The sequence below is a fragment of the Neolamprologus brichardi genome, chromosome 6, assembly GCF_056152115.1.
Source record: "Neolamprologus brichardi isolate AB-2024 chromosome 6, ASM5615211v1, whole genome shotgun sequence".
NCBI classification, from domain to species: domain Eukaryota; kingdom Metazoa; phylum Chordata; class Actinopteri; order Cichliformes; family Cichlidae; genus Neolamprologus; species Neolamprologus brichardi.
In genome coordinates this window covers 23,711,189-23,782,058 of record NC_142109.1, presented here as the reverse complement: position 1 = coordinate 23,782,058, position 70,870 = coordinate 23,711,189, and the positions used below count along the sequence as shown (strand labels likewise).

The window sequence follows — 70,870 nt, the reverse complement described above, 5'->3', positions numbered from 1 at the left end:
TTAAAGCACTTGTTGCAGGCTGCTGAGTTTGAATCTTTTGCTGTGAAGTACAGCAAGACTTTTGACCGCTTCGCCTTGGGCATTTTTAATCTGTAGCTCTGCTCTAAAAGAACGTATGCTCCTGGGCCCGCCTACTATCCTTGGAAAGGTAAAATGATTGGCTAGAATCCAAAGTGTATGACATTTCAAGAAAAAAAGCACCGAAATAAAAGCATGTCGCTGCTTTTCGGTCTGGTTACTACCGTTTATGTCAGAACCAGATACCGGCACCCATCCCTAGTGTTTACAGAGTTTAATTCCTGTGTATCCTGTTTCTCTGGTGACATTTTTAAGCTGCAGTATTATCTTGACAAAAGTAGTTTTATTTATTAACAAGAGATTAACTTTGGTGATGAAAACATATATGAACTGATTTTTTATTTTATTTTTGAATAACAGGACTGTCTAGTAACATCACTGCAGCCTGGTTTGTAACTCTGTTTTTAGCCTATGTCTCTCTTGAAAGAAATATCTGAAACTGTACTTACACCAGTGGGTCAGTAAGTAGGGAATCCTAACTATGTTGTTGCTACAGCTGGGCTTTCTTTTTTGCTAGACACTTTTTTAACCCTCATCCTGCCAACATATTTAACATAAATGTAAAGCAGTTAACAAGATAATAATGACCAAATGTATTTCTTCTGGAAGCATTATTAGTTATGTAATATCACCTGAATGAAAAAATAGATTATTATTGTTGTTAAGGTTATATTGAAAGTTCGTATTTTGTTTTGCAAAATATAGATTAAATATGTTTCTTTAACACAACTTGCAAATACAATTACTTTATTATTAAAACCTTTTTAATCATTTACTCTGGCATTACTTGTTTTTCAGTTGCTTCAGTTAAAGCAATTGTGCTGTATTAATTGTGCGTCCATAATGTTTAGGACAAAGACACTATTATTGTAGTTTTGCCTCTTCATTCGATATGCGATTGAAGTGCAGACTTTCAGCTTAAATTAAAGGGGTTTTACAAAAAATTGTGTTAACTGATTAAGAATTAGAGCAATTTTTGTACATAGTCCCCAATTTTCTGCGGTTTGAAATTAATGGGACAGTTTCATGGCCAGGTGAGGCCTTCTTCCTTTTTATTTCACAACAAATAAGCAGACATAATATATAGAATTTATTAAAGTGTTGAATTTGCATTCATAACTTTTGACTGTAATTTTCTTGTCAACCAGAAATATCAGATTAGACTCTGCAAGAAAACATATAAAGGAGTCTGCAAAATTCTGTAAAAAAAATCTTTGCATTGATAAAATCAAGGTTAACTTGTACCATAGTCCTGCAAAAAGAAAATTACAGAGGAAGGAAAAAGCTTCTGATCCAGAGTATACCACGTTATCTGTCAAACACAGTAGAGACAACATTATGGCGTGGGTATGTGTGGCTGCCAGCAAAATGAGGCCACTAGAATTTATTGATGATGTAAGTGCTGAAAGAAGCAGTAGAATAAATTGGGAAATGAACAGATCTCTCTGCTCACATTCAGCCAAATGTTGCAACACTGATCGGACAGCACTTCACAGTACAAATGGATATTGCAGAAGAACCTCAAGAGTTTTTCATAACAAAGAAATGAGATATTCCTTAATGGCCATTCAACCCAACAGTGCATGGTATTCCATTATTAATTACAAAAGCGAATGCAGAAAGAGCCACAAACAAGCAGCATTTGAAGGTGGCTCCATTAAAGGTCTAATTGAGGAAAAATATTTGATGACGTCCTTGACTTTTAGACTTCATTTAGTTATGGCTGCAAAGTTTCTTCATCCAAGTGTTAAAAAAAAAATCTTTATATTTAAATTTATCTTTTCCCATTAACACTGTGAGGAATCTTGGAGTCATTCAACAAATAGGCGCCAGCGGGGAAGTAACGTGCCGCTTAAGCTGCGAGGCGTGAAAAACAGGATGGACCTTCATAGCTGTTGGAAGCCGTAGACGATAAGTAAACGGGTTGTTTATGGCTGCAAAGTTTCTTCATCCAAGTATTAAAAACAATCTTTATATTTAAATGTATCTTTGTTTTTCCCATTAACACTGTGAGGAATTTTGGAGTCATTCAACAAATATGTAGGGCTCTTTTTTCCATTTGCACAATATCTATAAAATTAGAAACATCCTGTCTCAGAGTGACGCTGAAAAACTGGTTCATGCATTTACTTCTTCTGTGTTCGACTACTGTAATTCATCATTATCAGGATGTCCTGTAAACTTCCTGAAAAGTGCTTAATTTGATCCAAACTGCTGCAGCAAGAGTACTGACAGGGAATAGAAAGAGAGAGCATGTTTATCCTGTGTTGGCTTCCCTTCATTGGCTCCCTGTTAAATCCAGAATCAATTTCAAAATCCTGTTCGTCACGTACAAGGTCTTAAATAATCAGGGCTCATCTTATCTTAATGACTTTATAGTAAGATGTCACGCTATTAGAGCACTTCACTGTCAGACTTCTGGCTTACTTGTTGTTCCTAGAGTTTTTCAAAGTAGAATGGGAGGGAGAGCCTTTGATTTTCAGGCCCCTCTTCTGTGGAACCAGCCTCCAGTTTGGATTCAGGAGACAGACACTATCTCTACTTTTAAGATTAGGCTTAAAACTTTACTTTTTGCTAAAGCATATAGTTAGGGCTGGATCAGGTGACCCTGAATCCTACCTTAGTTATGCTGCAATAGGCATAGGCTGCTGGGGAATTCCCATGATGCATTTAGTGTTTCTTCTTTAGTCACTTTTCCAACCCACTATGTATTTTTACACTTCTCTGTATTTAATTATTAGTTATTATTAATCTCTGGCTCTCTTTCAGAGCAAGTCTTTTGTCCTGTTTTTCTCCCCTCACCTGATTTCTGCATCAGTGATGTTGAAATCTGAAACTTGACATGACAAACATACACCCTAAGACTTCCTTTTAGAATAAATAACAACCAATTCTAGTAGTGATGACGTGACACAAACAGTACAGATGTCAACATCAGAGGTGTACTTATAAGTGAAAAATTAAACTCTATACTATATACCACAAAAGTGTCTTGCACCATTACTTATAGGAGGAGAATGATCAAAAACAGAAGTAAAGTCTGTACAAGTCTAGATACTGATCATAGTTGGGCTGATAGTTGTATGCTCCATGAAGTGCTTTACATGGGGACTAAATCTGAAAAGCAGAAGTAAAACATATCCCACTTTTTCCTCCTTTTCTGACTTTACTCCTGGAACTCACTTAACTTAGGAGTGGGGGGCATATGATTGTTGGGTTTTTCTCTGTATCTATGAAGCGCCTTGAGGTGACTTTTCTTATGATTTGGCACTATATAAATAAAATTGAATTGAATTGAATTTAAATTCAATGGAGTGAGCAATGACTTTATATCAGATGCCCTTTATCTATTCATACAGGCTTGGGACCCGTACTAAGAATACGCACGCTTGTACACTTATGGCAGATTTAGAATCACCATTTAACCTAATTAACGTAACCACATGCATGCCTTTTCGCTGTGGGAAGTCTGAGTACCTGTACATGATTACCTGTTGTAATGCTATGTATGCCATTTACATAATTCTGTAGACCATTAAACATAACCAGATTTTGCATGTAAAATGGCAATGTTTTTTAAATAAGAAAAAGCAATTCCGGACCTTTTAATGAAGTATATGCAGTTTATTCATAACAAAATGAGACTAAATACAAGTCAGGACAGTCAGGCAACCTCACATCATTCTATCTACAATTTATTTGTGTTTTTTCTGGCACCCTTAAACATGGTAACTGTGACAATCTTCCACATTGGTAATTGCATGTTTTCCTCATTTAATTTCCAAAATACTGAAGTCATTTATTTGTTTTCCAGTAAGTCAAACCAGGCTCATGTTGTCACACATAACTCGAGAAACAGTTCTTGCTGTTATAATGTACTGAACAAAATATTTTTGATATTATTTGCAAACACACATGATTATGTTTGCTCAAAGTAAATCAGTGCTGCCAACACATGTATGGAAAGTTTTTGTACCACTTATGGCAGAAAACTCTGGGACAGAGGTATATTTCATATGTATAAAAAAGAAGATAATCACATAATTTGAACAGTATTTAAATATTTTTCTGTGTATGACATACAGACAACAGCCTGCACACCAACTTTATAAACAAAGTATTATGTTGGTTGTCTTTTCTTCTGCATCTCTGCTTTCACTTAAAATCAGCTGACTACCTGAAATGAATGGTGATATTATATGACTACATTTATTTGTCATGATTTTACATCTTATTATTTTCTGGTGGTTTAATTACATCTTTACATTTTTCTTTCACAAATCCAGACTTTTTTTGTGTCACATGGTGTATCATTCCAGGAGTTTTCTCTTTTATAGAAATAGATTTCTCCACAATCTTCATCTTGACCTTGACTGTTAGGCTCGCCGATGTACCAGAAGCTGAACACAAAAACAGAAAAAAAGACTAACCATTTTATACCGACACTGAAGTCATGGTATACTGAACAAACAACTACACATGAGGACAAGAATTTACACCTACACTTTATCTTAAAAGGCAAGTTACCAATAATAATTTATTAAAGAGTCATGCAACAAACATAAAGTGTGAAACCTGATGGTAAGTGTAGTCCCATCCACCCATTTCCATGTCAGTTCTTTTTCTGCGTCAGTCAGTCCAATCCATGTCCGTTTTTTAAACTCTCTTATGAAGTTCTTATTCACAGAAAAAGAAATAAACAATAACATTAAATACATCTGAGTTTTACACTTTTGTCTTTGTGTCTCAGAAACAGATTTTGCTCCTATATACTGTACCTGTTCCTCTCTGCTGTTGATAATCACCAGGTCTGCCCCTCTCTGCAGACAGTCCTCTCTGCTGTCTTTCCAGGTGTTTTTAGTAGATGAAACGTAATATAAACTGTGGTTGAAGTATATCCATCCTTGTTGGATATAGCGAGCTACAAAGGACAGTAAAACTGAACCTTCAAAATTATGCTCAAGAAAATAACAAACAGCAATGTTAATAATGATAATAATATTCAGCGTTACACTCACCTAATTCATTCATTTTAATATCTTGTTCTTTAGTCAAGTTTTTAATAATGGCCTCATAATCTGGTGTTGTTGTTGTATCAGAACTGTCTGTAAGAGCAAACATTTCCTTAAGTAACTACACTACCAGAGTGCCATATGAATGACCCTTTTTAATTAATTGCAATTCTTCAAACTTTAACAGTAATTCTGTATCATTTCTGTTCTTATATTATTCAGATGGTGAATTTATGGTCACATTACAAAGAAAATGTAAATTGACTCACAAAAAGCCAGTCGCAGTGAAATGTTGAGTGTAGCTTGAAGAATACACAGAAGTGCAAAGCTCAAAACAACCAGTCTGCAGAGTTTTCTTTCTGTGTGCAGGAATCAAACAGATAAGAAAATTACATTTATTGTCATTATATAAGAATGTATAATGAAAATTATGGTGCACTGTCAGGATATGGACTTGTGTATAATAATAATAATATAAACACCAACACGAGAATTAAAAAAAAGGGTTTATATTGTTGATTGTCATTTATGCTTAGAAATATTTAACCATGTATACTTAGAGGTGTATAATTGATTGAGTAGTGATAGGATGTGTGATTCTTAGGAGTCTGCAAAGACTTTGTGTGCATTACAGAGTGTTCTGGCATTCACACCCACATCCTGGGAGCATGGGAGAGGTCGTACCTTCCCTTATTGTTTTGTAGTAGGATAAACGTATCTATGTCTGTTTTAGTCTAAGTACCTTTTGTTTAGATGAACTATTGGACTTCCAAACCAGCAGGGTTAGGGAAGTCGTTTATGGGGTCACATTCTGACCCCCCCCCCCCCCCCAATGCAAACTCATACTTAAAGCTAGAATAAAACATACGACATTGACAGCATGAAAATCTTATAAATAAATTGAATTACTTACTACTGGTCGAAGTATCAACTCCATTTTCACAATCCATGTCAGATTCGTATTTAAGGACAAACTTATTTTGCTGTGGTATGGCAAAGGCATATAGTGAGAAAATGCAGAACTAATCAATAACCTTCTTATCTACTTTTCTTTCTTCCGTTTTTGACAACATCGGCAGGTTTAAGCACACAGCTTCCTGCACACAGAATACATCTACCCCTTCTCCCTTATCAGATCAACTCAGTTTCCAATTTCCACTAAGATAAAAACATTCATATATATCTACTTTTAAATATGAGACGGCAGCATGCTGAGATAGTTTACTTCAGTACTCAACTACTCCCTTTACTTCAAGTAAGAGAGAGCTGCCTCGGTAGAATGTGCAGAAGGCAGGTACAGGACATCTACTGACTACCTCGCAGTGATTTCTGTGGACAGTTACTTATTGGCACAACTGGACATCATGTGAACTTTGTACTAAAAAGCTGGAATGTTAAAACCTGAGTAAAAACAGCTTATATTTTATGGGGCTTTTGGGCACAACATACAGCACAACTGCAAAAGGAGTTTCAACCCTGTTTTACAAAGCAAGGTCAGAATGCAAAATGAAAGTCACAGAAAAAACAGGGGGAAACGTCACATTGAGCAGTTCCATAACCGTCTATGATGCCTTTTAGTTATTTTCAGTGCTCTCTATTAGAACCTGTGAGGGAAAAAAAGAAACGTGTAAATAGGAGACAATAGCAGAATATTAAAAGCTGAAAGTTACCCTTTATGGCAGCTGATAGCTGATGCAGCTAATTCCTGTGACAAATATATGAAGTCTTTTGAACATGTGGTGAATGTCAAGGATTTCTTACATAAGTGATCCAAGTGTCAAAATGTATTTAAGTGATGATATCTATTTATAATTCCACATTACATTAAAAATAATGATTAAATGTTATAGAAGGTGCATAAATGTGTCATTGTCAGTGTTGGGGAGTAACGGAATACATGTATTAATGGAATACACCGTTACCGAATACACCGTTACGTATTTAAAATACAAAATATGAGTAACTGTATTCCGGTACTTCCCTGTTTCATATTGTGGCGGGCCAGGCTTGTTTGAGTTTTGCTTGACAGCTACGTTCTGTTGTTCCAGGCGGCAGCTTTGCGGTTGCCATGGTTACAGGGCGACGCTCTCTCTCTGCGTGTTTCCTGGGTGAGAGAGGCCTTTTTGTTGTTGTTGTGCTAAGCTAATAGGCAGAATACAGGTATAGCTCTAAAGAATGTAGCATCATAGGCAGTGCAGTACGTGCTGCAGGGAGAATGGACTGCCATACACGTTATGTGTCTGTGAGCGAGGGAGGAAGAAAAAGGAAAAGTATGAGCTGTCATCGAGCAAAAACAGGAGCTGGAAGCATGTAAATATAATAATAACCACTGCAGCCAAGAAGAGTGCCTGACGAGCCCAGTTGTAAGTAAGCTATTAAAACTCGACTGTACACCGTGTTCGTGTTTTCCTCCGAAACAATAAGTTCCGTTGGAGCAGCCTTTCAACACCTCTCTCTGTCTCTCGCTAGCAAAGTTGACCCAGACAAAGTAAAGCTAGTTTTCGGCTATGAGCCCAACACGAACCCACCGTATTAGCCAGAGGTCCCTTTACTACGGTTCGGAGCCGCGGACCTTCAGTAACAGCAATAAATCACAGCAATAGTACATGTAGTTGTAAACAGCATGATAATATATTAAGTAATCCAAAGTATTTAGAATACGTTACTCTCATTGAGTAACGTAACGGAATACGTTACAGAATACATTTTGGGACATGTATTCTGTATTCTGTACTGGAATACATTTTAAAAGTAACCTTCCCAACACTGTGTCATGGTCCCCGCACCTCGCCAGCTGACAGCAGTCAGGCGATATGTTTTGTGTTCTTTATTCTCCTCTCTTGCCTCTGCTCTCTTTCTCTCTCGTCCTCTCCCTCTCTCTTTCTCCTGCCGGGGCTGAGCTCAGTATGGGCTCCCGCCCCTGGCCCAAGCACCTGGGGATGATCAGCACACCTGCCGCTGATTACTAGAATTAGAGTACTACTTAAGATGGCGAGTCTGCTCTACTCGTCCCTGGATCGTTGAGCCATCAGTGTCAGTCACCCTGCAAACCTGTAATTTGAAGTCGTGAGTACTTCTGAACCTGGAAGCTGACTGTCTCTCTATATGTGTGTAGATCTCCCCTGGACCCTGAGCAACTGTGACTGAGCGTGTGCAAGTCGAGTGGTGGTGAAGAGAGGAGCTGTTGTCTGTGTATGGAAAGCCCCCACCCTGGACTCCTTCCCCTGTCACTCCTGGACCCCGAACCCCGACCCTTTTCCCGAACACCTTTGTATATATATTGCACCTGTGGGAATCACTGTAAATAAATTCACTCTTGTTTGAAGGAACTAGTGGTCTGCGCCTGAGTCCGCTTCGCTAGCCTTGACACACTGGTCATTGTGCATCTCATTAATCTCATTTCAATTTTCCTTTACTTATCTTTTGATCTTTTGAATGTAATATCCACCAGGAAATCTATATAATCTCTATATACTGTAGATTCTGATCCTATATAAGTATTTTTTCAATATGAATTGTCTATAATACATAGGCAACTATTTACACATACAGTCACTCAAAAATAAAATCCAGTGAAAGAGAAACCAAACCTTGTATACTTACAATGATGGTAAAATTGGTCTAACATTTAAGCGTTTGTCTTCAGTCATTTGGAATATATTAAGATATTAAAACTGGAAAGACAGTAGGATTAATTCACACACAGACAAAATCACCACTCATAATGCTACCTTAGCATTGGCTACATCAGTATAAGCAATTCAAGGTCAGTAATTAAATGACCAGTTAAATATAAAATTTGCTTGGGCATCTGCGGCAAAAGGAAATCCTTGGAAAAATTGGTGAGTTTCTTAAAATTGGTGAGAGAAATTCTGTGACTTCTGTTATCGTTTTGAGGTGGGAAACAGCAGGTCAAGGGTTTATATATCTTTTTATAAAGCTTTGAACATTCTTAACAGCACACTGGTTTCAATCATGGGAGAAAAAAGGAAGAAGTATAGAATCAACGACTCCTATGTTGGCTGACAGAAAACAAACAAAGAAACAAACAAACCATCAAACAAGAGATTATAGGTCAGAAAGGTGACCAGCAGCGTAATGGTCTCTCTAACTGAATTCCCCTGTACAGTTTAGACAACCTGCCGTATGTTAAAAGCACTTTATAAGCCTGACCAATAGAGCCTTGGGACTAGAGTGCAGTGGACAGTAGTAACACTTTAAGTAACCAGTACATAACAGTCATACTGGAAGTTGTAAAACTTAATCTGGATCTGAATCTAGAAGCTTTTAAAAGAAATTACCTTTGTAATGCCATTCCTCTGGAGAAGCATGCTGGTAGCAGTGTCATGCACTTATCAGTGGCAGGAAAATGGAAGCTTGTCAGAATTAAAGGGAAAATGAATACAGCCAAAAATAACGGATAACAGAGTTCTGGGAATGTGTCCACTGTCACGTTACGGCTGTGTGGCAAGCAGGAATTGGAACCAAACACAAACTCACGGGAACGGAACTTAAACTCAAAAGCACACCTTTATTGCTGGGAAACAGGCAATATAAACAATACAAAATTAAAGTGGGAAAACTAATTATAATATGCACTAGGAGACACGGGGAGAATCACACACAGCTATGAGGGAGGACGCGACAGAACTGAGGGAGACGCAGACATAAATACACCGAAGGATAACAAGGGATGTGGGAGCAAACGGGGAACACAGGTGACACTGATAATCTTATCGAGACAGGGCAGGAGAAAACACGGCAGGACGTACACTGATGGGAGACTATCAAAGTAAAACAGGAAGTACGCAGACCAGAGGGGGAGAGAGAACACGAGGAGAGCACAGACATAACGGGCTGGTTAAAACATGGAAATAAAACACAAGGAGGAGAAACGAGTCAAGGGAACTCACAGATACAAGGAGGGGACACAGGGGCGAGAACCTACTAAATAGTCAGAACACTAAAAAGAAAATGCAAAAATCTAAAGTAGGACACTAGACTCTATAGAATTTTTCAGTGTCACTTTGAGACCAGATGTTTCTAATTTTAGTGATATTAGGCAAATGGAAGAAAGTAGTCCTACATATTTGTTTAATTGTGGCAAAATCCATTCACATTTAGGTAAAGATATATATTTTTAAATGAAAATTTGAACATTTGAACAAAATAATATTGTTTTTAACTAAAAGTATCAAGTACACTGAGTTTTTATCAACTTGTTTTTAGAACTCGGTTTAAGTAAGTTGCTAGTACTTTTCATTCAAAAAGCTGATCAACTCTGGTCATTTGAGTTGTCTTAAATTAGAAAAACTAAGTAAGCTGAAAAATTTTACTACTCAGTGCGGAAGGATAAAACTATATGGTTTGAAATGCCACGTCACCACCTCCCTCCTGCCTCACACAGATCAGTCCACATGTTTATGGCACTCAGGTTTTTTTCTGGAATATGTTGAGCAAAGCTGGAGAAGCTTCAGCTCAAGAGATTATATGACATACTGTTAAGAGATATATTCTAAAACACTTCTTCAGCAGAGAATCAGAGAGGAGAAACACACAGAATTTCTTGCTAGCAAGGGCAGCCTAGAGTGAGACTCAGAGACTCGCCCTGAGGACCTGCCCTGGTCCTTTATTTATACACTTCAGTGGGTGCTTGTTTGGTGTGTGTGTGGTGTGTGTGGTGTGTGTGTGTGTGAGGGGGGGTCAGAGTGTGACCCCATAAAGACTTCCCTAAAACTGCTGGTCTGGAAAGTCCAGCAGTTCATCAAACCAAAACCACTTAGACTGGAAACAGATATAACTACGTTAATCCTACCGTAAAACAATAAAACAAGGTACGACCTTTTCCCATGCTCCTAGGATGTGGGGGTGAAAGCCAGAACACCCTGGAATGTTACAGACTTCCTAGGATGAGACATCCTTTCAATAAACACAAATGGTTACATGCAGTATTCTACCATATACAAACTTATATCATTAAAAGATTATACTGACTACTAAGTACAATTTTCCATTGACATTCCCTCCTGTTGTCAGTATAAATTAAAATGAGATATCAGTATGTAACATCTTGTTGTACATTTTCTGTCACATCGTCATTGGTCACACAAAGTCTTCATGTTCCAACAGGTCGGAGTCATTATCATCACTTGTCACGGCTATATATGCAGCAACAGTGGAAAATATTATGCGGTTAATCAAGAGTTTTAAACATGGCAGTATACACGTTACAAAAACACAAAATAAAAGTAGAAATATCCCAACTCCGATGAGTAGTCTTTTTAGCACCTGTAACCAGGAGCCAGTGTAAAGCCAAGAAAACCAGTCACTTGTATCGCTTACATTGTCCTGATTTTGGGCCTGCTGGATTTGTCTCAAAGGCGTGCTGGGCATATGAGAGCAGACATAATAGTCTGTATTTGCCGATTCTGTCTTTGTCCTGTAAAGGTGAGCGTCGTAGTCAAGGTAACCAGGAGGGTCCACCTTCCCATGGCTACGTACAGGTCCGTCACACCCTACTACTTGGTTACTCTAGAGTTGGCCAATGGCTGGAGGTTGAAGTGCGAGCAATTCCCTACAGGCGCCCAATCAGCACTTCCCCCTCGCCACTGAAGCAACCAAGTGAGGGTGAAACTTTCCTCTACTAGTTGATTTCTGTAAAGGAAGTGGAATCTTCTGGGACCTCAACCTTTTTGCAGTTGCTCTGATGTATCCAGGAGGGTCTCTCCGCTATTTTGCAGACAGTTCGAGTGGTCAGAAGCACTTAAAATGGCCTCTATCAACCCCCATCACCTCACTTTAGGCCTTCGTCCTGCGATAGGAATATTTATGACTTTTCTACTGTCCATCCTCTGCAGAAAAACCCCTCTGTGGAAAGGGTGCTGGGTCCAGTTATCTTACTGTTGTTATGATCCCAGCAGTCTTGAGAGTGTCATCGTATGCACATGCACAGTACAGTGGCACAGCATTAGGTGATGTTCATAGGAAACTGCTGTCATCACCACCATAGCTTCTGGTTCCTGTGCTTTCACAGAATCATGATGTCATCCTCGGACTCCCCCTGCGCTGTCGATGGAGCCTCATCCTTCAGGTGCCCGTCTGTTGTCCACAATCTCCTCTGTTGGCCTCTGGAAAGCCCCCTTGGCACAGCTCTCATTCCAACGCAGTTTCGTGGTCCTTGCTTCTCATGATGGGCCCTAACCAGCTTGACCTTTGACCTCAACCACTGCCTGGGCTGTCAGCTATGCCTGGAATGGTTCTTGTTTCTCACTGGGCCTCTGAAGATTTTTCAGGAGATGACTGCTGCACCTGTATTTCCTTGCTAGGAGGAAAAACTTCTATTTGGAGAGCATGTCAACAATCATCAAACCACATTCTGTAGTTCAGTGAACTTCACTTATAGGCCATCAAAGCCTCATCTGAGCATGGATGCACCACTTGCATAGGCTTAATACCCGTTGAATGAACTGTTAATCACACAAATTGCTGCAAAAATCATATAAAACATAGTTTAATGTTAATTCATTGTTTCATGTTAATCCTGGACCCCTCCTCTTGACGCATGGACACTCCCATGAGTCAACTCATCAAAACCAGATTCCTGTCTTAAAGAAAAAGGTTAGCTAGATCATGTCCCAGGCAACATCAGGGCATCTCCTCCTCTGGAGCAGCACCACCCCGGACCTATAATCCTGCAATAAAAGATGTTAGTGTGTTTTGCATATTAAGTTTGCTTAAAAACTGGCTCCACCAGGAGCCTGCATACACACCATCATGGCCTGGAAAACAAGATCTGGAAGTGAAATCAAACTTCACACTTATAAACAATTATATCATAAGAGTAATAAAGCATTCAACATCAGCAAGACAAGTGTCATGTGCAGGTTTTTTCAAATCAGTAAACTACAATTATTTCCATAAACACTGCATCTCTTATTTGTTTTTCTCATGTCACTTGTCCGCTTCTGCTGAATCCCCTACATGTACTCTTAGAAAAACAAACACTAGCAATACACATTGACCATCCCTGTGGTCAGACGCAGGGCGACAGGTTCCAGAGGTGCCATAAAAAGACCATAAAGTTAGCCATCCATAGCTGTGGAAAGAAGTGACACTAGTTTTCAACACAGGAAACACAGTGTAACAGCATCACCAACTCATAACCTATAAACACAGTTTCTTCACACATAAACCCAGAAATCCTGTAGTAGAAAAACATTAACTAGTTGTCCTAGTATAAATGACATCACATGAAGAATTGTAATGCTGTAGAAAAGAAATGTAAATGTTAGCGCTGCGCGGGTGTATACACTCTTTCTCACAGTAATCTCTGTGAGCAACACAAACCCATGAATAACACACCCCTGGTAGATTCACAGACACAGAAAGTGGCATTTAAAAGTTAAATCGGTATGCAACCTCGGATGTTGCTGTCATCTTTCTGCTCCTGTAAAAAGAAACACACATAGATTCATCCACCCTTTTGTCCTGTCTAGTTGGAGGTTAACCTTGAGTAGTGGTCAAGTCTTGTCAGCTTTTATCAGTCAGTCAGTTTGTTTTTATTTCCATTCATTCATTCAATCATTCATCCATTCTTTCTTTCTTTGCTGATAGTGGAAACTATCGCCGCATTTGATTTCCACCCTCAGCAAAATGACGTCATTTCAAAAGAAAAAAGAAGAATTTTAGATTGGATTACCTCGCTGAATCCTTTTTGGGCAGGGACTCTCATTTTCTAATTGTCCCAAATAAGTGGCTTTCTCCTGAGCCCATTTTAATGTGGAGAAACTCACTTGCAACAATTTTCTCAACGACGTATCGTATAGCGCTTCTAATCGTGCAGATCTGCTCAAACAGAGATTATCAAACAAAACTTTCAGTGCACTGTGAAAGTATCAAAATAAAAAGGCCTTGTTAAGTCATGACACAAGCTCCTCATCTCAGGAGGGTAAATCATACCATTAGCATGGTTTATCATACCATCATACTAATTGGCAGGCTCAACTTCACAACAAAATAAAAATCATCAGCTAGATTCACTCCAAACCAACCATCAGCTGCACAACACACAACATAACCCTAATATGTTATGAGTTTAATCCCCAAGTCTGTGCCTTTCACTCATTTGGGCCACAGATCCATATTATCCAGTATTTCTTTTTTCCCGTCATCATAAAACGCGAGACATGTCATTAGCTATTTCACAAAAGACGTTTGTTCTTATGTATTCAGAGTTGTGTATCTAGGTACAGGATTCACTCACACATCAAAACAGGAAACTCAGTGTTTTAGAGTCTCCACTCTAACAAACTCCAACACATCTCATTCACTCGTGCTAAGATTCAGTCACCTTTCATTAATCTAAGAACGATCAACTAATTTGCATATCAGCTATTAACCCACTAAGATGACAGGACAACAGAAATGCATGTTCAAAATGTTATCACAAAAATAGAATTTCCTTCATACAGTAAATTACTTGTGCTGCATCAATCAAGCAGAAAGCATCTCCCAATTTACTGTATTAACAACTAAATTTATTGTCTGATTTCTGGTTGGTCAAACCAGAATCTTTTTTCCCACAAAAGTTAAACTGTTGTCCTGCAACCTAGAGAGTCAATTTTTTGCATTGGATAAATTCAGCATTTGATAACAAGTGTCTGTTAAATTCACACTATTTTAACACTGATGAGAGACAACACGCTGATCTTCATTGCATGTGTGTTTGTGTTATTAGGCAGGTTTAATGCATGTCTGTGGAGTAGTGATGGGATTTCCGGCTCTTTTTAGAGATCCGGCTCTTTCGGCTCGGCTCACTAAAAAGAGCCGGCTCTTTCGGCTCCGAACCGGCTCTTCAGGTTGTTTTGTTGCTTTAATTATTTAATCATTAACAATAATATAAAATTATGCAGAAAAGGAATTACTAATGTAAAAAAAGTGGTTTTATTTATATATGTTTATATATGGCCCCTAGAGACAAAGCACGTACAAACTCTAAAGCATATACAAACTCCAAAAAGCACGTACAAACTCCAAAACACATTTCTAGCGTTTACTGAACTTCCAAAACAGAGCTACCCAGATCACTTAAATTACACAATTGAAAACATGTGTGTATTGTTTGTGTATTTATAGACAAGCACTCATATTTATTCAAATAATTAAAAAAAAAAAAGTTCATTTACCTGTTACTACCACATACCAAATCCGGTTGTTGATACTTCCTGACTTGTGTAGCCACTAGGTAACAAAAGCGCAACACTGGGCCCAAGAAACCTGGAGCACTTCTGTTGTCTTTTGTATGTGTTTTGGAGTTTGTACGTGCTTCTGAGTTTTTACGTGTTTTGGAGTTTGTACGTGCTTCTGAGTTTGTACGTGCTTCTGAGTTTTTACGTGTTTTGGAGTTTTTACGCGTTTTGGAGTTTGTACATGCTTAGGAGTTTGTACGTGTTTTGGAGTTTGTACGTGCTTTGTCTCTAAGGTCCACCATAAATATACTTTATTTATTCACTCCACATAAAATGTAATAAATAAATCATATAATACAAAAAACAACTATTTACATTTTAAACTTTTAACTATTTAAATTTTCAGCTTTTTCCTTTTAAACAAATTTAACGTGAAACAACACAAAACACTGCAAACCACAACACAATTAAATATAAATTAAAATATTAAAACAAAAAGAAGATGCACATTCTCTGTCATATGGGCCTGCATGATTTCTGAATCCTTTATCATCTGCAACTGAAAATAGCGGATGATTACTATACCTTTCTAATGTGACGTTGTTGTCCCTCGCTCTCTTTCTCTCTGGCTGTAACTAACGCCCCTCCCCCCTCTGCCCAGCGCAAAGTACAGGCCGCGCATGCGGAGTTTAGCGGAAAAAAGGGCGAGAGAGGGTGAGAGAAAGAAAAAAAAAACAAAAACAAAAAAAACCTCACGGCTCCCAATAAGGAGCCGGCTCGCGTCGTTCACTTCAAAGAGTCGGCTCTAAGAGCCATTCCGTTCGCGAACGACCCATCACTACTGTGGAGCTGCATATCCAGCAGAGCATGTTCTTAAAGCTGCCTTTCCTACACACTTCTCTGCTATTATTTAATCATTTTGTAACTGATGTGCTATGAGTCCACTGATCTTTGCATCACTTCTCGTCACACTAAGTGACTTGGACAAGATGGTAAACAGACTCACATGCTTAAGATGTTGTCTAATCTTCATGAGCTCTCTTGTGTTTGGAACTGTTAGTAGGGTTAATGCATATTCTGCTTGTGTGTGTGATTTTGTATGTTTCTTTTTGCAATGTTTCAGACTCCTTCACAATTTCCCACTTAAGCAGTCAGTTTTGTTTTTCCCAGGTTTGCTAACCCAAATTTTGATTTCCCATATTAAAAACAAAATTCCTATGTGTTCTCACCACTCCTCTCACTCTGTTGTCCTCTCCCACTTCAACAGTCCAACAGCCGGCAGTTCTGATCACAAATTTATTGAATTATTTTCAATCCAACAAAACAAATAAACAAAAACATAATGCTGATGCTATGAACACGCTACACACATGAGTCAAGATGCAGGAAAACTGCTCACGGAAACTCTGCACACTCTAGTTATCATAGTTATCATAGTTTCGTTTCCCTCTCTTTGAAGAGTTCTCAGCCAGCTCCTGATCTGATAATGTGTAGTTTGCTCATCAGCTCAGAAGAGACCACAACGCAACCTCACACAGTGGTTGCGTGCTTTGCCCCACAGTAGCAAAGACTTGCACTTTCATATTCAATTCAGCTTCTCCATCATGTAGTTTTCAGCTGCTTCATACAGGGTTCAGCATATTAGTTGTTTTCATAGGTGTGCTCTATATCTCAACAATGGCTCATATTAGGATGACAGTTTTTCAAACAGGTCAAGTGCCTCTATGCACGTAATTAGTTAAAGTATTTACCTATTTTACTTCATATGTCATTGTACTGAATTTGAGCAACCCTAAGCTTAATGCAGATTACTTTCAACAATTATCCACCTCACATCATAACTGACTGAGGTGCCTCTTCATATTAATATTATTTCATCATTAACACCAGTTTACAGGTTGTTATCCTTGCTGTTATTAGTATGAATACATTAAAGATAAGTTGTAATTTAGACTTTTGTTTATTTTACTTTATTCCTCTTGTATTTATATCTATTCAGTCGGGTCTGTTTCCAACCCTTTTTAAACTGCTTTAAACTACTTTGATCTCTAATTTTCACTTGGTGAGGGATTATTACGTTCTTCCTAGTCTGAACTGCTCTCTTCACCTGAGCTGCTATCCTATTCTGAGTTACTGTCTTCTTTGTTTCTTACAGTCACGTACAAAATGTCCCTCTTTTCCACACCTCCAGCATGTAGTGCTAAAGCCACTGTTTGGTGTGTGTGTAGCTCTGCCTCTACCTCTTGCTCTTCCACTATGCATTCCTCTCCCTTTCTTTTGGATTAGTCCTGCTCCGGCTTGTTGTTTTTCTAAACATTTCTCATCAGGTGTTAATTTCGCTTGTTTATTCTCCATTTTCAAAGATTTTGCTGGGCCGTCGCTGGCACGCTTGACTTCAGAGTGGTTTACTGATACGGCCTTCGACTTCACCCTAACGGTGAAGCGGTATCAGTTTTATGAGATGAAACTCAACCGTTCTCCTTTGTCACCAGTACTTGAGCCTCAGCAAAGAAAACAAAAATGGAAGTAATTCAGCAGCTTATTGTGCTGTAAAATCAATTATTACTTCCAGACACATACACATATAGACATTTGCGCGCTAATTTGTCACGAAGTATTTCACGGCTACCTCTAAACCCAGTCTAAACACAGTTCCTTTTGGCGAACTTAAACCTAATTTGTCATGAAGTAATTTCAGCTACCTCTAAAACTAGTCTAAACACAGTTCCTTTTGGCGAACTTAAACCTATTTTAATTTCTCTGTCTCAGCGTGTTTTCATTTGCTTAAACGTATTTTAATTTGTCACGAAGTAATTTCAGCTACCTCTAAAACTAGTCTAAACACAGTTCCTTTTGGCGAACTCAACCTATTTTGTCACGTGACTTTTAAACCTTTGCGGCCGTTTTATATACCAAAATAGTGTTTCTCACCCTCCGACATCTCACTGGTGATTCGGATCATCAGACTGAATCCCAGCGCCGTGGACCAGGCCACCGGCCCAGACCCGAATTCACGTCCTGGGGCTCTCTCCTCGTCTAAGAGGGCTGTGCACAGGCTTCAGTGCTGGCTCCACACGGCGTCAGGAATCAGTGCTGGATCTTGGAACAGAGTCACAGATAACAGTTCTGATGTTTTCTGCTCCGGCTACGAAGGACCAAATAATGTTAAGAGATATATTCTAAAACACTTCTTCAGCAGAGAATCAGAGAGGAGAAACACACAGAATTTCTTGCTAGCAAGGGCAGCCTAGAGTGAGACTCAGAGACTCGCCCTGAGGACCTGCCCTAGTCCTTTATTTATACACTTCAGTGGGTGCTTGTTTGGTGTGTGTGGTGTGTGTGTGTGTGAGGGGGGGTCAGAGTGTGACCCCATAAAGACTTCCCTAAAACTGCTGGTCTGGAAAGTCCAGCAGTTCATCAAACCAAAACCACTTAGACTGGAAACAGATATAACTACGTTAATCCTACCGTAAAACAATAAAACAAGGTACGAACTTTCCCATGCTCCTAGGATGTGGGGGTGAAAGCCAGAACACCCTGGAATGTTACAGACTTCCTAGGATGAGACATCCTTTCAATAAACACAAATGGTTACATGCAGTATTCTACCATATACAAACTTATATCATTAAAAGATTATACTGACTACTAAGTACAATTTTCCATTGACACATACAGACAACAGCCTGCACACCAACTTTATAAACAAAGTATTATGTTGGTTGTCTTTTCTTCTGCTTCTCTGCTTTCACTTAAAATCAGCTGACTGAAATGAATGGTGATATTATATGAATACATTTATTTATTTTATGATTTTACATCTTACATCTTTTCTGGTGGGTTAAATTATCTCTACATTTTTCTTTCACAAATCCAGACTTTTTACTGTCACATGGTGCATCATTCCAGGAGTTTTCTCTTATATAGAAATACTGAGACACTTTTGTCTTTGTGTCTCAGAAACAGATTTTGCTCCTATATACTGTACCTGTTCCTCTCTGCTGTTGATAATCACCAGGTCTGCCCCTCTCTGCAGACAGTCCTCTCTGCTGTCTTTCCACGTGTTTTCAGTAGATGAAACGTAATATAAACTGTGGTTGAAGTATATCCATCCTTGTTGGATATAGCGAACCTCCTTATCTTTCTTTCTTTCGTTTTTGACAGCAGCTGCAGTTTTAAGCACACAGCTTCCTGCTTTGCTGTAGTTCTATCTTAAGTTATGGTTTGTTAGTTGAGTCAGTTTTTGTGATGGTCCCTGGTTCCTCTATGCAAGAGGTTTCAAAGTCATTTTATCTTAGGGGCCACATCGAGGAAAATATATTCCCAAGTTTAAACTTTTAATAAAAACCATGTAATGTCCGATTTGCACCACATGAGAATATGGCAGAAAATTGTCAAATTAATTTACAGTGAGTTTATGTTTTCTGGCTTCTGCAAGGCTTAAATCAGAGTATTTCCAGCTGCGAGAATGAGTTCATTTGTAAAAACAGTTTTTGACATGGCTACACTGTATAAACATACTTCATAGTATTTTAGTTGGGGGACCAGGGTCCCCTGTATGTCAATCCTGCTTCCACTGAATGTGTACTTGCCAGGGTGGCCTTGCAGTCAAAAACAAATCACACCCGCTATCAGCAGTTCTTCTCTATAATCTGTGCACTTGGTATTTAACTGGGTTAAGATTTAGTGGCCTGGAAAGTAGGCCCCAAAGATCTGTTAATTGTTAAGTCCTGATTAACCTGTATGAACACTTGAGTGAGATATAACAATACACAGATCTTTACTTTTACTGTTTCACAAAGGGCTTAAAGGGGAACATTCACATTTTAGACTTTTTTAATCCAGGATATTTTATTGAAACTATTTAGCAGGAACAAAGCAAAACTGTAACCCACATGTTTCACATGTCTTTTTCACAGAGCCAAAAGTTTAGGTTTTCACATGCAGCATCATTCCAGTTGTTTTCATAATCATAGTTGTGATTTATTACAACACAATCTTCATTTCTGCCGTTAAAATTGTTGGGTTCCCCAGAGTACCAGAAGCTGAAAGATAAAGAGGACAAAATCGCAACACAAACACATGCAAATTAGAAAAAACTTAAAATCAACAATTTCATGATATTTACAATCTAAAAATGTAAATAGAGGAATTATTTAATTTGATTAATTTTTAAAGTGGAAACCTTGCCGTCAATGGAGTCTCATCCACCCATTTCCAAACTCCTTCTGTCTCTCTGTCAGTCAGTCCAATCCACATTACCTTCTGCTGCAGCCTTATGAATTCCTTACACATAAACATAAACATGCAGCAATCAACCATTGAAATGATGTCACACACGTTTTTGTTTTAGTTAAATGTTTCACTCTGTTATCTAATTATATCATAAATGAACATACCTGTTCTTCTGTGTTGCTGATGATCGCCAAGACTGCGCCTCTCTGCAAACAATCATCTCTACTGTCTTGCCAGCTTTTCGTGATTGAAGAAATATAATAGAAACTGCCGTTGAAATACAGCCAACCTTGTTGCGCATAGTGAGCTTTCATGAGAAGAAAGAATGAACTGTAGTTACAGTATTGTACAAACCTAAATAACACCTGTGAAATAAGTGTCAAATGTTAAAAGATACAACATAGTTTTCATTTGAATGTGTTTGTTTGTTATTGTGTATATATAGTGCTGTGAAAGGGTATTTCCCCTGTCATGTGTTGTTGTTTGAGCTGGTTATTTGTGGAACCAAAATGCAGAGACACAGAAGGAAGGAGTAAACTTAAAATGAACATTTATTGATGAAAGCCCAAACTACACAAGATCAAAAGCACTAGAAGACACCTGGAGGAGGGAGGTAAAGAGCTAGGGTACACACACATATGAGAGCTGAGGGATGGTGCCACAATAGACAGAGGGAGACAGACACAATATATCTTCCTGATAACGAGGGCATAGGTGACACAACTGATATAATGAGATGGGGAAGTAAACACAACACAACACATAGAAACAACAGAACTGGGAAAATAAAATGAACCTGACACAGAGGGAAGATAGGAGGGAGACCAGGGAACATAGAAAGATGAAATACAAAAACAGACGTGACTTAGAAGAACAGAAACTAAACAAAACCCAACAGCGATGTCAGCAATGACTAAAACGAGAACAGAAAATTCTGCATAAGGCAGTACAGTAAGGAAATCATATAGAGCATTTTCACCTATACCCAATAAGTGGTTGTGCAATCCTGGTAGCAAGAAAACGATATGATCATGTTATGAGTATGAGTATGAGTTTCATGCTCACACTTACCAAAGTCCTCTTGCTTCCTCTTCAACTCCTCTCTCTCTTTTGTCAGGAAATTCAGCTGTGAAGCTGCCATAAGATAAGAGAGACGACCTGTTACATACATTGCCAGTTTTCTGATTACTAATGGAAACACGTGTATTCACCCATATAATCGAGTTGCCTCTTCTGCTCTTCTTGCTCCTTATTCATAGAATCCTGCAAAGCTGATATTTTTAGAGAGCTTACCAACACTTGAAACATAAGCAGAGCATGATAAAAACATATAATTTTAAACTGAATGTATTGCATAAATGTATGAAAGTATTCACTACCAGGCAAAAGTTTTCACTCTCCTTCTTGGTCAAACAGCCCTTACACAGCCTGGAGGTGTGCTTGGGGTCATTGTCCTGTTGAAAAATAAATGCTGGTCCAACTAAACGCAAAGTGTATGGGATGGTATGGTATTGTGACTGCACTTGGGGACACATTCAAAGTTTTAACAAATTAATAACTGACTTATTTTCAGTTCTTAAAGTAATGATGGACTGTCGATTCTCTTTACTTAGCTGATTGGTTCTTGCTATAGCATGAATTCTAATAGGCTGTCAGTTGTGTACCAAACTGACTTCTGCACAAGATAACTGATGGTCGCAACCCCATTAAGAAGGTAAGAAATTCCACAAATGAACCCAAACAAGGCACACCTGTGAAGTGAAAACTATTTCAGGTGATCATAAAGCTAAGTAAGAGAAGGCCAAGGGTTAGCAGCACTGTCAACAAAGCAAAGGGCGGCTTCTTTCAGCAATCTAAAATGTAAAACTTACATCAAGTTCTTTATCATTTTTTTTCTTTCCTACATTCTTCCATATATCTTGCTTCATATATTTGATATCTTCAGTATGTATCTACAATCTAATCTTCCTCTTCACATTAGTCAATCACCATCAGTGCTGTTTTTTAAATTTAGATTAAAAACCCCTTTTTTATCATATTTATTATTCTTATTGCATCTCTTATATTTCTATTATTCAGCACTTTGGTAAGCCTTGCGTGTTTTTAAGGTGATATATACATAAACTATGATGATGATGATGATGATGATGATGATGATGATGATGATGACAATGTAGAACATAGTAAAAATAAAGACAAACCCTTAAATGAGAAGGTGTGTCCAAACTTTTGACTGGTAGTGTATATAGTCCGTGCTTATTTGCACACTGTAAAATTTTATTCATATTTCTGGCAGCTTTATTTAATTAATATGTGGCATTTATAAAACCTGACAAATTATGTGTGCACAATATTTAATAAGCATTTATTTGTGACTATTAGAGGGCTTTTATCCCCATGATGTTTACCAAAGTTGATCTTCTTCAAACTGTCTTCTACATTAGTTCGATTTTCACAGGTAACATCAGTACCTAGTGTAGAGGTTAGCAAAATATCAGATTATGACCACCCAACACAACATTTTTCTTTAAAACTATTCTTTTAAATAACCGTAACTATAAACTAGTTTAGGGACATCATGCATCATTTATACATAAGATGGCAACAGTGGTGGTAGACCATTCTGTTGTCTGTTTCCACAATAACAACATTTATTAACATGAGATAAAGGTCTTTAAGTTATAATTAAAGCCATCTTACGCAGAGCCAGACGCAGGGAAACATTGAGAGCAGCCTGTAGGCAGTGTTGGGGAGTAACGGAATACATGTACGTATTTAAAATACAAAATATGAGTAACTGTATTCCGTTACAGTTACCGTTTAAAAAGGTGGTATTTAGAATACAGTTACTTTGTTGAAATAAATGGATTACACGGAGGTACTTTCCTGTTTCATATTGTGGCGGGTCAGGCCTGTTTGTGCTTTGTTTGACAGCTACGTTCTGTTCAAGCGGCAGCGTTACGGTTACCATGGTTACAGGGTGACGCTCTCTCTGCGTGTTTCCTGGGTGAGAGAGGCCTTTTTGTTGTTGTTGTGCTAAGCTAATAGGCAGAATGCTACCGGTATAGCTCTAAAGAATGTAGCATCATAGGCTGTGTAGTCCGTGCTGCAGGGAGAAGGAAAAGTAGGAGCTGTCATCGAGCAAAAACGGGAGCTGGAAGCATGTAAATATAATAATAACCACTGCAGCCAAGAAGAGTGCCTGACGAGCCCAGTTGTAAGTAAGCTATTAAGACTCGACTGTACACCGTGTTCGTGTTTTCCTCCAAAAACAATAATTTCAGTTGGAGCAGCCGTTCAACGCCTCTCTTTGTCTCTTGCAAGCAAAGTTGACTCAGACAACAAAGTAAAGCTAGTTTTCGGCTACAAGCCCGACACAGAACCCACCGTATTAGCCAGAGGTCCCTTTACTACGGTTCGGAGCCGCGGACCTTCAGTAACAGTAATAAATCACAGCAATAGTACATTCATGTAGTTGTAAACAGCATGATAATATATTAAGTAATCCAAAGTATTCAGAATACGTTACTCTCATTGAGTAACGTAACGGAATACGTTACAGAATACATTTCGGGGCATGTATTCTGTATTCTGTAACGGAATACATTTTAAAAGTAACCTTCCCAACACTGCCTGTAGGATACATAAGAGACAAAAGCTCCCAGCAATCCATTTATGCAGCTTTCCTCCTGTAAAGGACCACACACACACGCGCGCGCACACACACACACACACACTCATTACACACACTAAAACGTGTAAAAAAACCCACTAAAATTTCATTCGTGTCTTACCTGACACAGATGCAGCAACTTCAACGCTTTCATCAGTGAACCGGTTCAAGCCAACACTCCTGGCTGGAGAGCTGAGGTTTCTAATATCCAGAACCATACCAGATTCATCTTTATGGCCTTTCATGTTTAACATAAATTGATGTGACTTTGCACAACCGTTAGTCACTGTGCCTTGTTTTTCAAGTTGCTTACACAGGAAAATACTTTCTTCCTCATTTGTCTTTTTTTTTTTTTTCAAGAAATGTCATCGCACTTTTAACCTCATTTGGACAGGAAGGAAGAGACGCATGTAAAAGTGTCTAGCAAGCAGCAGATTTCCTGTTTTTTTGTTTTTTCATTTTTATTGTTTGTTTTTTTTTTTTAAATCAGTACTTTATCAAAATGACACTTTACCATCCACGCCCTTTACTTCTGTCACACATTCTCAGAACATCATTTCTTTATCTGTTGTACTTACTCAAAAGAAAAATATTTGTTTTTTCATGTTTGTCTCTTAAGGCTGTGTTACTGCCTGTCTGGTTAGTTTGATTATAAATACATTTATTTTAAAACAGTTATGTGAACAGAAGAAAGGTGTCCCTGCACCCGAGGAACTGGTACGGGTGCAGGGACAAGCTGAGTTGTAGCTTTTCTGGTTACTGGAACAGGGACTGGCTGGGCCCCAGCCACCCTCACCCTGGGGAACTGGAGTGGGCGCAGGGCAAGGCTGGGTCTAAACCACTCTGGGATCATGGACAAGGACAGGCTGGGTCCCAGCCACCCTCACCCAAGCAACAGGTACAGGTGCAGGGGAAGGCTGGGTTCAAGCCACCATGGGAGCAGGAACAGGTGAAGCGATAGACTTAGGGATGAAGGATGAGAAACACAGTCTTAGATTATTCAGGTGGTGATAACTGGCAGTTTTTGAGGGGAAAGTGATGCAGACACACTCTTGACGTGGGTTGTTGGTCTGCACGAGAAGAGTGGCAGTGGTGGAAGCCTTGTCTCTCTTTGGCTGAAGAAACAGGAAAACTAGGGAACTGAGCCTCCGATTGCCCCAAACAGGAAACCTCTGAAACACTAGGAACTAAACAAGTGAACACTAATGAGTCAAATACACAGCTGGGGGGATGAGGGAGATCATGACAATGAAAATTCACACAATATAAAGACATGAGTGAATCAGAGCAGAGAGGAAACACCTGAGGAACATGGCTGGACAATAACTAACGAGATAGGGGAACAAGCACTGAGATATGACTTACAAACCAAATAGAGAGCGAGGGACACACTGTAAATGTAAACAACCAGACATGACTACACATGGGGCGTGGAGCGGGGGGGGGGACCTAAAGAATAGATAGGACAACTAATGCGGCCTAAGAATACAAATATTAAACAGAGGGTTAATTATAGTAACCAACATAAGGAACAGAATCTCAGCCTCAGAATATTAAATAAACCAAAAGTCCAAACACAAATGCTGGGTCACAGACTCAGGACCACGACACATATATTAAACATGTTTTTTGTAAGATATGTTGAAAAACCATTTATCGTTTCCCAGTCATTCAAACAATGCACAGTTGTCAGCCAAAGATGACGTGATGAAGAGAATTTAGTGTCAGCAGTGATTGTGAAAAAAAATTACCTAATGGCAGATATGACATTATGTAGAAATGGATACGTCAGGTGGGTTAAAGTTTTGTTCCCCAATTTGAAGTGCCCTTGAGCATGACAACATACTTTAAGGCTTAGATTCATCGTTCGTTAGACTTTCAGTTTGCTTCCCCTATTTTTACCATTTCCAAATCTGTTCCAAACCACAATGCAAGAGTATATTTCCTCACCCGTAATTGGTGAAGAAATACACCAACAGAGGACAAACAGTTCAATGATCAGACAGCACTGAAGTTTTTTTTCCTGTTGATGCCTTCAGAGTGTTGCAGGTAATGGAGAAAATGGAGACTAGAAGTGAGCTGTATTTTTTTTTTTATTATTATTATTTTTCTTTATGAAGGTTTGGGGTCCTATTTGTTAAATTTCACACTAGTTTCTTGTCCATTTGTCTCCTCATGGCTGTTGGACTTTTGGATTTGTTTCTCATTTGCTTCTTGGACTTTCTTACGCCCTGAATTTCTACATTAACCTCAATAAAATGGGTTGTTTTTTGTTAGTAAGTCTGCCATCTGTGTCCTGCTTTTGGGTCCTAACCTTTGCACGCCACACGACCTAACAAACCAATGTTTTCATGCAGTTTAGAACACTGAATATTTTCACATTTTTTTCTTATTTTCCAGCACATTAGACCTTATAGTGTCTTCCTACACCTGCACTAGAAGTCTCTGAAGTCAAAGATATGATAAATAGAATAGAAAGTTTATATTTATAGAACTGTATCTTTGTAGTACAGTCAGTTTCACTAACAAATTGCATTTTGTACCTAAAGCTTCTCTAAAGCACATCTCAACGCATTATTGTGTAGGCTGTGAATGGTTGTTTGTCACTTTCACAGAGCTGAGCAGTGGAGCATCATCTCAGCAGTCTCCTTATCATTGGAGGGAAGTCATATCTATCTGTTTCCCCCTTTCTACTGGGAACAAAATGGCAGAAAGCAGAAAGTCTTGTGCGAGTGAAGAAGCTAACCTGGTTCTGATCAACAGTTAACAGAGAACAAGTACAGGAACTGTTAAAGAAAGAGTTACATTAACAAATCGTACATTTGTAATGTTGCTAAAACAGGAATTCAAGTCATGTATTTCACCAGATCTCAGAAGAAAATACATCTACTCCACTATATTTATTTGACAGCAAATGTTACAAATTCACATTTTGCACATAAACAACAGCCATCAAATGATGTGATGTTGTGTTCTTCTGAAACACTTCTTTGATTGTTCAGTATGTCACAAAATTGGCAACTATTTGGATTTGAAAACCTAATTTGTATGATAAACTAATGAGGCTATTGTTATGAAGTTATTAATGACATTGGGGCATTGCTATTTAGTAATTTAAGGGTATTTTAAGGGGTTTTAGCACTTTTCTTTATGTAAACATATATCATAAACATACATATATCATCTGGATGGAGATTTTTATATCTTTTACTGGATCATTTTACATGGCAGAGATGAGCCCTTGAAGTGGCTGGATAAAAGTCCAATGACCAAAGTATAAGGCCTTTGAATAACTACCTACTTTTTTCCTCTGAAGGATGATACATTTAAAATATGAAATTAAATATTTTTGTAATTAAGCTATTTATTCGTATTTGAAAAATTCTTATATTTCAAATACCAATGCAGTAATCAAGATTACTCAAATGCAAGATGCAAAAAAAGGGAATCAAATTAAAACAAGTCTTTATTTAAGCTGAAACACAAGTTCCAAAAATTAAAACAAAACAAAACAAAAAATCCCCATCCAAACACTAGACTGTGAGCACCTCCAGCTTCAACTTTGGTCCGCCAGCTCAGTCAGCCTACTGGCCTTGAGGCGGTTAAAATCTCCAACAAATCTGCTCTCTTTTTGCACCACCTGTGCAACCACAGAAACTCCACCTGTCTAACCTAGCTTCTCACCCATAGTCTGCTTCCCCGTCAATTAAGACCACTCTAGTTTATACCCTGCTCTGTGACAGAGCACCCGTTACCCCCCACACTCACTAGCCCCTACTTGATAGTAAAGTTCAATTAACTGAGTACTGACCACAAAGTCTCCTTCTTGGTTCTTGCCAGTACCTGATCATGATATTCTTAGGCTTTCTCTCTTGGCAAATATGACCAAATTGACAAAGACTCCTTACCTGAGAAAGCAGGTCCACTCACAAAGTTTTGGTCTCATATACATTTTCATAAATTGTATTTGAAGATCCATTTTCCTGTTTCTGTGATGTGTTATGGTCTCACGGTCTAAATATCTGTATATATGATCAACAGCCACATCTTTAGTCAGTCCTACTCTGCTGGGCAGTTGTCCTTCAAGAGCTGCATACCTAATTAAAAATGCTTTTCATAAAGTGGACTGACAACTGAGGAAGTTAGTGGAATTAATTACCTTTGGTGACCAATTTTATCAGACTGATTTATATTGGCAGTTCAGTGAATCAAAGATCATGTTAATCTAACACCATCTTCCGTCAGCATTAGCATGTTGTGGATGTTGTGGTTTAACGGCAAATCATTTATTATTTTAACAAACACAAGTAACCCTCCCACAGCAGTTGAGGGTCTGGTTCACTGTTCTACCACAGGATGCAGCGATTTCCTGCTGATCTACTACTAAACAAATACAGCAGCTGCACATTAACCAGCTATACACAGAAACTGTTTCTGTGTTAGGTCATATTTGTTGAGCTGTTTGTAAATCAGTCTTTCAAATAATTTGCCACTCTGTTGATGCTCTTCAGCAGAGCTAGCTACATGCTGAGGTACCGTATGTGCACCATAAATGCATCACAGTGGATGAGAAGGAAAAAGGGATGTTTTGGTGCTGGGAGGTCATTATTTTTAATACTTAGTAAATATCTCCAAAGTGTCCTAACTGGATGCAACGCTAGGGAGCAGCAAAAAAAAAAAACATAAATAAAATAAAAGTATAATAATTTCAAAGTCATATGGTTAAACTTTCCAGTCAAATTTTATAACTCACTCAAGTGAAGGTGTTGGAATACTATTCTGGATCCTTCTGGCCCACTTTAACCCATACAGATAATGTGTTTTGTTTTTTTTTTATGCTGATTTTATTTCCACATGAACCATCACACATACAGTGCAGTACAACTAACTTTGGCTGATACATTTATATTAAAACAGGAAAGCTGGTATTGAAAAAGTAACAACAACAAGATACAAGATGTAAATTTCTACAGAGGCACGTGGAACAATAAACTGTTATACAGTGAAAAATGTTAATTTTTACAACTGATAACTTAAAAAGTCTTAACACTGACCTTCCTGTTGAAGAAATAATAATCTAACATACACACTGTCAGCACACCATAAGTCAACGTGGACAAAAACAATTACAATTTAAATTACAATTTGAAGTAAAGCTCCATCAAAGCGGTTTTATTTTCAGTCAAATATTATAATAGACAATACTTTTCTTGCCTAAAACATCATTATAAGCTTAGAAAAACCCCCAAAACAAAACGTGTTTTTAGACCCGAGCCCCCAACCTTCCGATCATGGGACGACCACTCTACCTACTGAGCTATCCCTGCCCTATAGTGACACTGACCCCAGCCAAATACAAAACTAGTGAAAAAACTGTTTAAGAAGACGAGGAAGGCAAAAAACTTAAAAGCTGTAAAACCCTTCTGTGTTATTGTGGGGTCTTTACTTTACAATATAAAGCACCTTGAATGTTATTGCGATTTGGAGCTATATCAATAATTATTAATTGAATTGAGTAGGTTGACTCATTGCTGCTACTCTGGTGCACTTGTTATTAAATTCAGTAACACCAAAGCAGCTGAAACTGATTAACAACCCCGTTTGCAACTTAACTGACCAGATCGATATCACAGATGTTTAATTGAATTGAAGCTATATGCTGATTAAAAAGTGTTCCTTTAATTTTTGGAGCAGTGTATTTACAGGATGGTAGACGGTAATCAGTAAAGACCGTTTAATGTCACATCTTAAATTTAAATTTTATGTATTGTGCTTATTTTCTAAAACTCCCTTTGACATCATCACAAAGTCCATTTTACTTGCAGTTTCTGGAGCTTTTAATTACAACTTTTTCTTCTTATGAACAAATCGAATCATCAGTTATTACAAAGGTTATTTAGCGGTTGTGATATTACCGAAGTTTTGCAAGCTGCCGCACATAATTTGGTATAATGATATAAGTTTAAAGATAACTGGAACATATGAATGCTGTTATTGTTTCTTCTAATAGACTTCTGTTTTTTTTCCCAATTAAAATTAGTGTTTTCATTGTTCGTTGTTTTCAGCTTTCACTGATTATAATTTTTGGCTTTGGCCATGGACTCCAGTCGTGTCTGTAGTTGCTCTATCTGTTGAACCAGATTATTGAAACTGGTCTCATTATAAAAGTTTTCGTATTTTATCTCTAACTGGTGTCTTTGATCACTGAGGTTTTGGTATTTTGTCTCTAACTGGAGTCTTTGATTTTCAAGGCTTTCATAACTGGAGCGTAACTTATTACTTTGATCACTAAGGGAGTTATATTCACTTTCTAGCTGGTCCTTTATTTTAGAAAGATCGTTGTAACTGTTCTGAAACTGGTCTTTTTCTTCAGTCAGATTGTTGTAACTGTTCTGTAACAGAGTTTTTTCCATTTTCCAATCAGAGTTGCTCTTGGTATCTGCATTTGACACATAAACAAATAAAGAAAAAAATCAACCAGAGTTATCTCCTTAGGGCATCATCAGCATACTAAAAAAAATACTCACATAAGAAAACCATGTAAATGAGTCCAGCCAGGAGGAGAAGACACAACAGAGCCAGAAACACTACAGCAGCTCTGCAGGAATTCTTCTTTGCATGTCCAGACGCTGAAGCAAACCAGAAATGTATTATTTGTTTGCTTCCAAATGAATGTACATTTTATCAAAGCTTCACATCACAGAACACATCACATCACTTAGAGTGAGTTGAATTTTGACATGAGAATAAAAGCCAGCACAGCCTTCATCAGTACACGCAGTGGTTTTCATTACCTCAGCGCAGGTTTCAGTTTTCTCTTGAGGCTACCTTACTATTTGTATCCAAATACAAATAGAATGCAGTATTATTATTAGCAAGCTATGATACTGTTACCCAAATATAATCTAGGCATTGCTAAATTATTTCATCTCATTCACTTGAATGTGTTTCCCATAATAAATGTTAGACTAATAGTGATAGTACTGATAGCAGAAGTTATCATTGGTAGGCTTTCTTGGGTATTTATTTGGTAATAACATGTTATTCATTTATCTTTTACCTTTTTAATATGAAATTAATTATTACATAATTTTTACGTCATTAGTACAGGGCCACATTATTTATTTATTTTGCTTTTTCTTCTTTAATGTGGGGCAAAGAACAAAAATGATCATCTTTTAAAAAAGTCATGTTCTAAATTTATCCACATATTTGCACACTTACCTCAGCAGAAGTTGATCAATGCAGAAGCGTACATGAAAAAATTTACTGTGACACTAACTCAAACCCAGTCACCAAATGATTGTGTACTTACACTGCATTATTTACACTTACATGCATGACATACCATATTGTTGCCTTATTTCACACACTGTATGTATTAACTTGGTCAGTACACATAGTTTTCTGGGGTTGCCAGTCACAAAAATTGCACTTCTAAGCTGACTCGAATGGTTTCTAAACCTATGTGCTGGATCTAACAATTATTTCTTTGCAGTGTTATCACGTCAGTCAACACCTGGGTGAAAATTATCACAAAAATTCATAAACATTCAATCAGGTTTTCAAACACAGGTTTTCAACAGATGTATTACCTGAGGGTGCAGCATCAGTTTGGTTGTGAAGCAACACATTACCATAAACATTTTGTGAATCGTGTGTCTCCCACTTCTTCCTGTTGTGTTTTCCTGAAAATCCGTCAACATTAGCATAGATATTATCCATTTCCATTCTAGAACTGCTGATGTCTGATGCGGAGGTGGCAGTTTGTAGAGAGTGCCTGTCTAATACTCTAATAAGGAACACCTTCTAAAAGAGGCCCAATTATGTATGTGTCTCTGCTCAACAGGAAATTGATGACTGATGCAACTATTTTTAAAGGTGACTGTCTTTTTCTGTTTAACCTGTTTGCAGCAGCTACATGACTGCCGCTTCTATTTTAAATATACCATACAATACCGTATTACTTTATTTATTAAGCACTTTTAAAAACACCACCATGACCTATCAATATCACCAAACATAAAAGACAAACACAGGCCGGAGGGTAACAGATATAGAAACACAAAACAGCAGTAGAAGTTAAACAATAAAGGAGTACACAAAAAGTAACTCAAGATGACAGTGAACTTTTCAACTGAAGGCCAGGGTGTAAAAGTGTGTCTTCAAAAGAGATTTAAAAATGGCAAAGGGAGAAGTCTGATGTGAAATTGTGTAAGGTCTATCATCACCTCTGAGTTTGTGTTGCATCTTTGGAACGAGCAAAAGCATCTGGTCTGCTGATCTTAAAGAACAAGACGGGACATATATTTCCAGCAGCTGGCACAGATAAAAGGGGCCACAACAAGCCTTTTAAAATAGATTAGTAAACAAACTGGAAGCCAGTGAAGGGAGGCTAAGATTTGAGGTGGCATGATCTTGCTTGTTTGCACCACATAAAAATCAAGCTGCAGCATTTTACACCAGCCGTAGGCAAGCAATGCAGGCCTGGCAAATTCTGATAAAAAAGTACATGGCAGAAAGGTTATAAGAGCATGCATTAATCTTTCAAGGTTGCATTTGGACAGAAGAGGCATGATTATTGGTAAATACATTTATTGACCGTTACATACAGTGCTTTGAAAAAAACAATTTGCGCCCTTCCTGATTTCTCAGCTCCTTGCATTTTTGTCACATTTAAATGTGAGAGTGTAGGTCTTTTTTGAGACCTTGGCAAAGTGGTTACTCTTTGAAATAACTTGTACTTTTACACATTTGTTTGAACCAACTATCTTGAAATCTGCAGTTGTTTTATAAATGGATCCGAGAGACTTTCTTAACTTCTATCTTCCACTTCAATCTACAACTCTTAGCTCTTCGGTGAGTTCTGTCAAAGTCGTCCTTGTTATGCAGCAAAGAAAATTCAACATGTAAAAAGAGAAATGGCAGACAATTAAACATACCAACCAGACTTTGTAGTTGTTAGTTATTTTAGTCATTTAAGATGTTGACCTGTGTGATCAAACTTACTGCACTTCACAAATTGTGTGTGTGAGTTTGAAAAACAGCAAAACTATCTCATCAATATCACATATTCATATGCACATATGCAATATCACTGCTCACATATGCAGTATGCAGTCGAAGGATTGTGAGACAGCTTTCAGGCATTTGTACATGAAATGTGATTTTAAGCCTTCAGATGAGGAAGCGTATTTGCACGATGTTACTGGCTTGCTTAAGAAGACAGTTTCTTTTCACAGATCCAGAAGTTTTTATTTTCACATGGTATGTCATTCCAGCTGTTTTCGAAATCAAAAAAATTTATTTCGACACAGTCTTCATTTTTTCCTTCAAAACCATTGGGTTCATCAGGTCCCCAGTACCTGAAAAACAAACAAACAAAACAGAGAATTTAATCCAGGATGCATGCAGCTCACTATAATGTGGACAAGTTAAAAAGTTAGAAAATTCAAATAGCTTCCTTAAATAAACTGCAATAATCTGGCACAACAATATGTGAGGGCATTAGTTTTGCCACTGATTAAAGTAGAATAAAACAATAATGTATAAACCTTTCGCTCAGTGGAGTCCCATCCACCCATTTCCATGTCCCTTTCATGGCTGTCTCAGTTAGTCCAATCCACATGATTTTTTTAAAGTTTCTTGTAAAGTCCTAGCAAATCAAAAGTAAATAATTAATTAATGGAACTAATCACGTATTTATGAATTTCTTTCCATTATTATTACGTCACATTCACAAACCTGCTCTTCTTTGGTGTTAATAATTGCCAGGTCTGCACCTCTCTGTAAACAGTCGTCTCTACTGTCTTTCCAGGATTTCGCAATAGAAGAAATATAATAGAAACTTGGGCGGAAATAGACCCATCCTTGTTGAAAATATTGATCTGTTGTTGGAGAAAAAACAACAACATTTAATATTTCAGAGATTAACACATACATTTACATTAACAGTTTTATTCTAAAGTTTGGCTCCTGTTAAAAATTAGAACATTTTAAATAGTCAGCTTATGTAAAAAAATCTCTTTAAGCAAAATTATCAAACTTCAGAGGCGGTCTTTGCTTTATTTATTTGTTTATTTATTAATTTGCTGTGATCAGTATGTTGTCATTTAGAGATGATATTCCTAATAAGGTCAACCCAGGGCCTCTGTGGTCTTCTTCTTTAAGTCTTCTTAAAAGGGAAAGTGCTTGTTTTTTAAATAAAAGATAAACCAAGAGGCCGCAAGAATGCTGAACATAAGAGGCCTAAGAGGTATTATAGACTGCAAAAAGCACAGCAATTTAAGCAGAGTCCAAGAATAAGAATCATAAAGCTGGAAATGAGCTAAATAGATCTCCTTTAAGTATTGTAAGTCTTGCTTACAGCACTTACACAATGTTTGCTAATGAGGAAGGGCCTTGCAAGGGTAAAAATAGTCAAATACAAAAAGTGAGAAGTAAAACGCTGTAACATGTTAAGTTTAAGTTGGTGTAAATTTTCATTTAACTCTAGATGGTGAATAAAACCATGCCGCCTACCACAGAACAAAATCCTGCTGTAACCATTTGAATGTAAATATCATTTACAGCTTGAGAATGTTGCATTAATTTGATTAGCGATAAAAAAGACTCATTTATTGTAATATATCCTACATGATACACAGGTATACCAAAGTGTTGATATTATTAACCCTTAGTATATATACATATATGTGTATGAAAGGGCTCTTTACAAAGTTTACAAACTCATGCTTACCAGTGAGGTTTTTCAGCTCTTCGGTCTCCACTGTCTCAATACATGATGTTTTACTGTCTGCAAAAGCAGAAACATGTTGTCAACAGAATGTAAGACAAGCCCTCCCTCCAAAAAATGCCTAAAATTACTTTTTCTTCAAACCGATACTGGAAAACATTTTGTGTCACAGTGAAATGTAAGTACCTCATGACTATGGCTTTATTTTGAGTTTTTTGGTACTCAAAAACTGAAACATGACTTTAACTGGAAAGTCCCTTCCTTTTTCTAACGCAATCTTTAGGGGTTCTTTGGTTGCATTTTGACTTGATGTTTTTGAATCTAAACTTCCCCAAATCTTTTTTCTCTGTCTGAATGTCAAACAACTATTAATTCTAACAGTACGTATTACAATTCCTTGCCCTCAGTATTAGTGAGCTAAATGAAAACTAGACACAGGATTACAAAGGTTTCATCTTGTCATTAATCAATGATGTACACAGTGATAAAACAACAAAACTAAACTAGGGCAGTACTCTGCTCCAATATCTGATTTTAAAAAAAGGTGTGTAAACGTTTAATTACGCTACTTACAGAAAGCAAAACGCAGGGAGATGTTGACAGCAGCTTGGAGGATACACAGGAGTCCAAAGCTAACAGCAACCAGTCTGAATAGTTTTCTCCCTGCAACACACCCATATAAAAAGTCCTCTTTAAGTAGCCTCTTTAAAGAAACAGGTCTGCAGAATTTTTGGGCTAACCTTACTCATCGAAACCTGACAGACTCACAAAACTGAAAGATATCTGCATTTCCATGTTTTCATTTAAATATTAGGCAAATATGCAGTATAAACAATGATTGTTTGGAAAGTTATTATAAATGAATTTTCTTTATGTAGACGATGATCCTGGTAAAAGCATTTTAGTGGAAAATTATGTTGATGAGTTATGTAAAAACAACTGTAAAACTTGAAACAGTTACATCAATTTGCGAGCATGGTGGAGTAAGAATGTGTAGTGGTTTTGCAAAGGAAAGAGAGAACAGAATGCAGAAGATGGACACAGCATGGCACTTCTTTCCCTGTAACCCAGGAGCGCCTTCGATGCAAGTTTCTGTATGCTTATGCGTTTGTGGTATTGATGGTCTACATTTTTTTTCTGTGCAGTTCTGTGAAAATATTTTTTGTTGCTTACTCAATTGCTCTGTATATAGCTATACATCCCATACCCTGGTTCAGCATTACTGTACATGAGAACTTATGTCTTTGTTTTTTTAAAATACCCATTAAATTAGAATTCACTTCGATGCACAATAGCAGTTAGTTATGTTCATAAATGATAGTTTGGTAGAGAAGGAATTGACTAATATAAACAGAAATGGAGAACAGAGTTCTAGATTCTGCTGTCACTCTGCCAAAGTTTCTAAACATTTCCTGTTTTTTTTTTGTTTTTTTTTTCAAAAATCTTCTAATTTTGGTGGCACTGACTTCTTCATTCATTCAAAAAAAGTTGAGTTCTAGGAATTCGAGGTTTTGGGTCCATCCATTTGCTTCTGCTCGTCCTTTTTCAGGGTTGCAGGGGGCACTGGAGCCTATCCAAGCTGTCTTGGGGCAAGAGGCAGGGTACACCCTGAAAAGATCGCCAGTATGTCGCAGGGTTAACACATAGACAGAGACAACGATTTGCGCTCACATTTACATCTATCTGCAATTTAGTTTTTCTAATTAACCTATTCCCACTAACTACATGTCTTTTGACTGTGGGAGGAAGCCAGAGTACCCATGCAAACACGGGATGAACATGTAAACTCCACATAGAAAGACCCCAGCCTGATGGTGGAATTGAACTCAGGACCTTCTTGCTATGAGGCAACAGTGCTAACCACTGTGCTGCCCAAATAAATACAGAAGAGAGAAAAGCTCATTATTAGCTCACAAAACAGCAAAATGAATAAAATGACATATTAGATCAGTAAGAGTTTTCATTGCAAAATATGTATACATCAGTAACATGTGTACATCAATTATTGCTTCATTTAAAATATACCTTTAAAAATGTGTTTTTCTCATTGCTATTAAAGAAAAAATCAAAATGATTTATTTCTTACCTGGTGCAGCAGCAGCCCCTTGACTGTGTTTATTAGAGCGACTTCTGGCTGACACATCAGGCAGATTTGCATAATCTATAGTAATCTCTAGTTGCTCTCTATGGGCAGCTCTTGCCATCTTTTAAACAACTGCCTGGAGAGTGTCAATGATGATGTAGAATCCACTTCTTCTTTTATACTTTTCTGTTTGCTTGTTTCCTCTTTCTGTCCTTCACTTTGCTCAGTATTACATAGGTTTTACCCTTCACCCCCCCACTTCCAATGGACCAGTTCCTCTGGGGGAACACCCAGTGTTCCAAAAACAGTATTTCTATTGGGGGGGGGGGGTATTTGTCTGCCATAATTAATAGTGATTTGTTGCAGGTGGCAGTTTGTCTGTAGTATAGGGTCTCTCAAGGAAAACTAATGCTAAAAGCAGTTCTTTAGAACGCTATGGAAAAGGCAACAGTGGTAGGTGGTCTGGTAGTCTGGCCTTTCCCGATGATGATCAGCCAGGGCACATGGGCCAGCCCTGCTATGCATCCACAACCGGCGGGAGGAACCATAGGAGTTAATCCAGTGTGGATGAGGTGGTGGTCAAATTTGGAGGACTCAGTGATTTAATCTATTTTAAATATATTTATAACTAACCTTTATGGATTGCTTATGAATAATTTATGCAGAATTGTACCTCGAGCCTTTAAAGTGCAGCTGCTTTCTCTTTTATTTAATCAATTCATTTGCTTCCTGTAATACCTTGTGAACCTTCTTTTTTTTTTTAAAGTAACCCATAAATAGGGTTGGACTGGTAATTTGGTATATATAAATAAAACTGAATTGAATTGAATGAGTCATTATATATATTTTGCACTTTTTACAGGCTACAAGCCAGCCTATAGCCTGGAATTATACAGGCTACAGGCTGGCTTGAAGGGTAACTGTGCACTGGCCCTACAAGCACTGATAGCAGCCCATTGGTTAATTTTTATTACGACAATATATTGCCCAATCAAATCTAAACCAACCTCTGTGTGGCTCATAGCATTTCTATTTCTATTTTATATTTTTCAGACACATAGCGATATCTTAATTGTAGTGAAACCTGATATTGTGAAAAGCCCAATTCAACATAATGACAAATAATATGCGATAAATTAAGACCATACAAATTATAATTAAGGACAGCATTTACTCGTTTTGTTAAACATGATAATATTTAGCAAGTCATTTTAATATTAATGTATTTAAGTCTTTTAAAACTAGAAACACTGGGTCATTTATTAAAATGTTAGTTTGCAGAATTGTAGATGCCATTTACTAACAGTACCATCGACGGCAGTAAAAATGTTGTGGTTAAAAAAGGTTGTGAGGCCGCAGAATAAATAAATAAATGGCAAAGATTTTTCTTCTTAGTCATGCAGCCATGTGGGAAAAGAATAGCAACAATAAAAATGTTTTGAATGGTAATGCTTGAGGTGACAAATCAAAATTTCCAACATTGCATAACTCTTAGTGATCGATGACAAAGCTGAGATTACGTAATCTTCCTGATGAAGCAACAGAGTGTGGTAAAAGTTCAGTTTTCCAAAGGATTATCTCAGATAATTTACAGAGACACAAACAGCCAGTAAAAAGTGAACATTGAAGGCTAAAAGCATCAGAGAATCAGGGAGAGCTAGACAGGAAACAAAACTGACAGGAAAGAAAATGGAACCCCCCCCCAAAAAAAAAAAATTAATTAATGAGACACAGGGAGGCACAGACAGAAAAACAAGGAAGATGATTAAGAATACCATGATGAATACTATGATTAATCATGAATCAAATCACAAAACTCAGCTGATCACTAGAATCCACTGTGTGAAACAGCAAAAGACTCATTTTACGTTTGAATTTAGTGTCAACATTGACAGTGAAAACCAATTACTTAATGGTTGATGTTGCATTATTTGGAAGTGGAAGTGTATAGGTAACAGACTGATGTAACACACATCATCAACTGTGCAACTCCAACAGTCACACTGGGCTCAGGTGCACATGTCCAAGTTTCCTTGAGCATGACTGTGAAAAAGACTGCAAAGGTATAACGAGGACAAAGAAATAGTACATGCAAAAAGGTTGTGAGTTGCAATTATCTCCAAAGCAAGACATGCTTTAACGCTTAGATTGAGGATGCGACATTCAGTTTGCATCCTACATAACATAACAAGACTTAAGGATGAGAGGGACAGGCTTGAAATGAAACTTTATAATTTTATTTAATTTTTTTCTGTTGTTGCCCACAGCTTGATTACGGGAAATTTGGGGGTTTGTGTCTAAAAATTGAAGGGTTTTTAAAAAATGCAAAAATAGTTCCTTATTATACAAGTGTCCAAACAATAGATAAAACAAAAACAAATACATACATGGAAACATCGGAAACAATAAAATGAACAACAATATATTTGGTATATTGCAAAAAGACTAAAGTTGTATTAAATACTTTTGGGCGATACAGTATGATACATGATGAATTTAAATGATGGATTTAAACATATTTTGGACAGATGTGTACATGTGTACAATGCAGCGAAGGTCTGAATGTTGATTGTACATGAAAGAGAAACAGGGTATCATCTCTGTGACAGTGGTAAGAGATTTTATATTTTTGAAAAATAACATTAAGACATTTGTTAAGACAGTAAGACAGTTTCACAAATCCATTGATTAGTTTTTAAGCAAGTATGTCGTTCTATTTGAGTAACATATCACTGTTGTAACTTGGCACAATCCTCTTCGATATGTTTGCCTCCTCCATTGTCAGGCTGTGGATGGTACCAGTAGCTGTGACCGGAAAAAAATTGACAAAGGGACAATGTTCTAGTGAAATATATTTTGCACTAATAATAATGGGAAATAAAGTTAACTAATAGTGTATGAAGTTTAAGCCTAGAGTGAAATATTTTAACTGTCAGCAAACTGGATATACTGGATTTTGCATTCACCTTCATGATCTCCAGAGGAGGACAAAAATAAATCCAGTGTTATCACTGGGTCAGAATTATCCAATACTACACTAAAATCTAATTATATTAACATTAGCTGCAAATTTACTTTGCATTAGCATTTCAATACATTTTGGCCAAAGTTGTCCCATCCACCCATTTCCAGACATTTTCCTCATCTTGGTCAGTCAGGCCAAGCCAAACTCTTTTGCCTAGGCTCATAATGAACACTTTATTGTAGAATACACTCGAAAACAATGTCTACTGTGCTTTTTGTGGCTTAGCAGCACACCGTGTATTTTTTTTTAGGGACTTTTCTCATATAGTGAAACAAAGGCAGAAAAACACTAACATTCCCACAGTAGGTGAGCATGTTATTATTCATGGAAAGATATTGATCTGTAAAATCATCTACCACAGGATGCAACAATTTCCTGCTGACCTACTTCTGAATGTCCAGAATTCATTTGCAGGTGGGCACTTAAAACATCAGCAACCACACAGTTTGGTATGAATGTATATCTCAAATACATGTAAAACAATAAAATACAGATTATGCCCTCCTGAAATTGACAGAGCTTCTTAGCCTGCTGGGTCTTCCCAAGGCAAATTGGTCCTGGGTAAGGGGCCTGACCAAGATTCAACCCCCATGGAAGAAACTAACTCAAGGGATCAGTCTACTCTGCCAGGGCCCCACTCTGGAGCCTGGACACAGCCCAAAAACACAACATGGGCCTGCCCTCCTGTAGTTCCACATCCTGCAGGGGAGCCTGCAATGTTAAGTGCATAAATGAAGGACCCCGGCGATCTGATCTCTGGTTGTTTATTTACTGTGGGGAGTATAAGAAACATCAAAACCCACCACATTTCTACACATACACTCACTGCAACTGTCTGTAGTTGTCTGTAGTCAGCAACGCTCTCTTCAGGTCCACAAATATGCAAGCACGATGAGGAAACCACAAATACTTCTTCACTGTGTAAAACAAAATCAAGAGAGAGAACAAGATAAACCACCCAAAAAAGACATTTTGTTCAGATCTATAATGTACAATGCTCTATACAAAAAACTAATTAGTGAATTAAGAATCCTGTATTATTGCAGGCTCTTTACCTTACAATGTAAAGATAGTATTCCCGCTGTTTCTCTTAACATTGATTTCTGTTGCAGCTGTAAGGTTGTATTCATAGAATTTTAAGACTTGCTTAGGACCAGGTAATCTTTTACTATGTCCTTTTTATGTGATGTGTAATTTAAATATTTAAACTTTGGTGGAGTTAATGATGTTTGGATGCTGATTTATGTAGCTAGTTTCTTCTCACAGATCCAGACTCTCTCAAGGTCACATGATTCATCATTCCAGGTGTTTGGGAAATGAAAGTTCTTTATTTCTGCACAGTCCTCGTCTCTTTGTGGAAAACCATTTGGCTCAAAAGTATCCCAGTAGCTGAAACACAAACAAAATACAATATTTCAAAAAACAAAAAAACAATGCAAAAGACACACTCTCTCTTTAAGATTAGGCTTCAAACTTTTCTTTTTGATTAAACTTATTGTCAGGGCTGAATCAGGTGACCCTGTATCCTTAGTTATGCTGCATTACTCTTGGGCTGCTGGGGGACTTTCAGTGATTCACTGAGTGTTTCTTCTTTACACGTCTCTTTTCACTCCCTGTGGGTTTATACACCACTCCGTACTTAATCAATCATTTGCTGATATGGTAACTGTTGGGGTTCCTTTTTAATATTTTAGGAAGTTTACGTTACAGGATAAAGCACTTGAGGTGACTGTTGTGAAATGGCAGTATATAAAGTGAATTGAAAAAAACAATGATTTAGTAAACAAAGTTGTAGTCTTTAATGGAATCTGTACAAAAAAAAAAAATTCAGATATCAAAAATTATGTTGCTATAAGACTGCAATATTTTTCCTGTTTGTCAAATCATTTTGGGAAATCTCTTCTAAAACATCAAGCCATCATGTTGTATCCATATTTTTAAACTGTATTTGACCCCAACAGCAACAAAAAATAAAAAATAAAAATGCATGACATATTACTCAGTGCCCAAGGTTTTGTGCTTTTCTGAATCTTATTTTGTGTATTTATGTGTAGTTATGTTTTGGGTTCTTCTTAGCAAAGTTAAGTTAATCTTGTTTCTCTGTTTTTCAGCTGTTTTTAGTTCCCCTCTTGTTTCCACTCTTGCATATCTTGTCTGATCCTTCCTTCATGTTGTCTGTGTAGTTGTGTATTCCAATGTTTTCTGAGCTTATCTTATTACAGAAATTTTGGATTTGAACCTTGAAACGTTTGGACTTAATGACATTAAATACTTACATTGGCTTTAACTTCTGCCTCCTACATCCTGTTCTTCGGTCCTCACAAATTAATGTGTATGCCATACAGATGTTTGTGACAATTTATTAACAAACCTTAAGCCAAAATATAGAAGCAGTAAGTGAAGAAGTAAGCACACCGCATGACTCAGAATCTTGAATATTTTTTGAGCCAAAACAGCAACACCACCATGTGGCCATTTAAAGAGACTTCTGTAGTTTAAAAATAAAGCAAATGGGATATTGCACATGAGATAAAGTGGCAGGAGTGAGCAGCAGTACAAACTGAATAGTACAAAATTTTGAGTGGCAGTTAGTACAGTATTGCACAGAATAAGGTTTTTATCTGTTTGAATACTAATAAGAATGAAGTGACCAGTGCAAAGTGTACAATGTATTTGTGAAACTGTAGGACAGATTCTCAGTGCATCTGTGGAGTGTGTGTGTCTGTTTAAGTGTTGTGGTTGAGGTGTCGTATGGCTTAATGGTAAAATATGTTTTCAAGTCTCGTAGTCCGAGCAGACAGACTCCTGTAACGTCTGCCAGATGGTAGCAAGGAGAACAGCTGATGTGCTGGGTGGCTGTGGTCCTTAATGATGCTGTGTGCTTTGCAGAGGCACCGCTGGAGATAGATGTCCTGAATGGCAGGAAGCCTCATGCCAGTGATGTGCTCTGCTGCTTTTACCAGCCTCTGTAGTGATTTCTGGCTGCTGGCAGAGCAGCTTCCGTACCAAACTGTAATGCAGTTTGGTGCTCACAATTACTGATCATCAGGTAATCCAATGCATTTGATCACCTGTACCTGACTGCTACTGTGGAAGTATGCATACTTCCTAAATATATTTGGGATATGCTATATACAGATATACAGAATATAGAGATTCTTTATATCACACACTGTCATGTACAAGGAAGTGATAATAAGGACTTTTAATGCAAAGCTTATACTGTAGAAAACAGTGAGCTGACAGGATCAGTCATATACATTTCATGAACTTCTATTCTGTTTTCTATCACTGTGTGATGAGTTTGGATGCTGATTTATGTAGCTAGTTTCTTCTCACAGATCCAGACTCTCTCAAGGTCACATGATTCATCATTCCAGGTGTTTGGGAAATGAAAGTTCTTTATTTCTGCACAGTCCTCGTCTCTTTGTGGAAAACCATTTGGCTCAAAAGTAGCCCAGTAGCTGAAACACAAACAAAATACAATATTTCAAAAGACAAAAAAACAATGCAAAAGACACACTCTCTCTTTAAGATTAGGCTTCAAACTTTTCTTTTTGATTAAACTTATTGTCAGGGCTGAATCAGGTGACCCTGTATCCTTAGTTATGCTGCATTACTCTTGGGCTGCTGGGGGGACTTCAGTGATTCACTGAGTGTTTCTTCTTCACACATCTCTTTTCACTCCCTGTGGGTTTATACACCACTCCGTACTTAATCAATCATTTGCTGATATGGTAACTGTTGGGGTTCCTTTTTAATATTTTAGGAAGTTTACGTTACAGGATAAAGCACTTGAGGTGACTGTTGTGAAATGGCAGTATATAAAGTGAATTGAAAAAAACAATGATTTAGTAAACAAAGTTGTAGTCTTTAATGGAATCTGTACAAAAAAAAAAAATTCAGATATCAAAAATTATGTTGCTATAAGACTGCAATATTTTTCCTGTTTGTCAAATCGTTTTGGGAAATCTCTTCTAAAACATCAAGCCATCATGTTGTATCCATATTTTTAAACTGTATTTGACCCCAACAGCAACAAAAAATAAAAAATAAAAATACATGACATATTACTCAGTGCCCAAGGTTTTGTGCTTTTCTGAATCTTATTTTGTGTATTTATGTGTAGTTATGTTTTGGGTTCTTCTTAGCAAAGTTAAGTTAATCTTGTTTTTCAGCTGTTTTTAGTTCCCCTCTTGTTTCCACTCTTGCATATCTTGTCTGATCCTTCCTTCATGTTGTCTGTGTAGTTGTGTATTCCAATGTTTTCTGAGCTTATCTTATTACAGAAATTTTGGATTTGAACCTTGAAACGTTTGGACTTAATGACATTAAATACTTACATTGGCTTTAACTTCTGCCTCCTACATCCTGTTCTTCGGTCCTCACAAATTAATGTGTATGCCATACAGATGTTTGTGACAATTTATTTAACAAACCTTAAGCCAAAATATAGAAGCAGTATGTGAAGAAGTAAGCACACCGCATGACTCAGAATCTTGTTTAACTATGTTTAGCAGCAATAACGTTAAGTTCTTTCTGTTTGACATCGTTGCAGAAGACTTTCAGTCCACTCTTTTTCACAATGCTGCTTCAGTTTGCTGTGTTTTTTGGCCATTTGTTTAAACACAGTCTAGTTGAAATTCTGACTTTGACTGAGACAGCACATTCCTGAAGTTTTGTGATTTGTTGAACTTTGCAGACCTAAGCCGTGGTGACATGTTCTTTTTAGAGTGAAGAGAAGAGAGAAGACATGAAGATCTTTTTGTAATTTCTCTTAACATTGCACTCACTGACACAAGGTCGTATATAAATGATTTTAAGACTTGATAGACTTAACTTAACTTATCTTGTGGTGCAGCACAATAAGAAAAAAGTAAAACCTTGTAACAAGCAGAGAACCATCCACCCATTTCCAGATCGCCTCTTTCTCACTGTCAGTCAATCCTATCCACATCAGCTTTTGAAAATTTCTTGTGAATTCCTTATTGAGAGAAAGAAATATATATACATTATATATAGATATATAGATAGATAGATAGATAGATAGATAGATAGATAGATAGATAGATAGATAGATATAGATATATTATATAACATATATACAACACACATATAGACAGAAACCACATTTAGAAAATCACCTGTTCTTCTTTGCTGTTGATAATCACCAGATCAGCACCTCTCTGGAGACAATCATTTCTACTTTCTTGCCAGGATTTCTTGTTTGAAGAAATGTAATATAAACTACCATTGAAGTGCATCCATTCTCGCAGACAACCTGTTAAAGGAAAGAAAAAAAAAAAAACACAGGAATGTCTGCAGGTGGAGTGAAATGAGTTTATCTCTGCAGTGAACTCATCACTGTTAGGAGGCCTGATGCTGCTTTTGTCATTTCTAGCAGCTGTCAGTAGTGGAATCACTTCTGCATTTGGTTGTTTGACAGTTTTTTAACAACAAAATAGAGAAATGAAAAACAGTAGACACACCATGAATTAGCTCAGCCTGGGTGAAGAAGTCAGCTGAATTAAGTGATTAAATGCAGTCTTAACTGAGATATTACAGTATTATATCAGCTCTTTTGTAGTGGTTTTAATTGGGTGATGTGACATATACTGTATAAATCAAACACGGTGAACCAACACTGCATGTGTGCTGCTTTGGATAATAAATTTCTATTATTTCAAAACTTCAAACTTTTGTTGAGTCACATTTAGCTCCAAGATTTACTTAAGATGTCATTTGGGATCCACTGAACCTTACTTTTCCTAATATTTTTCCTAAACCTTAATAGGATTATAAATGTGCTGAGAAAAAAAAACATGTGTGCCTTACTTCAAAATATCCCCCCAAAACTTGTTTTGTTTTTATGGAGGTGAAATAACAATAATTACCAACAGACTTTCTCTGAAGATCATCTCTATTTTTGGTCATGTCTTCAAGTCTCTTTTGGAGCTGGCCTCTGTCTTCCACCATATTGTTGTAGCTTTTCTGTAGCTGGTCTCGTTCCATTTTCAGAATACTGTGCCTGGTCTGTAACTTGTGTTGTTCAATTGTTAGGCTGCTGTAACTGGTCTGCAACTCATTCCACTTTCTGGTCAAGTTTTCATAACGGTTGTATGACATCATCATCTCCATTGTCTGCTGAGATTTGCCTTGGGTGACTGCGTTGAAATTAAAATATGAAAACCATGTTAAACAACTACACATCACCTGTTGAAGATTATATTAACTGCTGTACTCACGAAGAAAAAACAGAGTTATGAGTCCAATCAAGAGAAGAAGACACAGCAGGCCCAGAAGAATCACAGCAGCTCTGCAGGAACTTTTCTTCACAAATTTAGTACCTAGGCATATAAGTCAAGATTTGTGAAGTTTTAGAATAATGAAAAAAACAACAACCCTGTGCTATCTCTCCATGCACTATTCTAACAATATGTGGTTATTTTTATGTTTTGCATGCACAACAGAAATCAGAACTATTCCCAGAGTGCAAATACTGCCTTCCTGACAAACAAACACAGAAAAACTGTTCTGCTGTTATGCACTGGGCTACCATGTGATAGGTACGGGTCTCTCCATCACAGGGGACCCTTTCTTATCAAAGAAAACTGCAGTCCTTTTGTCATTTAGACAAAAATAATAAATTCTATTTTCTTTGTTTCCCTGATTTTTAAAAATCTATATCACCATGATGACCTAGTTTTAATTTCTGATCCATTACCCACCTACTATGATAGCAAAAACACAACTCTCTTCGATATTGTTTAAGTTAAGTCAGGGTGATACTTTTTTGATATTTTGCCAGAATGATAAAAGACTTACAGTGGGGCAAAAAAGTATTTAGTCAGCCACCGATTGTGCAAGTTCCCCCACTTAAAATGATGACAGAGGTCAGTAATTTGCACCAGAGGTACACTTCAACTGTGAGAGACAGAATGTGAAAAAAAAATCCATGAATTCACATGGTAGGATTTGTAAAGAATTTATTCGTAAATCAGGGTGGAAAATAAGTATTTGGTCACCTCAAACAAGGAAAATCCCTGGCTCTCACAGACCTGTAACGTCTTCTGTAAGAAGCTTTTCTGTCCCCCACTCGTTACCTGTATGAATGGCACCTGTTTGACCTCATCATCTGTATAAAAGACACCTGTCCACAGCCTCAACCAGTCAGACTCCAAACTCCGCCATGGCCAAGACCAAAGAGCTTTCAAAGGACACCAGGAAAAGAATTGTAGACCTGCACCAGACTGGGAAGAGTGAATCTACAATAGGCAAGCAGCTTGGTGTGAAAAAAATCAACTGTGGGAGCAATCATCAGAAAATGGAAGACATACAAGACCACTGATAATCTCCCTCGATCTGGGGCTCCACGCAAGATCTCATCCCGTGGGGTCAAAATGATCATGAGAACGGTGAGCAAAGATCCCAGAACCACACGGGGGGACCTGGTGAATGACCTGCAGAGAGCTGGGACCAAAGTAACAAAGGTCACCATCAGTAACACACTACAATGGCAGGGAATCAAATCCCGCAGTGCCAGACGTGTTCCGCTGCTGAAGCCAGTGCACGTCCAGGCCCGTCTGAAGTTTGCCAGAGAGCACATGGATGATACAGCAGAGGATTGGGAGAATGTCATGTGGTCAGATGAAACCAAAGTAGAACTTTTTGTTATAAACTCAACTCGTCGTGTTTGGAGGAAGAAGAATATTGAGTTGCATCCCAAGAACACCATACCTACTGTGAAGCATGGGGGTGGAAACATCATGCTACGGGGCTGTTTTTCTGCCAAGGGGACAGGACGACTGATCCGTGTTAAGGACAGAATGAATGGGGCCAAGTATCGTGAGATTTTGAGCCAAAACCCCTTCCATCAGTGAGAACTTTGAAGATGAAACGAGGCTGGGTCTTCCAACATGACAATGATCCAAAACACACCGCCCGGGCAACAAAGGAGTGGCTCCGTAAGAAGCATTTGAAAGTCCTGGAGTGGCCTAGCCAGTCTCCAGACCTCAACCCCATAGAAAATCTGTGGCGGGAGTTGAAAGTCCGTGTTGCTCGGCGACAGCCCCAAAACATCACTGCTCTTGAGAAGATCTGCATGGAGGAATGGGCCAAAATACCAGCTACTGTGTGTGCAAACCTGGTAAAGACCTATAGTAAACGTTTGACCTCTGTTATTGCCAACAAAGGTTATGTTACAAAGTATTGAGTTGTATTTTTGTTATTGACCAAATACTTATTTTCCACCCTGATTTACGAATAAATTCTTTACAAATCCTACCATGTGAATTCATGGATTTTTTTTTCACATTCTGTCTCTCACAGTTGAAGTGTACCTCTGGTGCAAATTACTGACCTCTGTCATCATTTTCAGTGGGGGAACTTGCACAATCGGTGGCTGACTAAATACTTTTTTGCCCCACTGTAATGCTTTAATTTCCCAAAACTCTTTTGTTATTTACATTACATTTGCTACATTGGTTTTTTTTAGGATAACTGAAAAGCGTTGATGACGGGGGTCAGGAAAGCTCTCTTAAGATTCTGATCTCAAAACCAGAACAGACTATAGTAAAACACATTTACAGTAACACAGAAACATTTGTCTGAGACGGTTCATCCATGATCCATCATCCATAATAATTATTTTAACTCTGATGCAGTGAAACTTTACAAAGATCCTTTCTGACGGAGCTTCCAGGAGCCACTATACACTTGCTGTAAGTAATGCTAGCGTATTGTGAGATATGAGATCAGTTATGATCACGGAGGCATACATACAGCCAATAGTTGCTCAAACTGTAGACAACAGTATGTATTTATATAGCGCTTTACTAGTCCCTAAGGACCCCAAAGCGCTTTACACATTCAGTCATCCACCCATTCACACACACATTCACACACTGGTGATGGCAAGCTACATTGTAGCCAAAAACAAGCGTTATTCAGTCAGGTCAGTCAAATCTCATTCATCAAAATACAAAATTGCTAAAACAGGTAAAACAATGGGTTTTTTTTGTTTAGTAAAGTTGCCTGTGTTTGTGCATAAAATTGTAACAGTGTCAAATTATTTGTTTATTACCTGTGAATGCAGGTGCAGGTCCAGTCCTGTTCATCTCCACAGTTTGGATATCATCATAAGTGACATAAATATTTTCTGAGGAATTTAGGTCCCCTTTTAGCTTTCTGTGATTAATTGCTATGTTGTTTAAATAAATGTCATCCATGATGTTACACTGTGCTGTGGTTCAGTTACAACCTGAACAGGAACTTGAGATTAACAAAGAACTGAGAACTGTGTGGAAAAAGTGTGATTCTCTTTAACAGGAAATGAAGGTCTGGTGAGATGAAATAATAATAGGCCACTTTATTTGTGTTTCGCCCACAGGTTGCAGCTGCATCAAAGCAGTGTGTGTGTGTGTGTGTGTGTGTGTGTGTGTGTGCGTGCGTGCGTGCGTGCGTGCGTGTGTGCGTGTGTGTGTGCGTGTGTGTGTGTGTGCGTGTGTGTGTGTGTGATGCACTGTTTATAAATCAAACTGAACTGAATTTGTTTGGCAGGTATATGTCAATGAACAGCTGTTTGACTTTGTTCACCTTTTTGAAGACAGTCTTGTCTGTTTTCTTTTCAAAATTTGCCTTATGAAGAAATATCTTTCACATGTCATTTGTACATCTTTTCAAACAAAAAGAGCGCTGAACAAAAGTTCTGAGCCACGCCGTCTGAGCAACACTCAGGGGTTAATGGAAACCAGACAAAGGGAGGCAAAACAATTATTAAATTTCTACCGAACTTGTGTCTATCATAGTGTATCTTAAAGACTTCAAAGACCATAGACCAACCAAAGACCAACCAAAATCAAGCACTTCAATCTCACGCTAAGGGCTTACTTGTGCATCCTATAGGATATTTAAAAGTAGAATGGGAGGCAGAACTTTTCAGGCCCCTCTTCTGTGGAATCAGCTGCCAGTTTGGATTTGGGAGACATAATTCTCTTTAAGAAATTCTTTAACCAATGTCATTTCTTAATTAATTAATGTCTTAAGTTATCAGCTTTAATCCATTTTGGCTGTGGGGCATATGCAACAAGGGAAATATCTGAATACAGTTTGCTGACAGAATATTTCCTGTCAGTTATAACCACAGTAGTATTGAGTACCACAAGCATGGCCCAGTATGTTTAAGTAATCTGTTGTTTTCCTGGGACTGTGTTTGTGGCTATCTGGTTAGTATTTCTGCAAAACCTGAAAAAAGTATGTTAAAATAGCAATGTTTATGCAGACAGACATAAAGGGATGTAAAGATCTTTCTTTAAGAAATAACAGATCCAATATTTATTGAATATTATGCATATGTCATATTGCCCATTCCAAATATAATATTGCTGCGTTTCATTATTGCTAGCAACCAATTAACTCTTGCAAGCCTAAAACAGAAATTAAATAATTCTGCCACTTTTAGGTTATGCACCCCTCTGATATTCAGTCAGTTAACAGATAACACCTGTAGTTCAGTCATATCAGTTCATTCTGTTTGTGTTCACTATTTCCCTCCTTGCTTCTGAGATGCCACAAACACACAGAGTTATAAAAAGGTAGGCAAGGCATACACATGAAAAGCACTAGCGAAATAATACATGCATAAGTACTTTTAATTTCTACCACTGCATTGTAGTTAAAATACAACGAAAAGATAGATAGTGTGGCTCTCATTTACTATCTAAGTAAAAAGAATAAAATATACATACAGATGGAAAACTTATGGTTAGAGAATCTTTTTCTATAGGATGAGTATTTTTAAGTGGGGGATTGTTTTTAATCAAATACAGCTAACAATGTTATAACCAGTCACACCAGAGCAGATCTCCATCACTGAGGAGGTTCATAGTGACAAACGATTTCTTGATTTTGAAAGCAAAGCAAAAAGCCTCTGTGTGTACTTGTTTCTTTGTAAATTGCCACAGTTTTCTGTTCAGCTTCATTTCACGAGTGCATCTTGTGGCTCTGTTTTATGCATTATTTGATGGACTTGATGTGAAGTTATGGGGAAGCTTTCTTCTCACACATCCAGTAGTGTAAAATAGAGCATTTTTCATCATTCCAGCTGTTTTGTGAGTTGTAATTTTTTATTTGCCCACAGTTTTCATTTTTGAGTCCATTAGGCTCACCGCTATTCCAGTAGCTGAAAATAAAGATAAAATAATGAGAGTTAAACTCAACAATCTGATCAGTTTTTTCTTTTCAGTAACTGTAACTTAGATACTAAAGAGACAGCATGAACAGTATCTTTTTACTTAAAATATATGCAAACTAAAGAATGGATTTTATTTGTACTTAAACCTTGTGGTCATTCGAGTCCCATCCACCCATTTCCATGTCCCGTCTGTCTCTGAGTCAGTCAGTCCAATCCACAAATACTTGTTTAACTGATTCACAAAGTTCTTTTTAAAAAAATAGAGAAACCAACTGTAAGGATACTGAGTTTAAACTGATGTATTTATATAGCCTCCACTTAACTGAACTTTGATTTCATTTTAATTTTAATTTATATATTTTTAATGCACTCCCACCTGTTCCTCTTGGCTGTTGATAATCACAAGGTCTGCACCTTTTTGAAGACAGTCTTGTCTGCTCTCTTGCCAGGATTTCTCCTCTGAAGACATGTAATAGAAACTACCGCTAACATACACCCATTTATGCTGAAAATCTAATATAAAAAAAAATAGAAGAAGAATGTTAACAATTTGGGGTTACATTGTACGAGGTAGCTTTCACATAACCGTAATGATGAGCTTTTTCACAGCCATTGCTTTGGAGTTAGTGACACAAATTCAAAACACTTTGGTGGTGAAAAAAACATTCTGTCATAGTTGCACAATTTGTCAGAATGTGTTACCTAAGACATAGTCCAAGTCAGTGTTCTCAGCACTTTGATTTTTAGATTTGTTTTCATGTTCATTAACAATGTGCACTTAATTACTCCAATTGTGCACAACGTTAATAGTAACTCTCAGGGCTGAGAAGATGAGAAAGATATAAGATCATATAAGAAAGCTATTTGAACTTTGGTGACTTCTAGTGAAGTTGTGTAAAATGTGATAAAGTGATTTCCGCTGTAATCTGCATCAGCAGCTGTAGGTAAAAAAGGCATTCGCACATTCACACCTAGTGACAATTTGGATTATCCAATTAACCTATCCCCACAAGCTGCATGTCTTTGGACGGTGGGAGGAAACCGGAGTACCCGGAGGGAACCCACGCAAGCACGGGGAGAACATGCAAACTCCACACAGAAAGACCCCGGCCTGATGTTGGAATTGAACTCAGGACCTTCTTGCTGTGCGGCAACAGTGCTAACCACCGTGCCACTGTGCTGCCTAGTTGAAAGTCACTGATTAGATATTTGAAATAATGTGACAAACACTGGAGCAGGCGTACCTGATCAACTGGTTGCTGAATGTATGTAGCGTGAAGTTGGTGGACTACACAGTAGTTGGTGCTTTGTCTGTTTTCTGATGCAAATGGTTTTGAGAGAAAAAACTAAACATTTTGAATGCTCAGTCTTTAAAAGGTGGTGAAATGTTTTTATTCATTAATTACAGCGTTGAAGTGATTGCATGACTATTCATGTTTTCACAATTGTGAAAAAGGTTTTGATTATTGTAGTGTCTTTCACACAGATGTCTCAGTGTTTTGTTATGCTACTGTTTAAAGAACTGCTTTAAGAGTGGTGAGAATAACTTTTCTGCTAGAATTGAGCTATGAGAAAACTGTAAGCGTCACAATACTGAGCTTGGACTAATTGGAAACCATAGCTTCTTTATTCAACTTTTTGCGACGTACTAGACAATTCTATAGATTATGGACTATAGGATTTCTCCTCACATGCTTCGAAATACTTCGAAGCACCTGAGGAGGGCAGCAAAACGCCCTCCACGTGTCAAACCCGCCTGAAGCAGGAAGAAGAAGACAAACGCGAAGAGGCGGAGCAATAAGGATTCAACATCAAATTACTGAAATGAAAGTGGAAGTTAGTGAAAGTCAAATTAGAGCTGCAGACAGGTCAATCTCCGTATCTAAAGAAGATCAAGAGGAGATTTTTTTTTCTCTCAACAAAAAACTGGAATGCAGGTGAGTGCAGCTGATCAGATTTGCTGTGTTTAACAGGCAACTGTTTCTCTCTTAATGTTACTTCACGTGAAATGTCAGATTAGTTCAACTGGAGACTGATGTTAAAAAAAAGGTCCATCCATTCTCTTCTACTTATGCTTGTCGGGGTCGCCGGGGGTCTGGAGCCTATCCGAGCTATCATAGAGTAAACCCTGGACAGGCCACCAGTCTGTCGCAGGCTGTGTTGAGCAAAATGAGACTGAAAGTCATCAAAGTTAAATGTGGAATATTCCCGAAAAACAAACAAACAAAACAAAAGCAAAACTTAAGGTCCGCTTCGATTTCGTTGTAAAAACAGAGTGCTGCTCTGAGATGGAATGATCATCACACGAACGTCTACACAGTTTCTTTTGACTTGTGCTTTCTTTAAAGGAGTTACTGTTGTAAATGCAGGATCATTTTTTTAATGGTGCTTTTTAGACACTGGTCTGAAAGAAATGTTTGTGTTAGAAGCAGCTTTGCGGGATTTGTTTTTAATTTGGTGAAACATAGTGTGAAACTCTTTATCCCCACCCTCAAAAACAGACAAAAAGCAGTCCATCTCCCCATTTCTTGAGATACACAGCGTCTTACAGTCTGAAACAGCCAACAATGCTCAGTTGTTAGAAACAATGCAACAAGGTTGGGTAGTCGTTTAACTAACCGTAGAAAATCTGCTTATAAAACACACTGCCATTTCAGCTCGATTGTCTGACAACAAAAGCCTTTCTATAGTGTCAGTGTAAAAAGACAAAGTAATTCCTGTTTGTATAAATTTACCATGAAAAGCCAAAATGCCTACAGCGGCTGATGAATCTATTTAAAATATGTCTGTGAAGGTTCTCAGTCATCCAGGTCATCGCAGTCAAAGGAGCTTGCAAAGAAAAGCGTCTGGACTTCTTTAAGTTACTTGAAGACGTTTCACCTCTCATCCGAGAAGCTTCTGAAGAAGAACTGAAGAAGCTTCTCGGATGAGAGGTGAAACGTCTTCAAGTAACTTAAAGAAGTCCAGACGCTTTTCTTTGCATGCTCCTTTGAACCTATTTAAAACGCACCCCGCCAGGAGAAGACAGAGCATGCGCAGTGGGACCGCATGGCCCGGAAGTGCCCCTTTTCGGATGAGTGAACGCGCGTGCACGTGCACGTGCAAAATGTGCCAGTTTTTAAGTTTGGCAATGGGGGTGTGGGGGTATGTGTTTTGGTCTAGATTTGGTCTAGGTCTAGACATTAAAACTTTTTTAATATTGTTTTGTAGACTGCAGACATGTTTGCTGCTAGTAATCTGCGACCTGAAGATCAGTTTCTGTGCTCCATCTGCCTGGATGTGTTCACTGATCCAGTCACCACACCATGTGGACACAACTTCTGCAAAAACTGCATCACCCGGAACTGGGACATTAATGTTAGGTGCAAGTGTCCGCTGTGTAACAAACTGTTCAAGAGACGACCTGAACTGGAAATAAACACTTTGTTCTCTGAGATGGTTGCTCAGTTCAGAGATGAAGCTCAACAGAATGCAAGCAGCAGCTCAGAGCAACAAGCTGCCAAACCAGGAGAAGTTCCCTGTGACTACTGCACTGGAACCAGACTGAGGGCCCTGAAGTCCTGCCTGGTGTGTCTGACCTCCTACTGTGAGACTCACCTAGAACCTCATCTGACAATCAAAGGTCTGAAAAGACATCAGCTGATTGAGCCTGTGGAGAACCTGGAAGGCAGGATGTGTACGAAGCACGATAAACATCTGGAGCTGTTCTGTAAGACCGATCAGACAAGTGTTTGCACGCTCTGCTCTGTTTTAGACCACAAGACTCATGAGTTTGTACCTCTGAGAGAAGAATCTGAAGAAAAGAAGACAGAGCTGAGGAAGATGGATGATGAAATTCAGCAAATGATCGAAAACAGACGACAGAAGATTCAGGAGATCAATGAGTCAGTGAAGATGAGTAAAGATGCTGCAGACAAACAGAAAACAGAAGGTGTTCAGATCTTCACTGTTCTGAAGGAGTTTATTGAGAAAGACCTGAAGAATGTCATAAAGGAGATAGAAGACAAACAGGAAACAACAGAGAAACAGGCTGAAGGTCTCATCAAAGAGCTGGAACAGGAAATCTCCGAGTTGAAGAAGAGGAGCTCTGAGTTGAAGCAGGCCTCACGCTCTGAAGACCACCTCCACTTTGTGCAAAGCTTCTCATCTCTGAAAGCTGTTCCACCTACCAAGGACTGGACAGAGGTCATCGTCCTTCCACCAACATATGAGGGGAATGTGATGAGAGCTGTGGCTCAGCTGGAGGAGACACTCAAAAAACATTTTAAGAAGCTGCTTGCTAAGGCTGAGCTGAGGAGGGTCCAGCAGTATGCTGTGGATGTGAGTCTTGATCCTGATACAGCACATCCTGAGCTCATCTTATCTGATGATGGAAAACAAGTGAATTTTGGTAATGTGAATCAGACTCTTTCAGACAACCCAAAGAGATTCACAGTTTTTGCAAATGTTTTAGGAAGGCAGGGTTTCTCTTCAGGCAGATTTTACTTTGAGGTTCAGGTTAAAGGAAAGACTGACTGGATTTTAGGAGTCGCCAGAGAATCAGTGAACAGGAAGGGAGGAAACTCAGTAAAGCCTCAGGATGGTTTCTGGGCTCTATGGCTGAGGAACAACAACGAGTACACAGCATGTACTGGCCCAGCAGCCGTTCTCTCTTTTCAGTCTGCTCCTGATAAAGTGGGAGTGTTTGTGGATTATGAGGAGCGTCTGGTCTCCTTTTATGATGTGTATGCAGCAGCTTTTATCTACTCCTTTACTGGCTGCTCCTTCACTGAGAACCTTTACCCATGTTTCAATCCCTGTAATAATGATAATGGTAAAAACTCTGCACCTCTTGTGATCACTCCTATCAATCGCATTAACTAGACAAGAAAAGTTATTACATTTTATTTGAAAGTGGTATGTGAAAAGATTGTAATGCTGTTTTATTGTTCTCTTTTACAACATGTTTCTCAATGCTGAATTTTCATCATTTCACACTCCCCCACAATTACAGTTTTCTCCCTTTAAGAGGGAAAACAGGATGTCTAGTCTAGTATCATTTAAACCAAAGGAGCAAAAACATTTAGGAAATGTCCTTGTAGTGAAAAAAGCATATCTTTAAATGTGTACATACACATATTTGATTACATTCAATATAATCAAATGTTGGATTCTGAAATTTTAAAGCTGTGTTATTCATATATTTATTTAAAAACTTTTTGGTTAATGACAGCTTCTGATAAATGTGTCCATTCTTAGTTGCGGAACAGTTTTTAAGCTGTATGTATGTTTACTGCACATATTCATTTCAGAGGTGAGACCAAGAATCTGGCTTTGACAATCTGTAATGATGTCTTCAATAATGATGTGTTTGAATGATGTCTCCACCATAGGACATGTTTTCGCAATCATCATGTATAACATGTCCTTGCATTATGTGCCTGTCTGTGTATATATATATATATATATATATATATATATATATATATATATATATATATATATATATATATATATATGTATATATATGTATATATATGTATGTATATATATATATATATATATATATATATATATGTATATATATGTATATATATGTATATATATGTATATATATGTATATATATATATATATATATATATATATATATATATATATACCCCTTGGTCCTTTTATTCTTGCCATTATTAACAGTACATTGACCTTTTGTAAAAATATTTTTGGGCAATTCCTGCTGACAAAAACAGGCCTCGACCATTCTGTTTTGTTTCAGGGGCTGTCTCCAGGCTAACTTTCTTGTCTAAACTCCTACAAAAAATTGCCTTTACCCAACTGAAGTCCTTCCTGGGTGAATGTGCAATTCTGGAAGTGTTCCAGCCAGGACTAAAAACTCACCAAAGCAATCAGTATGTTTTATTAAGGCTTTTTTAATGTTATATTTTTTTAGCAATAGCTTCTGGTGACTGTGTGCTACTTGTGCTTATGGACTGAACAGCTGCCTTTTAACGCTGTGTTCTTTGAGATCCGCGTGTCCGGGGTGGAGCAGTGGGTGGGCATCACTGGCTCAGCTCTCCAATGGTTTAGGACCCACCTTTCTGATAGAACCTTTACCTACACCTCTGCTGCCCTCCTCTGGCGGGATTACACAAGGCTCTATTCTTGGACCTGTCCTTTTCTATTTGTACCTGTTACTACTTGGAATAATTTTACAGAAAAATAATATTTGCTTCCATTATTATGCGGACGACTGTCAAATTTATTTTCCATTGATGCAAATTGCAGCATCCTCTCTCATCAGTGCTTTGATCACCAGTGAACTGCCTACTCAGCATACTGTCAAACTGGTCATGGTGGAAGATGTTGAAGGTCCAGACTTTCTGTTGCATGTCCTCAGTGTGACCCTCCTTTCATCTGTGAAGACAACCGGCACACCACTGGACAACCTGCTGGTTCTAGTGTTCACAAGTAAATGTCAATCAAGCTGCACGGCTCTGCACAGGACCCACTAAAGGACGTCAGTCCCTCATGCCACCCTCAAAGAGTCTGTTTCTGACAGTTTGGTACTGCTGGGTTTATACACTCATCCTTGCCCATCTCTTCTTGTGTAACAACCTTAGTATCTCCTCAATAGGACTGAAAGATTATGAATTTAACTGAGTTTCTCTTATACTGCTGTGATCGAGTATTACCTTCATTTTTCTAGCACTTTATAATCATCTGTGGACCTGAAAGAGGAACCAAAACCTTAACAAACACCTGCAGGAAGAGTTGGAGAAATAATAGGAAATTAAACGTAAAATTCTTGAAATGAAACTTAATGTTAGTGTGAGTAAAAGCAGTAATAGCAGTACTACAGCTGAAAGCTCTGGATTTGTGTCTCAAAATCAAACAGTGTTCATCTTTTCTTTCTAAGCAAGTGACTCAAACACTGGTGAGTACAGAACGAGCCACACTAACTCAAAATTTCACTTATACTGTAAGTGCTAAAATTTTAAGAGTACATTTTTTTTTACAGTGGTTTGTTTTAATTATGTATATTAAATTAAACTTAATTCTCATGAATATTTCTCCTTCTTTTTTTAAGTCTCAGAAATGTTGTTGAATTCAAATTCAAAATCAGCTAATTTTTCTCTTAAAGTGATACTTTTTTCTGTCAGTTTAGATGTGATGCATAGTGTTTTGTTTGCATTTGACAAGCAGACCTGATTTTTATTTTTTGGAATTATATCGCATATTTTGGATTTTACAACATTTGCTGTTGAAAAGATGCTGAGAAAGTGTTGTCCTTAAACACTGAGCAACCACCTATACCACATGGTGATATAAGCCTTCAAAATGTAGCCAGAATTCCCTTTTTTAAGTTTCCTCCAGTGAATTATCAGAAAACACATCAAAAATACAGGGTACCGATACTTGTTTCTGTTTCTCTACGTCACCAACATTAAACTGGTGCAATTTATTAATATCCTGATATCCCACGACACTGATCCTCAAAGTATGCTATAGAAAAATCATGACACCAGTGTAGAATTCATTTGAATGTAATTTTTTCAATGCTGAAAACGCCATGCTTCAGTCTCCTCCTGTATCCATATGAAGTTATGAGTGTTAAAAGTTGCTGCAAAAATCTTGAAACTTTAAGAGTGCCAAATTCCAATTCACCCCCACTTACTAAAGAACCAGGAAGTGTGAAGTAAAAAAAATAATATGCATGGCTTTTTAAATATATTAAAGATATTTTACCGGAAAAAACAGCTGAAGAGAGATGATGAATGATTTTCCATGGACTAAACTATGACTAGAATTAAAGAAGTGGTTATGAAACCAAACATGGTCACACTCTCATCTGAAACAATGCAGGATAACATGAGAAATTTATTTAAACTTGTAAACAAACATAAAGTCCTGGGATTAACTTCTTAGACCTGATTGATATAACACAGTTCTAAAAATCCTAAAAACTAGCTCAGGGTGAGTCCTCCAGTCAGGAGATTGTAGTGAACGGCAGCACTTAGTGAGTAAGCTCTACATGTAGAAACGTAAAGTGAGTGTGTAGGTGATGCCTCTGGGTGGATTACTCTACTCTTAAATTATTTGATGTGATTCTGTGATTTTTGGACTCCATGCAACATAAGATAGTTATACCTTGAAGATTTTTTCAAGTTCTTTGCCTCATCTGAAATTGCTGTCATGATCCCACTTTGACAGTTCTAAACCACTCACAGAAAATTGTTAGACTTTAACTTATCATGCTTTGACTTTTGTTCCCAGAGTGCAGATATGTTTGCTGCCAGTAATCTGCGATCTGAAGATCAGTTTCTGTGCTCCATCTGTCCGGATGTGTTCGCTGATCCAGTCACCACACCATGTGGACACAACTTCTGTAAGAAGTGTATCACTTAGCACTGGGATAGAAATGTTCCTTGTCAGTGCCCCATGTGCAAAGAAGCTTTCTACTGTAGACCTCTGTTGAAGGTTAACACTTTGTTCTCTGAGGTAGTTGCTTAGTTCAGAGATGAAACTCAACAGAAAGCCAGGAGGAGCAGCTCAAAGCAACAAGCTGCCAAACCAGGAGAAGTTCCCTGTGACATCTGCACTGGAACCAAACTGAGGGCCCTGAAGTCCTGCCTGGTGTGTCTGACCTCCTACTGTGAGACTCACCTAGAACCTCATCTGACATGCAAAGGTCTGAAAAGACATCAGCTGATTGAGCCTGTGGAGAACCTGGAAGGCAGGATGTGTACGAAGCACGATAAACATCTGGAGCTGTTCTGTAAGACCGATCAGACAAGTGTTTGCACGCTCTGCTCTGTTTTAGACCACAAGACTCATGAGTTTGTACCTCTGAGAGAAGAATCTGAAGAAAAGAAGACAGAGCTGAGGAAAATGGATGATGAAATTCAGGAAATGATTGAGAACAGGCAACAGAAGATTCAGGAGATCAATGAGTCAGTGAAGATGAGTAAAGATGCTGCAGAGAAACAGAAAACAGAAGGTGTTCAGATCTTCACTGTTCTGAAGGAGTTTATTGAGAAAGGCCTGAAGAAGGTCATAAAGGAGATAGAAGACAAACAGGAAACAACAGAGAAACAGGCTGAAGATCTCTGCAAAGAGCTGGAAGAGGAAATCTCAGAGCTAAAGAAGAGGAGCTCTGAGGTGAAGAATCTAATATGCTCTGAAGACCACCTCCACTTTATTCAAAGCTTCTCACATCTGAAAGCTGTTCCACCTACCAAGGACTGGACAGAGGTCATCGTCCTTCCACCAACATATGAGGGGACTGTGATGAGAGCTGTGGCTCAGCTGGAGGAGACACTGAGGATAGAAATGAAGAAGCTGTTTGAGGCTGAGCTGAGGAGGGTCCAGCAGTATGCTGTGGATGTGAGTCTTGATCCTGATACAGCACATCCTGAGCTCATCTTGTCTGATGATGGAAAACAAGTGAATCATGGAGATGAAAAGCAGAATCTTCCAGACAACCCGGAGAGATTTTCTTACTGTGTTTGTGTTTTAGGAAAGCAGAGTTTCTCTTCAGGCAGATTTTACTATGAGGCTCAAGTTAAAAGAAAGACTGACTAGGAATTGGGAGTGGCCAGAGAGTCGATCGACAGGAAGAAAATAATGACTCTTAGTCCCGAGGATGGATGAGTACAAAGCTCTCGATGATCATGATATCTGTCTCTGTCGTCCGTCTGGTCCTGAGAAGGTGGGAGTGTTTGTAGATTATGAGGAGGGTGTGGTTTCCTTTTATGACATAGATGCAGCAGCTCTTATCTACTCCTTTACTGGCTGCTCCTTCACTGAGAAACTCTACTCATACTTCAATCCCTGTAATAACAACAATGGCAAAAACTCTGCACCTCTCCTCCTCACTCCCATTAATCACACTGAGTAGAAAAATGATTTTATATGTAGCAGTCTGTGTTAAGAACACATTCGTTGGTGACACTGATTGATTTGGTCTTCTTTTCTTCTCTGATTCTGATTGATTTCTTTGTGTTTTTATGTCATATTCATCTTAAATTGAGCTTAAAGTCTGAGTGATGCTGATTTTGACTGAGGCAAAATAGTCTTTTAATTTTTTTTCTAATTACAAAACATTTTTGTTCTTTATTAAAAGATAAATAGAAGAATACCTTTATCCATCCATCCATTTGCTTCCGCTTATCCTTTTCAGGGTCGCGGGGGGCGCTGGAGCCTATCCCAGCTGTCATAGGGCGAGAGGCGGGGTACACCCTATCATCAACTAGGAACACTGGGATAAGTGCATCTTTGGATCCAGACATGCTCATCCTTTCTCAAACCTCTCCTCACAAAAAGACAAGAACAAAATCAGCATTAGCTCAGAGAAGGTTAACTAGCTCAGTATAGCTGAAGTAGGCTGATTACGGTTTTGTGATTTTTACTATTTGCTTTTGGTTTTGCGTTGCTCTCGCTAAATTGCTTTAATAAAATTTCCTGCATTTGAAGTCTAAATTCTGAACATTCGCTCCTGAACTGATATATTTCAAATAAATGTAGAAAAATCAAATACAAAATGTCATGGCTACTGGACGGACTCACGCGCAGACAGTTCTTTCTTAGAGAACAAAAGGAGATTTATTTACAACAGGGATCACCTCAGTGCTATATATATGTACAGTGAGTTGGGAGGGGGGTTCAGGGCTCCAGGGAGAGAAGGGGGGGGGGAATCCACACACACGCTTCCTCTTCCACACAGTCACCGCCACAGCTCCTCCGCACACACGCTCTCCTCTTCAGCCGCACTCGCTCCAAAACTCCACACACACTGCCACACCCGGGCAGGTCCCGTGGTTTGGTCCAGAAGAGGGATATCTACACACAGAAGTTAACGTTAGTTCCACAGCAAAATACATACAGGGGATTCTTTTGATAATGCCGAGAGCACGAACTCAGGAGGTTCAACGTTCCAGCGGTGAGCTGCTCTGTGCCACTGCCTTAAATAGCAGCTGGGGAAATCAGCCAGATCAACAGCAGGTGGACACAATCACACAGGTGCGTGGGCCAAGAGCGAGAGCCTAACCCGAGGAGAGACAAAGAAAACAAAAACGAACAACAACAGCAACAACACCTGTAGCCAGCGTGAGCCAACCAGAGAGACACGGGGACCGTGACACAAAAAGGCAAATTTAAAATGACAAAAGACTGTTGACAATTGAGAATGTTTTTTTCCTTGTTTTTTTCTTTTGGTCATGCCTGTGGTGATGTTATTCACTCATAAAGGATAAATAAATTGTGTTTGCATCACAAATCCACAAAAAGCAAAAGATCTGCAAGTATGACAAAATATTCTCTCAACCATTTAGTGGTAAACAGGGCGGATTGCCAATGTTTATAAATGAAAGTCTCTATTCTATTCTTAGAAGGTATTTATTTTTTAAAAATTAAACTATCCACATTCTCAAAAACTCCCATCTTTCATCCATAATTTTCATCACAGTGCCATTCAGCAGAGTTTAGAGTTAGACTAGAGTTAGAGACTCTAATTATCGTTAGCTCACCATTCAAACTCATTCAGTAGTTCAAGAATCTGGAGACATAATATTTGCAAACATAATAAAAAAAACATTAATTATGGATAAGGTGAGAAATTCCTCTTCCAGAGAAGACACTTACTTCTCCTCTTTCCTTCAGAACTTTTCCTCAGTAATTTTATCTCACCGCAAGTAACTAAATGCAACAATCTCCTCATAGTGATCATGCACCCATCTTCCTGACATTAAACATCTAATCACAAATCAAACCCACCACAAGATGGCGACTCATTACATCACTTCTTTAACACCCAGGTTTTGACTTTCGTTTAGACAGGGTGGATTATTTTTTTCTTGTTCAGTGATGAATACCATTACAATTGAAAAACAACAAAATGAATTAGAAATTAAAACTGATTGCTATTCTAACAAACGAGCAGCTCAAATATAAACACTTTTAATAAAGTGCAGCTCAAACCTTTTGGAGAAAGCTGCATTCCTCTGAGCAGAACCCAACACAACCCAGAAAGCTTTTAAAAAAGAATTAATTGATTCTTTACAAATTTTGAATTTGGAGGTAGAATCAATATTTGTCAAAAATATCCAAATTCCAAAAAAATTTAAACACATTTATCTCTACATACATTTACTGTTATTGTAACAGTAAATGTTCTTTTGCTTTAGACAGTAGAATATAAAACTAATAAATCTGAGAGTAGAGTAAGGCTTTATAAAAAATAAAGTGGTACAGTAGATATTTACTGTCACTGTCATGAAAAACTAGGAGACAACCATTTGAACATGCTCTTAGAATACCTTTCTATTTTACACTTATTCATTGGTTCAAAAGCTAAATTGTGACAAATTAAAGTTTTTAGGCAAGTTACCTGAACAGCATTGTGCCGCTCCCTGTAAAAGTAGTCAAATTTGAGGTTGCCACTGGACCTTTTCAAAATCAGAGGATTTGTTTGTTGTTTGTACGACAGTTTTAACCTTCATACTGTAAGAAACAAAAACTATCCAGCATTTTTCATTTTTTAACTCCCCCACACTTTTTAAGGCAGAAAAAGAACACATTTAATTATTTTTTTATGTAAATTAATAAACCAAAACGATAAGTCTCAGGTTTTGAATCTAAAATCATGCATTTTTTCTTCCTGGAAAACATCATGAGCAGATATCGTAGTTTCAATATCAGATTCCACTGCTTTAATAACTGTGATGCATAACAGGAGCAAGTATTAGTTCACTGGATGGTCATCTTCTTTCTCAGTACTCAAAGGAGAAAAGTTGAACAAATGCTTTTTGGGTGAACTTTAAAGGGTTATCACAATGGGCAGGGTGCAAATTTGCCAAGGGTGGATGGCAAATTTGGCTAAAGCCACTTTGCTATCCCACTCCCACTGAAAAAGCTTTCAGGTAAAGCCACAATTGTAAAAGTGGAAAAATATCTGACATATTGTTGAGTTAAATAAATAAACAAACAGGAGAGACATTTTCTCTTGGTGCAAAAGTGCAATGAACTCACCACTCACTGGGACAGCTACCTCTGAGTGCAACACATTTTATTAGCTTTGCAGTTTTTTAATCATGCTTTAGTTTCGCTACATTTGCTGTTTAATGACCTCTTTCTAGTTTTAAAGAAATATGAGGGGTACTTCCCAAAATCTGAGCTGCATTTCTCGGTCAAACTGGTTACAATGATTGCCCCACAAAACTGCAGTTTACCGAATAATTAAATTGAGCTTGCATTACAATAACTTTTGTGAACTTTTGTCCACTTATTACTTGGAAGGATCAGTCATTTCTAGCATAACCCACCGTGAACTGAAACTGCTGTATTAACATTTCCGCATTTATCCTAAATATAGAATTAAAGAAAAGCTGAGACATCATGAATTATCTCAGTTGTAGCTGAGAAGTCAGTTAAACCTCAAAAGGTTGTTTCTTGTCTATTCAGGTTAAAGTACTAGTATAAACTGTGTCATGCCACAATCTAAAGAAACTCAAGAACAGATGAGAAACAAAGTCATTGATCCCTGTCAGTCTGGAAAAGGGCTACAAAGCAATTTCAAAGGCTTCGGGACACCCTCAAACTGCGGTGAGAGACATTTCCCACAAATAGAGAACCCTATCCAGGAGGTCACAGAAGAATCCAGTACAATAGCCGCTGTGGCTGAAAACCACAGGTTTTGAAAATTCAGAAAAAGCTGGAGGTCAAGTTAGAGAGAAGTGAGCTTTTCTCGAAGGTCCACTTCCCTCTTTATTAACATTCCTGAACTCAGTTTTGTGTTTTCCAGCTAAACATGGAAATACAGAACAGATGAGATGTTCAGATCTACTTCAGTTTTAACTCATGTATGGGAAATTAATATTTTCACTCACATTATTCTCAGTTTACATGTAATTCTGAGGTTTTCCTGAAATTTTCTTCTTTAATAGCATGAACTGGGACTTTTGTTTTTTTTGTTTTTTTTTATCAAAGGCCTTTCCTGGGATGTTTAATACTCTATTTTGACCACTGCATTAAATGAGATATCATGTCTGCTTTATTTATTAGGACTAGGATGAACAATATTAGAAATGAATACATGAGAGCGAAAACTTGGGTTGGGTTTTGCATTTTTGCACAGCACACTGAGAGGATTTTTTCCCAAATCTTCAGTCTTTCCTCAATAAATGAGTCAGGTGGAGTAAAACAAGTCCAAATTGTCAACATTTTAATGATTAAATTGTAAATACAGATGGAAAGTTTATGATAACAGAATATTTTTCTATAAGATGAGGATTTTTGAGCATGGTATTGTTGAGCAAGTTTTTTAATCTAACACGTCTTAAAATTGTCATGACTAGTCACACCAAAGCAGATCGCTGGCTGATTAAAGATCCTGGATATAGTGACAAAAGACATTCTTGATTTAGAAAGCAAAGCAAAAACCCTTTAAACTTGTTTCCATCTAAGACTATGTCCACACATACATGGGTATTTTTGTAAGTGGAGATTTTCCGTTTTCGTTTAAAAAAAAAAAAATCATCTTCCACACGTGCATTTTTGTAAAATATCTCTATGATATAATGCTGTGTCGAAATGTTGGCCAATCAGAAGTCTAGACGCCTGAGAGGGAAAGCGTAAACAAAGATGGCGCATAGAAGTAGAAATGAGTCCTATGTGTGGACAGACAGTGAGGTGGAATTATTCCTTAATATTACACTTAGGTTGTGAGAGTGTAAAAGCCACGTCCAAAGTTCACTCTGACGCCTCTGTCTTTCCAAGTGGAGGGGCAGCAACTGCGTGTGTATATGTAAGCGTGTAAAAACGGCAGATCTGACGTTAAAAAAGGCGCACACCTTTGACGTTGCGTGGCTAGATCTCCATTTTGCTCATCCACATGTAAACGCAAAAGCTGAGTTTTTCGAAAATCTCCACCCTGCCAGGAGTTTTTAAAACTCTCAGTTTTCAGTGGACAAAAGGCCCAAACGGATAGAAAAAGCTGTGTTTTCAAAAATACCCGTGTATGTGTGGACGTAGCCTAAGTGGCCACTGTTTTCTGTTCAGCTTCATTTCAGGAGTTGATCTCATGGTTCTGTTTTCTGCACTATTTGTTGGGCATGGATGTTAAGTTATGGAGAAACTCTCTTCTCACATATCCAGAATTTTTCAATGGAACATGGTGCATCATTCCAGCTGTTTTCTGAGTCGTAAAATCTTATTTCTCCACAGTTTTCCGTTCTGCCACCATTTGGTTCACCACGATTCCAGTAGCTGAAATACAGATAAAATTATAAAAGTTAAACTCAACAGATCAGTCAGTCTTTTGTTTTTAGTAACAAGATATGAATTTAATTAAGTTTGTTATTGTACTTGTTGATATAAGAAGACTTTATGGACAAGAGAGGAATTAAATTTTTATTTCAACCTTGTGGTCATGCGAGTCCCATCCACCCATTTCCATATTCCATCTGTCTCTGAGTCAGTGAGTCCAATCCACAAATACTTCTTGAACTGGTTCACAAAATTCTAGTTGAAAGACAAGTAAGTGTAAATATACAGAACTTAAAGTGATGTGTCAGTGCATTCTCTGATTTCATTCAGTGTTTTATTCATAGTACGTATGGTATGTTCATAGAACATAGTACATTAATTTATGTTTGCACATGCACACCTGTTCCTCTCGGCTGTTGATAATCATCAGGTGTGCACCTTTTTGAAGACAGTCTTGTCTGCTTTCTTCCCAGGATTTCTTCTCCGAAGACACTTGGTACAAACTATCACTTAAGGCCACCCAGTTTTCTCGGCAATCTGTTTAAGAAAAACAGAATAATACTTTGGGCTTTGTTAGGATCTTATCTTTAAGGCTAATATCTCATAATTAGCATCACATATTTGTTACACAAGTGTCAGTTGTACAAATTCACAAAGCTTTAACATATGAAAGAAAAAAAACACTGTCCCATTGTTGCACAATATGTCTAGTTTTACATCAAATAAAAAAGTTTTATTTTGGTTTTGTGTTTTAAAAGAACATGAGAAGAAATGCATCATTTTTGTGCATTCAGAAGGAGTGTGTGGGAAATATATATTTTATCTAAGGATTTTGCTTGAGTCAGCAACTATTACTGACCACTGAAAATAAGGAGAAACTCGAGGTTTTGTCCAAAGTCCACTTCTCAGTTAGAAGGCTTCATGGTGCTTTAGTAATTTCTAACATAACACACACTGTGAACTGAAACTGCAGTATTAAAATTTCTGTCATTGGTTAGGTGTCTTTCACAACTAAATATGGAAATAAAAAAACAGCTGAGACATACTGGTTGAAGTTGAAGATAAAAATAAAAGAGAATCTTTTTTTCTTGTCTACATGGATTAAAGCGCCAGTATGAACTATATCTAAATAGACTTAGAACGTATGAAATATTCATATATTCACATTAAGCTTAATTTACATTTAATTCTAGGTTTTACTGAGGCTTTCTTTTTTAATAGTATGGAACTGTCCAGATGTTAATATGGTGGAAGGGACACTGAATTTCACTTTTCAAGTCTTACCCAGTATCGTTAATGCTGTGATTCAATAATGCATTAAATGAGAAAAAAACAACAACAACACCGTCATGTACTTGAGTGTTAACTTCAAATGTAGAGGCAAACATTTCTGTACGAGATAAAATGGAAACAAATAATTACCTTGAAGTTTTCTCTGAAGATTGTCTCTATTTTTGGTCATGTCGTCAAATCTTGTCTGGAGCTGGTCTCTCTCTTTAACTTTGTTGTTGTAACTGGTCAGCAATTGGTCCTTTTCAGTTTTTAAGTTGTTGTAACTGGTCAGCAATTGGTCCTTTTCAGTTTTCAAGTTGTTGTAACTGGTCAGTAACTTTTCTCGTTCGATTGTCACGTTGTTGTAACTGGTCAGCAATTGGTCCTTTTCAGTTTTCAAGTTGTTGTAACTGGTCAGTAACTGTTCTCGTTCGGTTGTCAAGTTGTTGTAACTGGTCAGTAACTGTTCTCGTTCGGTTGTCAGCTTGTTGTAACTGGTCAGTAATTGGTTTCTCTCGCTGGTCAAGTTGTTGTAAAGCCTGTGTAGCAACACTGTGTCCATTTCACCAGGAGATTTGCCTTGGGTGACTGTAGGACATGCCAATATCAAATAAAAACATTGCCTGTGAGGTTTTTAGCATGCTAATTACATATTTCTTGTACTCACAGAGAAAAACCACAGTTATGAATCCAATCAGGAGGAAAAGACACAGCAGACCCAGAAGAATCACAGCAGCTCTGCAGCAACTCTTCTTTACAAATTCAGACTCTGCAGGTAGAAGTTTATATTTGTTACAATGCTAAAGGTGAAGAATATTTATATCCTCATATAGATTATCGTAACATAAAATACTGTTTTCTCTACAAAGTAATATGTGAACTTCTGCTCTTGAAATCAACATCTGACCACAAAGAAGCAAACTTGTTTCTGTGTGATTATGGCTGTGACACAAACACTGTGATTGTCGCACAGTATTTTATTGTATTATTTTCTCTTTTGAACTTAGAATCTGACAACCACAGACCACAGTGTAAATTAAAACTAACACTGAAACTAATAAAAACCAAAGTTTTTTGGTTTATTAAACTATTAAAACTGAACTGAAATAAACACACGCTGAATGTGTTTGAGCCTATCCTGAATTAAAAACAAAAATTACAATTTAATCAAAATTATGGGCCAAGATTCACCTGTCAACTAGTCATTTCAGCACAATCAAATACAGATAAAAAAAAAAATACCTTAAAATATAAATCTTTAAAATTAAAAACAAAACATCCAAAACTACAGTAACTTTGCAGCAAACCGGACCCTACATCTACCCGGTATTAGTTTTACTTTTTGTTTTATTTCTGCAAAATAATTCATCATCACATATCAATGTAGTATCTAAATCTAATATGTTTACTTGTTTTTGTTTATTACCTGGGAGTCCAAGTCCAGTCGTTTCACATTGCACAGTTTGACTCACTTCATCATCAATATAATTGTCTTCTGAAGTTTCTACCAGCCTTCTCAACTTTATGTTGCTGCCTGATATTTCTTCCATACCCATATAGGCTTGATCCATGATTTTACTGGTATTGCTGGCTCAGTTGGGTCCTTATATATCTGAGGCGACCAGCATTTTGTGAGCGTGTGAATTGTGTAAAAATCCACTGGCACAAGCAATTCTTTATTTAACAGGAAACTGAGAGCTAGAGGAATGAAATGCTGCTTTCATTTCCCTGAATCCTGGCACACCTCAGGACTGTTGTTGGGTTATGACTGCATTTGTCTTTGCCTTTGAATATACAGACAACACTCACTACAGCCCTAATCCAACTGAAACCAATTACTGTATGTCATACTTGGAGTACAAGTAGAACAGTAGAAATGACCACTGCATGGGAGTTCATTTGCACACATGCTGGCACGGTAAGAACACTTTTCGTCAATATATAAACTTCCTCTCCCGCTCGCCCCTGCTGGCGGTCTATCCTTCAAGCTCGGGTCCTCGGTCTGGGAGCTTGAGGGTCCCGCAGTATCTTTGCTGTTCCTAGGACTGCGCTCTTCTGGACATGTTGTTCCTGGGATCTGCTGGAGCCACTCGCCTAGTTTGGTCACCACACCTGGTGCCTCCTTGGTATTTCTCGAGCTTATAATAATAATAATAATAATAATGGATTGGATTTATATAGCGCTTTTCAAGGCACCCAAAGCGCTTTACAATGCCACTATTCATTCACTCTCGCATTCACACACTGGTGGAGGCAAGCTACGGTTGTAGCCACAGCTGCCCTGGGGCAGACTGACAGAAGCGAGGCTGCCATATCGCGCCATCGGCCCCTCTGGCCAACACCAGTAGGCAGTAGGGTAAAGTGTCTTGCCCAAGGACACAATGACCAGGACAGAGAGCCCGGGGATCGAACCGGCGACCTTCCGCTTACAGATGCGCTTCCCAACCCCCCTGAGCCACGGTTGCCCCCGAAGCCCCCAGCTTCTCGTGTTCCTTCTTCCTGTTGTTGCTGTCATTGGGAACCACTACATCTATCACCATTGTTTGACTATGTCCAGTTGGTTAGCCACCACTGGAAATCATGGTCATGGTGACCATGGTGACATGGTTCATGCCTACTGGCTGAAGAAGCTGACTGCACTCCACGAGCGCCTGGCAGCACAAATGAACCAGCTGCTAGTTGACGAGAGACACCCGGAATGGCTAACTGAAGGCCGGACGGTCCTGATCCTCAAGGACCCCCAGAAGGGGCCGGTCCCCTCCAACTACCGACCAATAACCTGCCTCAGCACCACGTGGAAGCTCCTGTCAGGCATCATAGGGGCTAAGATGAACAGGCACATGGGTCAATACATGAGCGGGGCACAGAAAGGGATGGGCAAGAATACCAGAGGCGCAAAACACCAGCTACTGGCAGACCAAGCAGTCAGCCGAGACTGCAGGACCAGACTGACCAACCTGTGCACTGCCTGGATTGATTACAAGAAGGCCTATGACTCAATGCCCCACACCTGGATCCTGGAATGCCTAGAACTATATAAGATCAACAGGACCCTAAGAGCCTTCATCAGGAACTCAATGGGGATGTGGCAGACAACACTGGAGGCCAACCTCAAGCCCATAGCACAAGTCACCATCAAGT

At 38.0% G+C, this 70,870-nt stretch overlaps 6 protein-coding genes and 1 pseudogene across 7 annotated transcripts; 2 read left to right on the top strand and 5 right to left on the bottom strand.

Annotated features, from left to right (window-relative positions):
- Nucleotides 1-4,339: 4,339 nt before the first annotated feature.
- LOC118453965 (CD209 antigen-like protein A) lies at nt 4,340-6,083 on the bottom strand. Of its 2 annotated transcripts, XM_087841878.1 has the most exons (6): nt 6,004-6,083; nt 5,360-5,449; nt 5,097-5,183; nt 4,857-4,999; nt 4,654-4,754; nt 4,340-4,478 (listed from the first exon to the last, which is right to left on the bottom strand). In XM_087841878.1, the coding sequence occupies exons 1-6, from the start codon at nt 6,038-6,040 to the stop codon at nt 4,340-4,342; spliced, it is 597 nt and encodes a 198-aa protein (XP_087698004.1). In that variant the 5' UTR covers nt 6,041-6,083. The 2 variants fall into 2 exon arrangements, with proteins under 2 accessions (XP_087698004.1, XP_087698003.1); XM_087841877.1 differs by having other exon boundaries at nt 4,654-4,999.
- Nucleotides 6,084-20,124: 14,041 nt separating this feature from the next.
- LOC148102550 (uncharacterized) lies at nt 20,125-24,458 on the bottom strand. Its single transcript, XM_087841879.1, has 9 exons — nt 24,307-24,458; nt 24,146-24,201; nt 23,213-23,246; nt 22,921-22,983; nt 21,724-21,783; nt 21,584-21,646; nt 20,677-20,819; nt 20,463-20,563; nt 20,125-20,322 (listed from the first exon to the last, which is right to left on the bottom strand). Exons 1-9 carry the CDS (start codon nt 24,437-24,439, stop codon nt 20,178-20,180), a joined length of 798 nt encoding a protein of 265 aa, XP_087698005.1. The 5' UTR covers nt 24,440-24,458; the 3' UTR covers nt 20,125-20,177.
- An 8,834-nt stretch (nt 24,459-33,292) lies between these two features.
- LOC102777447 (CD209 antigen-like protein A) lies at nt 33,293-37,124 on the bottom strand. The gene is made up of 6 exons (XM_035906331.2): nt 37,007-37,124; nt 35,494-35,583; nt 34,924-34,980; nt 33,930-34,072; nt 33,740-33,840; nt 33,293-33,550 (listed from the first exon to the last, which is right to left on the bottom strand). Exons 1-6 carry the CDS (start codon nt 37,122-37,124, stop codon nt 33,403-33,405), a joined length of 657 nt encoding a protein of 218 aa, XP_035762224.2. The 3' UTR covers nt 33,293-33,402.
- A 7,744-nt stretch (nt 37,125-44,868) lies between these two features.
- LOC148102549 (uncharacterized) lies at nt 44,869-49,291 on the bottom strand. Its single transcript, XM_087841875.1, has 5 exons — nt 49,111-49,291; nt 46,274-46,375; nt 45,923-46,192; nt 45,173-45,309; nt 44,869-45,012 (listed from the first exon to the last, which is right to left on the bottom strand). The coding sequence occupies exons 1-5, from the start codon at nt 49,253-49,255 to the stop codon at nt 44,869-44,871; spliced, it is 798 nt and encodes a 265-aa protein (XP_087698001.1). The 5' UTR covers nt 49,256-49,291.
- Nucleotides 49,292-53,003: 3,712 nt separating this feature from the next.
- On the top strand, nt 53,004-56,266 carry LOC102779339 (E3 ubiquitin-protein ligase TRIM39-like). The gene is made up of 2 exons (XM_006787505.3): nt 53,004-53,156; nt 54,430-56,266. Exons 1-2 carry the CDS (start codon nt 53,151-53,153, stop codon nt 56,080-56,082), a joined length of 1,659 nt encoding a protein of 552 aa, XP_006787568.3. The 5' UTR covers nt 53,004-53,150; the 3' UTR covers nt 56,083-56,266.
- Nucleotides 56,267-59,473: 3,207 nt separating this feature from the next.
- LOC102776569 (E3 ubiquitin-protein ligase TRIM39-like) lies at nt 59,474-61,094 on the top strand (annotated as a pseudogene).
- Nucleotides 61,095-65,602: 4,508 nt separating this feature from the next.
- LOC102779052 (uncharacterized) lies at nt 65,603-69,355 on the bottom strand. Its single transcript, XM_087841874.1, has 6 exons — nt 69,156-69,355; nt 68,397-68,498; nt 67,880-68,317; nt 66,858-66,994; nt 66,612-66,712; nt 65,603-66,457 (listed from the first exon to the last, which is right to left on the bottom strand). Exons 1-6 carry the CDS (start codon nt 69,298-69,300, stop codon nt 66,316-66,318), a joined length of 1,065 nt encoding a protein of 354 aa, XP_087698000.1. The 5' UTR covers nt 69,301-69,355; the 3' UTR covers nt 65,603-66,315.
- Between the last annotated feature and the right edge of the window lie 1,515 nt (nt 69,356-70,870).

What these genes read in the sequence shown, in the direction of transcription:
- LOC118453965 (XM_087841877.1), bottom strand. Translation starts at nt 6,040, where the DNA reads ATGGATTGTGAAAATGGAGTTGATACTTCGACCAGTA. An exon ending in AGTTGATACTTCGACCAGTA is followed by an intron (nt 5,450 to 6,003) that starts GTAAGTAATTCA and finishes TCCTGCACACAG; the next exon opens with AAAGAAAACTCTGCAGACTG. An exon ending in TATTAAAATGAATGAATTAG is followed by an intron (nt 5,000 to 5,096) that starts GTGAGTGTAACG and finishes TGTCCTTTGTAG; the next exon opens with CTCGCTATATCCAACAAGGA.
- LOC148102550 (XM_087841879.1), bottom strand. Translation starts at nt 24,439, where the DNA reads ATGTTAAACATGAAAGGCCATAAAGATGAATCTGGTATGGTTCTGGAT. An exon ending in GAGGCAACTCGATTATATGG is followed by an intron (nt 21,647 to 21,723) that starts GTGAATACACGT and finishes ATCTTATGGCAG; the next exon opens with CTTCACAGCTGAATTTCCTG. An exon ending in GAGGAAGCAAGAGGACTTTG is followed by an intron (nt 20,820 to 21,583) that starts GTAAGTGTGAGC and finishes TTCTCATGAAAG; the next exon opens with CTCACTATGCGCAACAAGGT.
- LOC102777447 (XM_035906331.2), bottom strand. Translation starts at nt 37,124, where the DNA reads ATGGCAAGAGCTGCCCATAGAGAGCAACTAGAGATTACTATAGATTAT. An exon ending in AGGGGCTGCTGCTGCACCAG is followed by an intron (nt 35,584 to 37,006) that starts GTAAGAAATAAA and finishes GGTGTGTTGCAG; the next exon opens with GGAGAAAACTATTCAGACTG. An exon ending in GGGACTCCACTGAGCGAAAG is followed by an intron (nt 33,551 to 33,739) that starts GTTTATACATTA and finishes TTTGTTTTTCAG; the next exon opens with GTACTGGGGACCTGATGAAC.
- LOC148102549 (XM_087841875.1), bottom strand. Translation starts at nt 49,255, where the DNA reads ATGGATGACATTTATTTAAACAACATAGCAATTAATCACAGAAAGCTA. An exon ending in ACCTGCACCTGCATTCACAG is followed by an intron (nt 46,376 to 49,110) that starts GTAATAAACAAA and finishes TTATATGCCTAG; the next exon opens with GTACTAAATTTGTGAAGAAA. An exon ending in TCAACAGCAAAGAAGAACAG is followed by an intron (nt 45,013 to 45,172) that starts GTGATTTTCTAA and finishes TCTCTCAATAAG; the next exon opens with GAATTCACAAGAAATTTTCA.
- LOC102779052 (XM_087841874.1), bottom strand. Translation starts at nt 69,300, where the DNA reads ATGGATCAAGCCTATATGGGTATGGAAGAAATATCAGGCAGCAACATA. An exon ending in GACTGGACTTGGACTCCCAG is followed by an intron (nt 68,499 to 69,155) that starts GTAATAAACAAA and finishes TTCTACCTGCAG; the next exon opens with AGTCTGAATTTGTAAAGAAG. An exon ending in TCTTCAGAGAAAACTTCAAG is followed by an intron (nt 66,995 to 67,879) that starts GTAATTATTTGT and finishes TTTCTTAAACAG; the next exon opens with ATTGCCGAGAAAACTGGGTG.